The 72089-nt window shown below is 32.2% G+C and overlaps 1 protein-coding gene and 1 long non-coding RNA gene across 3 annotated transcripts; one reads left to right on the forward strand and one right to left on the reverse strand.

The window, feature by feature from the left end:
* Positions 1-4517: 4517 nt before the first annotated feature.
* On the reverse strand, positions 4518-31436 carry LOC134263565 (E3 ubiquitin-protein ligase rnf213-beta-like). Its single transcript, XM_062745942.1, has 5 exons — positions 31218-31436; positions 30871-31029; positions 29414-29476; positions 9066-9139; positions 4518-4638 (listed from the first exon to the last, which is right to left on the reverse strand). Exons 1-5 carry the CDS (start codon positions 31434-31436, stop codon positions 4518-4520), a joined length of 636 nt encoding a protein of 211 aa, XP_062601926.1.
* LOC134263564 (uncharacterized) lies at positions 26068-27543 on the forward strand. 2 transcript variants are annotated; one of them, XR_009991307.1, is made up of 4 exons: positions 26068-26090; positions 26191-26249; positions 26496-26620; positions 27004-27543. It is a non-coding gene; the product is annotated as an uncharacterized LOC134263564 (long non-coding RNA). The 2 variants fall into 2 exon arrangements; XR_009991306.1 differs by lacking the exon at positions 27004-27543 and having other exon boundaries at positions 26496-26830.
* Positions 31437-72089: the final 40653 nt, after the last annotated feature.

Consider the following 72089-nt stretch of genomic DNA (forward strand, 5'->3'; position numbering starts at 1 on the left):
TTAAACCACTGAACCTATTAATATCATTCATGAAGTTTTCTTGAAAGTTCAAGAATTATTCTTGATCATTTTACAGGCAATTAAAAAATCTAAGTTTGTTCATGAACAACAAATATTTCTTGAATATTCTTGAACTTGGTTTTCATGAATAAAATCCAAGAAATCATGAGTGTCCAATTTTAACTTCATGGGATCTTCATGAACAATTCATGAGCGGATTCAAGAATATAATTCATGAACATTTCTTCAAAGTTTAAGAATTATTCTTGATCATTTCGCAGGGGAAACAAATTAAACTTACTTTGTCTGGTTCTGCGGATTCAGACGATGTATCTTCAGTCGTCGTATCTAATCAAAAAATAAAGAAAACAATAAAGACGCAGAGCGCAAAAATAGATTTCCCTTGCGTTTTCCCTTATATTTTTTTATATTGATTTTGATACTTGTACAAAGTATAAATATATATGTAAAAGTCTACAGCAACCTTACACGCCTTGAAAATGGCGAAAATCGAATAGAAGAGAGCTAGCAGATCTTAATGTCGTTAATTTAATTCGTAGTCACATCCTCTGTAAAATTGCCCAAAAATTGAGAAAATATTACAAGTCCGAATTGAGAATTGTTACATAGGTCATATTCTATACCATATGTTTATATTAAACTTCTTTAAAACAAAATCAACATTAGAAGATAGACTGTATTCAAAGCAGAAAGATATCTTTAAAAATCCTAGATCTAACGCATTGGTTTACCGTACAAAATTTGTGTTGTACTGAGAAAAACTCAGGAAAAAAGTTTTAAAATGTCAAAATGCTAGAAGTGTGTCTAAAAATGAGCAATGCATGTTTTTATACATTACACGGGGGGGGGAATTTGAATGAGATTCTGTATCAGAGGAAACAATGTAAAATCACGGATTGTCTGCAAAATAGCTGATCAAACCCTTTCAAAAATTAATTAGATCCTTCAACAAAAATCAATGTATGTTTTTAAGTATACAAATGTAAATCTAGGTGAAAATGCTCGGTACAATATAATTTTCTAGACACTCTTATCAATTTAGAAAGTGTATAGGATTTGTGCAGAAAGTTTATCAATTTTTGGAACATACTCTTTTTAATATTTTGAATTATTTATTTTAAATTAAATAGGATATCCCCTTGTTGTTTTGATTATGTGTGTTATAACATGGATTGGAAAAGAACAATGGCGTCATTATGTGTACATGCCGTACAAGGTATGAATAAAAATATTTATTTAAACTTTCTGTGTACAGGCTATAAGATATACAGGTAAAGCTTTTTTGTAGCCCATTAGCATAGAAACACCTATTCCAAGCCTTAACTTACTTTTGTATATTGAATAATGTTTTTGGGGGGTAAAGTGTAAAGTTTACAATTTTCTGCATCGCATTGACATGCAGCGCGCGATAAAAGACATTTGCTTTTTGATTATTTCAACCTGAATTCCTATTCTGATTAATCTAAAACGGTACTAATCCTTTTCATATATGATCTGTGCTTTAAATTTCTGCTCAGCACGGAAAAATGAGTGCGAATAAAAAAAATGGATATTGACCCCATGACCTTGTGAAAGAAAGCTGAGTGCATATCATCAATTTTCGACCAGAGTTCAGTATTGATGATTTCCATTTGTATGTTGCATGAATATAATTTTTTCCTACATAAATTTGATTTAGCAGTCTAGTTTATTCATCATCTCAGGAGTTCTTTTGTCAATACATCGACCTTGACAGCAAATACAATTTATCAGTAAGTCAGGTGCTAACAGAATTTTTCAAAATGATTTTTAGATTATTATTTACACACGGATCATTTGTCGAATGATTTTTCCTTTTTCCACCGAGCATTTGAAGGAGCTTGCAGTGGGTGTAACCGGTCTCAAGGGGAATGCCTACTTCTCATGAAAACTGATCCCACCTCTGTTGTTTTGTCTGTCTGCTTTTGCTCTGCTCCTATTTTATAATGTTATATGGAGTTTTGAGTTAAGCCCAACTAATGTATGTCATCTCCGCGTATCTCATCTTGTATTGAGAGAGTAATTTTGTTTGTATGTTTGTTGTTAGCATGCTTCTAGAATTTTCCCTCATACAGGTATCTCTTGATGGCGCAAACTTCGATCTCTCGACGTTCTTGATCGTTCGAAGTGAGTCTCCAGTCCCGAGGTTTTTCCTGTATAACTAAGCAAATTTACTCTTGATTTCTCAAACTCCTTGATCCCTCGAAGTAAAATTGCAGTCCTGCTGTGCATATTCTATTGAAATTTACCCTTGATACCTCGAAGTGGCTACTTGTATAGACTAAATTACATACTAAGCAACTTTAGCAGAATGAGTACATATTATATAAATAATTCTGCAGTAGGGATATAATTATTTAGCGTCATCTGAACATTAAGGCCACCTTTGAAAGGTTTGTTACAAATCGAGGGAATGACGTCTTACTTATCGATATTTTATAGATTTAGAAAAAAATGAGACTTTCAGAAACTCAAAATTGTGGTGATGCGTTGAAAAGAGTTGCAAAAGCAGCTGTTAAACCGACCTCGGCGAATTATTTGTTTATTTTAATAAAAAAACATCCTGTTTAAAGTCTTACTTTCACCTCCCCGTGGTACATGTAAGCAGGAGGAACGGGTCTTATGCATGTACATGTGTAGGTTGTACTGTACACGCATAAGTGGCTGGCTAACGAAAGAGGCAATGTAGCGGTTATGTATACTTTTTTATTTAGTGGTAACGTAAGGTTTTTTTGTAGCGATAATGACTATGTAGCGATGATGAAAAGTTTGAAAATATAGTGGTAATGATACGCATCCAGATGGACATTTAATGACCCTAAGCAGAACACGCGGGTCTCGTTAAACGGGATGTTTATTCAGGTGACACTTATTCTGCAAGGTGATAATTAATTTATAATTAATCTTATGGTGCATATATTCTATCAAAGTAATTATCATCATCTTTATTACGATAACTCAGAAACGTAGTGTCGTTGAGAAATTGAGACAAAACACTTAATGAATTAAATTTTTATTTCGAATGAGTTTCAAAGTTTAACGGAAAATTCAGAAACAGCCTCTCTGTCAATATGACGAATTTTGTTGGACAAATAAATACAGAATTTCATTCAATCAACATGTTTTAAAAAGTCACAATGCTATGTACCACGCAAAGCTGGTTAAATTCCGTTTTCATTTAACGAATCCATAGAATGATATCCGTATGATAAAAAAAAAGAACACAAACTGACGATGTACATTTTCGGCCTTACTCAGTTTAATAAATATTAATCTAAAATACGAAAACATATCGTTGTTTTGTAAAAACCACGAGTACTGCATGAGAATCATTACATCCAGTATGACTAATTTTAAAACCTATCAAACAAACCTGGACCAGAAAATTCGGACTCTTGAAAACTCGTACTCTTGTTCTCGCAAAGTTTTTCCTCGGTCCCGCGGACTGCGAGGTATCAAGAATTACCTGTATAAAGAAGCCACTGCTTGCTGGTGGAAATTAAAGCTGCATAATTTTGACCCATACAAAGCACTCACTGAGCACTCAATATGGGATCTTTTTCGCACAAGCACCAACTGCGACACTGGACCTCCGTTTACAAGCCTAGCACGAAAAATTGGTCTTCAAGTTTTGCAGTTGTATTTCAAACCCAGGACGTAAGGATAAAGTCCCTTTTCCGCGACTGTAGCAGATGTTCTGGCCCCTGCGTCATTATTTTAAAATGAAGTTAACAATTGTAAAGAACTATAAAAGAAATTACAGACAGTGATTAGTTAACTGTTAATTTGGCATAGATTCATACCAGATACAACACTTGTCTAAATATCTTATATCACCATTTTTTTTTTACTTTTTTTGCAACTAATTGGCAGAAGAATTTGTTTTAAATGTAGTTAGGTTTCCATAGTTTGATTTTGTTTAAACATGACGTGATTGATTGATTGTTCATTTTCAAGCTTATGTTCATCTTTGGTTCAAAAGAAACATTAAAATGAAGTTTTTGGAGTACTCTGAGTTGTTGTAAAGTGTGCTTTATTTCATTACAATGTGTATTGGTAACAATTCTATGATGAAACTAATGTTCAAATAACTGTATCTCACTTCTATTTTCAATGACCGTGTAGTGTAGGACAGCGCAGCGAGAATTTCACTTGCCTAGATAGCCGAGCTGTCTAGCGTGCTGTTCCTGCACTGCTAGGAGACAGATTCCGAAGTTCGAGACTTCTACCCCGGGTTGGGACAGAAGTGGTAATCCGTATAAAAGTGAATTTCTCTCTCTCTCTCTCTCTCTCTCTCTCTCTCTCTCTCTCTCTCTCTCTCTCTCTCTCTCTCTCTCTCTCTCTCTCTCTCTCTCTCTCTCTCTCTCTCTCTATATATATATATATATATACAATCCAAATTTAAATGATAAACTCAAACTTTTATATAAAGCACTTTCGCCCCATGCGGGCTCATCTGTAGATTTGAAATATATAATTTATATATCGTACGAATTTATACCTTTGCAATTTCCATTGTAGCTGTACTTAAGATCTGCTGAATGAAGTTTCTCGGTGGAAGCAGAAGTAACACAGCAGTTCTCTCTTCCAATTTTTCCTCTTTAGAATTAGAAAAACAAAATTACTTAAAATTCATTTAAATAGAGAAACAAAGTGCAATTCTGTCAAGGCATATATAAGTCATACTAAAGCCACTAGGAAGATAAATGCAAAGACGCTATCATTGACTAGGTCTAGATATAGCAGGTATTGTTCTCCATTACAATTTGAATTAAAACAATGCAGAATATTATTAAGGGAGCTTAGGGACTGGCTCAGTATGTCTGTATTTGTGTAGAATTCAATCATTTTTATCGGAAATGCCCCAGGTAGGCGTTTGGTACTGTCAAAGAACCGCACATCAAAAGTGACAACATTGTCACCGCTTTACTACCGCGTCTCTTTCCCTATATAATAACCTTTTATAACATATTCATGTAGAACGAAAAGTCTTTAAGCGGTATAATGACTACTTTTTTGTCCACGGAATCAAAGCTTGACGGATAAATATATCATCATGTTCTAGAACAGGGAGATATCTGCAGACTTAGAATCATCGAATATTTTCAAACGTCATGGTTTTATATGTTTGATATAACGTCCAGGCTATGAAATAAATTTTAATTTGCATTATTTCTACAGAAAAAAGGTATAAATTGCGTTGATATTTTGAATTATAGAATCACTGACCGCTGGTTTGTTCTAATAGATACTCAATATTTTAACATAATGTGGGGAATGATAATGTCAGTGATATATGTAAATATTGTCCTGGAGAAGGTCTGTGCTCAATAAATTTTATATTAAGATTGAGCAATTCTGTCCATTTTGTCCTCTTTCTGACAAATTAAACAACATTCCCACTAGTTTGTGGCGTAATTAAAAACAAAAAAAAATGTCAATAACCTACTTTGAAACCATATGATTTTTTACAGGTTTAGATTTTTCATTCAATATTGTACACATGGAATTTTTCGCCCCCGTTAAATTTTTAGCCCTTTCACCCTTGTCACAAGTGGGCTAATTTAAAACGGGTCGAAATCAAAGAACAGGGAATGGATTCTTAAACAGAACTGGGACTGGGCGAATTCAAAAGGGGGCTAAAAATAACACGGGGCGAAAATAACCATGTACATGTATACAATATCTATACATCAGCACATACATGTATCACAAACATTTCGAAATAAAGACTTTTGTTGGAGCAATAATATACATTTTATCGTTCAGTTCCTAGTGCAAATGTACAAAACAAAATTTTTATGGTAAAACATGAAATACATGTATGATCCGGTCCCTTAATAATAGGTCGGTTGTGAAACATTGTTTTAATTTTTTTTCTTAGTACAATTTCTCTTTCATGTCTGTATTATAAGAATGAAGAACACTATAATAAGTATAGTGTACTGTAAGTTCTTAAAGTAATTCCAGACTGAGATAAACATGAAAAGAGGCAAATACTAACAAGAGCAGCTGAATGAGGGGGAACAAACATTTAAGACGACAATTTTCGACGAAGCTTTAGCTAAGTTCTCTGAATCTAATATGAACAAATATGACATTGCTTATCAAATCATTTAAGGGGGATGTACAAGCCAATTTGATCTAGTCTGGTATGAAATAAGAAATGCCAAGAATGTGCTTCATACTCGTCTAATGTTTGAGTGTTAATGCACTAGTAACCTACTGTAAGAGACCAAAATTAGTGAATAATTAAGTTTATTTTGTTTTAATTAGGAGGAAATTAATCATGGTAGAACTGCGCAGCTACAGCATTCACTAGATGAAAAATGCATTGAAAATGGTATTAGTTTGATTCTTTGATAATATGGCTACAACCATTTGTTTCCCTTTTTTCTTGTCATTTTCTAAAATTCTTGAAAATTTGATTTTTCATATGTGTGTCTTCCTGAGGCCATGTGTTTATTTTGTCCGCCATTCCTCTGTCACACAGAGTTCGAATAACATTGATTTTAGAATAAATGCGACCATAATAACATCAAGACAAGAAATTACTAACTTATAACCATTAGGTAATATTACTTACTACTTTTATTTGTTGCATCGCTTCGTCTGATTAATGAAAAAACGCGATTTTAACCCCACTCCAGCAAATCGGGAAAAACTGTTCTGTTTGCAGCTCGAGTTTCCTAGCAAATATTATTACACTGAGCACGTGGTTGGTTTGTGCATATATCTGCTGTGGATAGATGCGTTTATTACAATGATTATATTTAATTTTTCGCAAAACAAGTCTTGATAATTTGTTGGTTTCTTTGAAACTCAAGAAAAAAAGCTAAAAATGCCCTAAACATATGTGTTTACGTCGGATCTTTTTTTCTGTGGCGATAGAAATTATTTTGAAATGAGGCACTGCAAGGAGGATGCTTAGCATTTAATTTGAAAATGTTAAACAATATGCGGTGCAAGAAAAAGAAATTGCAATTACATATCTTACATTCGAAAAGTTGGTACATATGTCTTCTTTGTTTAGCAGTTAGATAGAAAAAATAGGCAGTTAAAGTATTTCCTTCAGGCACCTCATGTAAATAGCTTGATTGTTTGCAATGACCAACACATTGTATGGAGTAATGTTTGGACATAAAAACGCATCATGTCTCATTATGTTGACTACGTTGTAAGCTCTCACTTATTGAACATACAAAGCTTGATAAAATATATTGAGTTGTTTCTTTGAAATTTAGAAGCAATCACAATGTTTGCAAACAAATGTCCATTGCATATGTTATGTCTATCTTCGCAAAAAATGAGAGACCACCCCCCCCCGTTCCGAAAATCCTATGTTCTTTTTTGAAAATAGTGCCAAAGCTTAAAAAAATTTGCATTACAAAGTATGTGATTGAACATTTGCTAGCCTTATAAGACCATTTGTTATAAAAATATTTGGTTGCCCTCTCTCCCGATCTACTGCCTAGAAACGGTCCGACTAAATTTTATTTTACATCCAATTACAGGATATTTTTTTTCTTCCGTCAACAAATATGTTTAAATTTTTAGGATTTTTTTTCTACCCATAAATACGGACCCAATAATTTTCCCTGAGTAGGGAGGTCCAATAAACGTCATTTCAAAGATGGTATAAAATATTTAATTATGTTGATTTTTTTTTCTCTGTAAAATTGTAATTTTGACAAAATGGGCAAATAGAAAAAAAATATATTATTCATTAAATCTTCTAACCCACTCTAAATGATTTTATTTCTTTTCAAATGTTGCTCCGCTGTAATGAAAATTGTAAATGTTTATTTGAGAGAGTATACAGGAGGGGGGGGGGGTGATCAAAAGTAAACGATATCTTTGGTATTTGATACTTATATTATTGTTGAAATATTCAAGTATTTTTCAAAGTGTAAATTGGTGATCTTTGATAGCATATTGCTTATGGCATATTGCTTAATTAAAAACAAACCCCTTTTCAAATTTGCTTTCACCGGGCAACATAACAAGTATCATATTCAACCATCTGCCTTCCTTCACTAAAACGATCTATACAATCATTGATTGAATTATAAGGAAGTCATTTGTCTAAATAAACTATGAACAAATTCTTATACGTTACTTCAAAGGCAATTTTAAGATATACCATCAATATTTTAGTCGTTTAATTGTTGAATGAGTTCCACTGAGACAACCATTTTTCGTCACAAGTACCTGCATAATGACTTCATTTTCACATTGTGAGCAAAACTTTATTCAGCATATGCTATTTATAGAGTGTGCACCAAATTTGTTTCTAATCTAAATTGTGGTTTGGATATAGAGATAGTTCGAGAACTTTTTAATCACCCCTCTTACTAGTTGATACTAACACAAGGTTTTTTATAACGATTTTATGTGTTTAATTTCTTTGTGTTTCATTGGTGATAATTAAACTTTTGATAGATATTATAAGTTATCTGTGGCAAACTGACAAACTCTTAATTTTAAACTTTGACGGGCCTCATTTTTGAAAGAGTTTATTTCAATACGTACACTATTGAACAACTGTTCGATAATAATACTAAATAAATTACTTCAAGCCACACTATAACACAATTCCTCTTTTAAAAGTGTTCATATTATTTGAAATATTTTGCAACTGTAATTCTCTTCTACATTTAAAGATTGTTATGTTTTGAACTTAAATTTATCAATTAAAAGTGCAAAATTTAGACATTTTCTCGACAAATGGTTGTCGAGAGAACATTAATGCACAGTTTGCGTATTTTTTGGATTTTTTAAGGCTCTGCTGAATTCTGTAGCTGCGCAGTTCTAAGGAGCATATCAAAAGCATTTTTCTGCAAAAGTATAGATTATATATGCACAACATGCATTCAGTTATGCATATTTATTGTGTCTTTATCATAAGGGTTTAAAATTTGATCAAAATATAATGTACTTTAGCCATTTAAAGAAATGTTTACATTTTGTTCTCACTGCACTAAAGGTGGCCGTACATCCCCCTTAAGTGCATTATCAATTTTTACCTCACTCTTGACGCTAGATGGGGATCATCAAGGATAACCACCCGTCTGCATTTGCTTAACGAAGTAGAAAGTTCCTGAAAGAATATAAACAAAAGATAATGTTATGGGGCAATCAGCCTATAAAAATCAACCTCAAATCTAAGATGTCTGCTTCATCTGAGATATTCCTATAACGCTATGCCACTAACAATTCTTACATTCGTCTTCCATAAGCTGAGAGTTTAAAAAAGTCTCTGATATTCCTAAGTATATGTAATTTTTTTTGGAATAATGCACGTATGTTTAATCATTGATTGTCTGACGTCATGACGTCATTGCAAGTACGGTACAATATTCCGTAGGGGCTTATTTACGCAATTGTTCCATTAAGGGGGCAGAGGATAGTTCCCGATTAAGTACCGGTCAAAAAAAAGAAAACAAACACTGAGAAACCATAGGTTTGAATGCATATTATATGTTATTTTTAATAGCTAGAATATATTATGGATACATTTGGAGGAAATTGGTGGCCTTGTTATTTATTGAAATCTGACACTATTGAGTCACTACTAACTGTATATATGAAAATTTTATAAGGAAGCCGTGGATACGCTACTTAGATGACTGTTTCGTAATATGGTACAAAAGTGAGGATCAAAAGTGAGGAAAACCGTTCAATAATCTTCTAATCTTTTTGTTCGACGTTTTTCGTCCGTAACTATTGTGCATATTCTTCTTGCACAATAGTTACGGACGAAAAACGTCGAACAAAAAGATTAGAAGAATTAAGTGTTTTTCTACGCCGCCAAAAATATCCAAAAAATCTTATAGCCGAAGCGATAAGAAAAGCCGAAGCAATCCCAATTACAGAACTTAGGAAAGTGAACAGAAAGAATGAATCCGATAATATGTACACAGAAATTCCGTTCGTTGTCACTTACAATCCAAAAAATCACAACATCTTCAACACAACGAAACAGTGCCTGCCCATACTTCAACAATCAAAAAATCTCAACGACCTTATTGCGGAGAAGAATTTAATTTATAGTAGAAGACAACCGCCAAATTTGAAAAAAATCCTCACCAAAGCCAAATTCACTTCTACAAAGGAAATATTTACAGTTTCCAAATGTGACGATCCACGCTGTGGAACTTGCGATTTTATACAAAGTGGAGAATCACTCACATTCAAAACGGGAATGGATTTTAGAGTTCAACATAATATGAACTGCAAAACCAAGAACGTCATATATTGCATGACTTGCCGTGGTTGCAGAGAAAATTACATTGGTCAACCAGGGAATAAAATATCCGACCGTGTAAGAGTGCACAAACAGCAGATAAGGGACCCTTCCGTAAGAAATACTCCGTGTAGCGAACATTTTAAACAATGCGGTAAAGGACGTTTCAGTATCTTTCCGTTATATAAAGTTACCGAGGAAAATGAACAGTTACGGCGGGCCAAAGAACAATATTTCATTGATAAATTTAAGCCTAAACTAAACAGATAATGTTCTGATTTAATCAATGACTGTTAATATTGTTTTTTAAAATTTATTAATTATTGATTATTATTGTGTAAATATGTATCATTTACAGTGTCAAGTCTATTTACGCTTGCGCTTTCTACAGACATTTTTTGCGCCAAATTTTATCGTTGTCCTTTAACTATGACGTCATATTAACGACGTTATCATGTCATGTTGCTATTGTTATTCAAAATCCACTGAAGAGCCGAATGGCGAAAGCGCTATGGAATAAAATGTGATCATCTTTTCCAAACTCTGGATTATTTTTCTATATGTACATACCTATACCAAGGACATCTTGAATTATAATATATATATATATATATATATATATATATATATATATATATATATATATATATATATATATATATATATATATATATATATGATTGCGCCCATGACAAAAGGGCCTTATGGCATTTTTGCTAAAACAGAGAAATAACGTCACAAAGATGTGACGTTGCAGACGGTGAACTTCGACGCAGATTTTATTTTAACCACGTGTTTTGACGTTTGACGCATCCAGAGTTTTTATCGCTGCTTCCAACATGTAGAATTTATTTTTATTTATAAATTAATTTAATTAATATCTGAATCTTTCAATCCACTGATTTTGATAGATATAAATAAAAACATTTAGAACTGGTTTGAATTCTTAACAAACATATCTATTATACGTCTCTGATACCAATACAGTTTTCCGACATCATGCATGCACCATGTACATGTATAGAAGCTGTCGACAAGGTGTTTATCTGATAGGATAATAAACCTGTGTACTCTAGAAAAATAAATTTTATTTACATATTTATACTAGATTTAGGATACATGTAAGACAGGGGTATATTGTTAAAATATTGCAAAGGAAAATTGCCTTCCTTTTTTGAGATCCGCTCCACCACTCTCAATATGCATCGCGATCGAGTCGATCAAATGTAAACATTGATTCATCAGTGCATACTGCTTACACTTTTGTTAAATTGTTTATGCTAATGCTGAAACTAAACATATACATCTTCCACGTTGTTACAAATCTAGCAAAATGTGTTAGAACAACAGTTAAGATATTTGTATTTTCTATAAATAAAAAATAGGAGAGATAACTCCAATGTCAACAATCGATGTAATAGGGGTACCAGAGAGGGACTTTTAACATTTCAGCGAATTTGTTCCTGGGTTATAAAAGAGATCTTTTATTACCAAATAAAAACACTTATAATTGTCGGCATAATTTTAATATTTTAAATAAAAAATATATCGTTGTAATTTGGGAACAATTAGGTCCTGTTAATGTAGAAAAGGAAAATCAAAGAAAAAAGGAAAACTGTAAAATTGTACAGACTTTCAATTTTTTTTTCCAAATATCTTATCTATGGTTTTTTTTTTTGGCATGAATTTATTTAATAACTAATTTCATTTTTTTAAATAATATACATGTATAGTATCTACCGCATTAAATAAATAAAACTTTAAAAATGTTGTTTTGTTTTATTTTATTGTTGCACAAAGATACTTCAATTTAGAAAAATTAAAACAAGCAAAAACATCCGAATAAAAAAACTGTTCTAACTTAAATAGAGTTGGTCAAGTAAATCTGATGAGAGAGAGATAGCGAGAAATAGAGAGAGAAGATGGAGGGTGGATAAAAATATTTATATTGAATCTTTGTATCTAATATTGAGAAATGTGAAACTCTATTGAAAAAGATGAGCTTTCAAATCAAACAAAATAATAAAGTAGTGTACTGTAAAATGAAAGATTTTTTTTAAAGTTCTCTAAACTACATGTATGACTATTTATTTTTCAAGATCTCCAAATTTGATATAATGTAACTCTATGGTACTTAGGTTTTGTTTTGTTTTTTTTTTTTTTTTTTTTTTTTTTTACACAGAGATCAAATGTTTTAAACATTATCTGCAAATTAATCCCTAACGCCATCAAGAACTTTGTCTTTCACAAAAGCTCGATCAGCATTGAATGTCTTTAACAGATTAATTATCATGCTAAAAAACCCAATTCATCACTGGACTTAACTCATTGCTGTTAACAGTGTGGAATATATTGTTTAACCTCTTATCAAATTATGGATAAATATTATTACATATGCACATAATATGATTTTTATTTGTTTAATTGATTAAAAAAATCCTTTTCAGTTCAGAATCGGGCTTTATTTTTACATGTAAATGCTGATAGAAAAAATTTGATGATGATAATACACGACATAAAACCGCAACAATATGCTTGCATTTTGTTTTATTTTGGCCACAGTGCAGGGGATGGGGGCGGAGTTGTCCGTTTATATTTCCGTAACATGTAAGGCTTTACAAGGCTTAGCATATCACAGCTGCTGACATGGTACAAGAATGGAGTTCATACTCGATCTCTAAAACCCACTTCATAAATAAAATTAGAAAACAAAATCTTAGAATGATGGGAATTTTTTTTACAATTCAGTCATAAAAAAATATGATGAATTTTCTAAGATGCTTACATCCCTACAAAAATCTGACATTTCAAAACTCAGCCAGTTCAGAGACAATTGTCAGGAAATATATTATACAAATATATTATACAAAACAGTCATATCTAACTGACTGTATATCTAGGCATGAACTATTACCGGTATATGTAATTTTTAACCCACACCTACCCCAAAAAAATCTATACATTAAACTGCATGATTCATTTTCAATGGACCTTCAGATATCCGGACCCCAGATATTCGGATGCTTCAGTATCCGGACGACTTTTCATTGGAACGAAATTTGTAAATGTTATTTTGTCTTGTTTAACTGGTGATTCAGGTATCCGGACACTTCACATATCCGAAGAAATTTACTGGGAACCAAAGCGTCCAGATAAATGAGGATCCACTCTATATTGATTTGTCTACTGGATTTTTTTTTTAATTAATGAGGAATAAATCGACGAACCACTTTGTTCGAAATTCTTAATAATTTTTTGTAAATGTCATCTTTAATTTAATTCTATACGTATGCTTCTTAAACCATCCATTTCATAAAATAAAACCAGATTCTGTTCTTCTAGGGTGTCATTATATACATGATTAACAAGACTGAATTTATAACAATTCGGTTCCATACTCATAGTGCTCATAATCGCTTTGCGATTTTGAAAATGGCAATGCTCAGAAACAAAGGTACAAATACAAAATGAAGAATATTATGCAGTATTATTTCAAACCTAAATAAAAAAGTGAAATTACATGTTGTAGGGTTAATGGTACTGGGTGTAGGAGAGACACCCCGCCTGTTCAACTAAACTTTTGAAGTAAAAAAAATTATTTATTTTAACTGGATCGTGTTCACAAGAATTGTAAGTTTCTGCCATTTAGATTTTACCCCCCCCCCCCCTCACCAACACACACATAATCCCATCAATTTTAATCCTGGGTCTATCTTTTGTGTAAATGTGTGCGGGTTATAATTCATTCCTTTGTTTATAAAATTTTTCATCTTTTTCATAGGTAAATATTAAAATATTTTTACTGTTAGACTGAAAAATATTTCGTGTATCCTTTATATTTTTCAAACAACAGTGACATTTTTTGCCCTTTGCAGACAGACAACCTTAAAAATGCAGTGAATTAACCGAATTTTCGTTTTATTTATTTTCTATTGTATATACCGTAATAATATGTTACCACGCTTCACAATTTTTTGTCTTTATATGAAATTTAGAAAAAAATTACAATCTAATAAATTTTCACTTCATTTAGGTAGCGTTTTGTTGCTCTAGATATATATATATATATATATATATATTTTTTTTTAATTAAATTTTCACATATATTGTAACCTAGGACAAATCGTTTGAAGCTTGTCCTATCGAAAGCAATGTTTAAATTAAAATAATTTTCTAATGAATTCTACAGGCTTATCAAATGACTCTTGCGTGAATTACTACATGTAAATATTTTGTTTGAGAAAATAATTGTTAAAAAAAATTGAATGGATGTCTCCCGCTTTTCTGGTCTCCCCCTGGTGTCATAGAAAAGTGAAATGTAAAACACTCACTCATAATACTATGCACCACTAATAAATCGATAATATATATATAGCTATTGAATAATTATAAATTATCAAAAGAGACAATGAGATAAAAATAATGTGAATTGGTAAATATAAATATTACACAACTATGAGATACCAGAGGCGGATACAGGATTTGGGATTGGGGGGGGGGGGGTCGTGGATATTTTTTTTAGACACGGGGTCTGGGGGCCGCCTAAAGGCCCCCAGTGGGTCCTGGATTTTCGTGTATTTTAAGAGTAATCAAGACACTATAATGGAGTAAATATTCTTCATTTATTTTTGATAAAAGTGACATACAGGTCCGGGTGTTTGAATATTAATTCTATTGAATGTTCCTCCTTGTATTGTATCATAACAAATGCCACTATAATCAGGGACCTATATACTGACAGGATTTCGTAAGTCAACTTTAATTAATTATATCTCTTAAGCTATCATATATTTCAGATCAAAACCTTTAATTATCAATTAAAAATTCATTCAAGATTTGTTTTCTATCTTAATAGTAATTTTGTTTTTGTTGGATTATAACTCATTGATAATGTAGATTCAATTAATATGTTGACAAAATCCATTGGAAAGAGAGACTGGTCAAATTCACGAACATTGGTTTCAAAGAATATTGTACATGCATGCTCAAATTTAAGTACGAAAGGAATAAATATGTATAAAAATTTAATAAATCTTTATTGTTTTATTTATTTACAGCCATGAATAAAATAAGCAAACTCCTTAACAGAAAAAAGTTCAATCTTTGGAAAGATACTGAATATGTACATAATTTGGCGTTTTCAAAATTTTGCGCAATCAATGGATATGGAGTTGTTGGCATAATCATGAATTAGCGCTACAAATATTTGTGTCGTATATTCTATTTATAAATGAATTCTTTGTGGTATTTATGAATTAGGACACATCGTCTGCTAAAAGCAGCTAAATAAACGAAGCCCGTTTTTTAAAGCACAGATACAGTAAATTCCTTTCAATGTCAATTTTTGTACAAACAAATATCAAAATATTAAGTCTGTGCATTCTTTCATTTTACAAATTAATTTCTCTTGCCAGGGATTGTTGGAGTACATCAGTTTCTTTTCTCTTTCAGTTTTTGGTGGAATCCCTTCAAATAGGAATGAGTATAATAATATTATGTAGATAGCATAATCATGACTGTACTTGTTTTTTGGTAAATTAAACTGTCTTTAAATATTATAAATTTATAAATAAAATTGATCTACTTTTCAACTTAAAATGGAATCCTTACTATTGTAAGTATGTGAAAAGCTTGAAGATACTGCATACAAGATTAATGTATTTCTTCTATTAGAAATTTTTTTCAGGCATGAGCATACCTAGTCTATGTGTGTACAAGCTGAATGTTGCCCCATTTTTCCAGCACAACATTTTCTCTGTGATTGTAGAGGATTGCCAAACATCGCAACACTTTGTCTTAGGTTAAAAGACACCTAGTGATACTAAAGGAAATACATTTTTTTAAAGAGTTAATATTGGAATCATTTAAGTATTGCTTATGTGTAATTTATAAGTACTTTCTATTATTTAAAAAAAAACACAAATTTAATTACATACCAGTTTTTTTTTTACCTGGCAGCACTGACAATATGATGGATGCCATTTCATGAATTAAATGGGGAAAATAGAATTTTTATGTTACATGTACCATCCAGCCACAATAAAGCTCCCTGTAAGCTTTGACGTCTTATTTTACCTGCTGATCTCCTAAATGAAATAACATGAAAAAAATATATTCTTAAATAATTAAAAAAATAACCTAATTTACTCAGTATATGCTTTTATTTAGAAACATATACAGTTCGCCTGTGAGTGAGGTCTATCCATAGTCCTGATAATAAATTCTTTTTTTCAGAGGACTGTAAAATTATATGTTTTTGTACTAGTACTTAGTTGTACAATAACAGCGACAACATGTATATATTCCTTTTATTTGTTTTCACATGCAGCAGGTTTTATTTATAATTACTGAGTATATCTTTCCGACTTAATGAAATTGTAAATGTAAACTAAGTTGTCGAGGTTCTAAGTATACATGTAGCTACTGACTATGAAAAATATGCGAACAGAACATATAAATTTCACAATTATTTATATGCACTATCAAGTATAAGGATTTTTTTTCATATGGAGAAACCATCATTTGCTGATGGCGGACTGCAAATATACCTATTCTTGGCACTCTGGGCCATTGAGCAGTGATGGATCTTTTTGTGCGAACACTTACTGCAAAACAGGACCACGGTTTATACGGTCTCATCTGTAAGACAGGCCCAAGGATCATGAGACAAACTTAGACTCAAGTCAAATTTTCATCTTCAGTAAAATGTTTATTAATTGTCAACATTATCTCTAAATTGGCAGTTAACAGCAAACTGGTGATGCATATTTTATCAGTATTTTTGATTTTGACTGTTTGACTTTTACAACACTTCAGCACACCATAAAAACTTAGATTTAAGCTTAAGATGTTTCATGATCCCGGGCGTCTCTACGTAACGCAGTGGATTTGAACATGCGACATTAGGTTCAGCTCTTAGCTTTGACGACTGTAGACAAGGCAGGCAATCTAAAGACTGCAAAATGTGGGCAACTTACATCAAGGTAAAAGTACTAGTCTCATCTTTTTTTTTAATTAAAAAAAAAACAAACAAACAATATGAGACTGATTGGAAATTAGTTATCTTTATCCAGTATCAATGAATGGTCATTTAATGCACTGTATACAGGGAAATTTTCGCCTACGTTTAATTTTCGCCCCTTTCGCCCTCGTTGGAAGTTGGCGGATTAAAAACGGCCGGGGCGAATTCAAAGTAAACAGTATAATATCTTAAAGCCGCTTCATCCGAAACAGGCACATATTATCTTTATCAATAAAAGTATGTCATTACATAGATAATATATAAAAATTAATTATAAGATTGATTTAATAGTTTATTACAACAATCCTTGAATAGAAAACATAAACCAAAAACCTTGTTGATAAACAGCAGTTCCTGACGGGAAGTTAAGATCTGTTTTGAAGTCACCTTTGAAAAAAATACCTTTATCGGATATATTTTAATTTAATTATGAAGAGATTTCAAACCCGAGTATTTTTTTTTTCAATTAGTAGAATCCTTAGTCATGAACTATCTTTTAAAAATTAAGGAATTAATTGAATATAAACCATAGTAATTTTTGTATTAATATGCATATTTACAGAATAAAGGAAAAAAAGTGGGTTTAGTAACGAGGACTAGAATATTGCCTGTATACACTTTGTTGTTGAAAAAATGCTGGAGTTTGTTCTTCACGAGTTATACATGTAAGCGATAAATTTAATTTTTCGAAGATGACTTCACGCAATGTCAACAAATGTCAACAAAGGATTATTTATTGTGTGACCTAACAAAAATTATTTTTTATTTTTTTTAATTTTGATATCTTTAAAAAGAAAAAGACTTTGGGGATATAATTTAACCAAAGTTGAAAAAATTTATAGACAATTTTTTTTCAAGAAGAAAAACAAATGTATATTTTTAGCGATTACAATCGGACCAAGCGGCTTTAAAACAAAAATCTTTCTGGGTGAATTTAAACAGGTCGAGGAAACTACTTTATATGGATATCGTTGCGATTGCGCACTGAGGTGCTCACAGCAAACAATGGTCCAATCCAGTGAATGAGCCGAAAAGCATGATGGTCTACTACATGTTTATTTTTGTTACAAACACGTGGGTCAGGGAAATTTAGGACACCATTTCAAACGACTGCAGGAAAGTCAGCTAACAATTTTTTTGAAATGTTTTTGGTACTAATTAAGATTTCCCATGCTCACATTAACAAACAAAGTAAGTTCTCCTTGTTAAATAGTACTTTGAAATGCCGCTCACAAAGTCATCACAAGTAAATAAGACTGAAGTTCTTTACCTCGATATTCGTTAATTTGCCATGTAACTGGTTAAATTTATTTAGTTGTTGCTCAGTTATTTAATATTTGTTACTAGAAATTAAAAGTTGCATTTTATAGTAAAAAAAATTCTTAAGTTGCACTTTTTTATTATCTACCTCTTATATTTAAACCCTTAATTATGCACATTGATCATAGAACGTGAGTAGCAAATATTTCGTAGTTGTATACGTTGGAAACATTGACAATACGTGAGCACACCTCAGAGTTGATTGCTTTTGGTCCAAGGAATAGTCACGTGAAATTTACTTTTCACTGAAATCACAGCACGGGGAAAGCTGTCAAAACGGACTTGTACAATAGAGTGGAGAAAACCCTAATTTTTATCATTGTAAATCATTTGTATATAAATGTGAGCATGGAATCAGTAAATAATGATGTTCATAGTGTATTAAGTGTATAAAATGCTTGGAAAAATGCATCAGGGTTTTCCAAGAGCGATTTAAAAAAAATGGGCCTTTTAGAAACACACGTGAAGTATTTTAGTAGTAGACCATAATGCAACTCAATGGGCCGATTCGTCGATTTGGCAGTCACATTGGTTCCTCACTTAACATGTAAATTTATTCAGACGTCACAGAAAATAGTTTCCTCGACCTGTTAAAACGGGGCAAATTTGTTTCCGAATACAAAAGGGCGAAAATAACACGGGCCGAAAATGTATAAGTATCTCTGTGTAGGATCTGGAGAGTCTTAGTATAGTTGTAATATGATGTTTGTGATTGTTTAATCAGTTTTGTTTTTTTTTTATCATAATTTTTTTTTTGTTGTCTATTCAAATGAAATGAATGTTTAGTTTGTATTTGCCTTGCAATGGATGTTACGTTGCACTTAATTACAATGATGAACAATTGGGACGTTGCTCTTTTATAACAACAAAAACAAAATGCAACAGTATGTAACCAGTGTAGACCTACATAACCTAGCTGTGTGATGATTGTCATGTAAAAAATAAAATAAATAACAAAATATCGCCATGAGCATTCGTATCATATACTAATTCCATTTGAATTTAGTGTTTGTGTAAGTGGTAAAGATGACAATACATCTGACAGTCTACAAAAATGTCCATTGTTAACTCAATGCTTTAACATTGTACTATCTTCGACATATAGGCATGTTTCACTCGATAATTCTTAGCAAGTTTCCATAAATGTATATTATTTACAAACAATAATTACCCAAGATTCGGAGAAATCTTTTTCCCGGTTGTGACAGCTCGATTAAAGATCGATTCAGCCCCTCCGTTTAGCTCCAAATTCGAAAACACGTCCATTTGTTTACATTGTTACAAGCGCCGCGGTGATTAAAGCGTTTACGTAACCACCTCTAGTACACCAGCGACACCTGACGTCATAAATATGACGAATGAGTCCTATTGCTTCCTCTCCTCAAAAAAGGTTACTTTGCAAGAATTTCAGTCGCTCATAGGTCAACTTTATTTTGCTTGTAGGGTGGTTGTCCCTGGTCGTGCTTTTTGCAAGCGCCTCATTAATGCAATAATAAAACATCACCACAAAATTAGGCTTACTAAAAATATTTTGCAAGACCTCCTTACTTGGCAAGTATTTCTGCGATTATTTAACTGTGTTTCAGTGATCAAAACCCACTTCTTAGATCATCAAACCATACAACTTTTAACTGATAGTGCAGGGGAAAGCAATGGAGGATGCGGCATTTATTTTGGGGGAAATGGGCATTTGGGTCCTGGCCTCAATCTTGGGCTGATTTGGGTATCACCAGAGACATGACATTTCTTGAAATGTTTCCAGTTATGGTAGCTATTACACTATGGCATGGGTGCTTACAAAATACAAAATCCTTTTCCACATTGACAACATGGCAAGAGTACATATCCTTAACACACTACCTTCTAAATCAGACAGAGTTATGAATATTGTCAGAAAGATTGTATTTCTTTTACTACAGTATAATATTCAGATAACAGCAAAATACATACACACAAAAGAAAATTGCATTGCTGATGCTTTATCTCGTTCGCAGTGGGCCAGATTTCGACGACTTGCACCAGAGGCAGACCTGTGGCCCACACCGCTACCACGCCACATTTGGGACATTTAGAAGAGGAAGCTTCAAGACTTTTGTATTGGTCGTTAGCACCCAATACTCAACAGACTTATAACACTGCATTAACAAAGTTTAAAACTTTCACTGCTCACTATGGGTTGGCTCACAGCTGGCCTGTCCCAGTTCATCAGCTGTTACAATTCATTGCAAACCTTTCAATCAATAACTTCACTTACAGAACTACATGTTTATACATTAGCGCAATATCTTATCTCCACAAAATCAACGAGTTTCAGGACAATACAAAAAAATTCAGTGTTATAAAATCTATCGAGGAAGTTAAGAGGTGTGGTGGTTTAATTAAAGATATGCGACTCCCCATATCATTTTTGCTGTTTGATAAATTTATACAGACCATAAAATCGGTATGCCGCTTACCATTTGAGACTGCACTTTTTTCCGCAGCCTACACTCTTACCTTTTTTGGTCTGCTTAGAGTTAATGATATTCTAGCTTTGTGCATTACAGATATCTCCAAAAGCAAATCTGGTCAATTTTTCCAAAAAATAAATAGATCCAAAACAGATCATATAGGCAAAAGTTCAGTTCTGCAAATACAAAAATTACCAGGCACACAATTTTGTCCAACAGCAACAATCGAGCTTTATTTGCAGTTAAGACCTCCCAATACAGATACACTCTTTGTTCATGTAGATGGTACACCGATAACCCGTTTTCAATTTCAGACAGTTTTAGATAGGTCCCTGTCATTTCTCCAAGTGCAAGGTCACTATAGGTCTCAAAGTTTCCGCATCGGCATGGCCACCGATTGGCAAAATGTGGCACTCCCGATACGCAGATTAAAGAAATGAGTAGATGGAAATCTAACTCATTTTGGACTTACATCTGCCCGCAATAAATTGCCCGGCATATAAGTTCAACCCCCATACAAAAACAATTACGTACATTCCAGGCATACCCCACAAATACCATACAAGCTACTGTGTGCCGCACACACAAAGATACTCTAAAGTAATTTTACCAAAGCATTTCAGATAAAACAATTTGGATAGTCGGATCAGCAATCCCAGACTGGGCTGAACTGGCTGCCGCTAGCAGACCTGGTGGAACCAACCTCACCTAAAAGGCGTCAATCCTGTGGAGGGGAGTAACAGGACTTAAATGGGAAGAGTTACAAAAAACTGTAAATGAAATGACAAAAAATCAAAGCCCACCAGACTTTCTTATCATACATTTAGGTTCAAATGACCTAACCACTGAACAAATCACTTCAAATTCAAAAAGTTTCTCAGAAAATGCACAATGTACATTACTTAGATTTCATGCATTATGGCCAAGTACCACTCTCATTTGGTCTACCATCCTACCAAGAAGGTATTGGAACTTTGCACCTTTGGGAATGGGAAATAAATTTAACAAAAAAATAACCGTATCAGAATCAATTAATGTATGAAGAATTTTATGGCTGACCAAGTGCAGGGTTTGTACTTTGGCCACGATCACAATATTAAAGCCTCAGAAATAGAGCTGTTCCAAACAGACTGTACACACCTCGTCGGACATAGGCAACAACATATACTTAAATAAGGAGGGGTAGTCACTACCCACCATCCGACCTTTAATTAGGGTATCAGCTCCATATTTTGATATAGATGTATATACTTATAATTATGTCATTGTTTCCACTAAATCCAACATTGTTTCATTCTAGGAACATGTGCATATGTTAATTCATTGTGTTTGTTAGCACAGGAGAGGCTGTTATATTTTGTTCAAATATGTGATAATATACATTTTGTATCATACCTTTGTTTACGAGCTACAAGTGTAATGCTCATCAATGGTTTTAATAATGTAGTTGATTAAGTATGAAAAGGAGTTGCTTGTTTTTAACCGTATTCTATATCTGGGATAATATTTCTGTTTTTTTGACGAATGGAAAAGTTTATAATGTAAAGGGTTTTTTGTGGGGGACATTGTTCCAATGTCTGGGGCTGGGGACTGGGGAGTCCGTAGTGGTAGGTGTTTACACTTTCTGCTCCATGACCTGGGTGTCTGCCCCCCCCCCCCACACTTGCTCCCAAAGCAAGGGGTTTAAATACAGGATTTAATTTAAAGTGTAAATTAAATTAAAATATACAAAGTCAGGACACAGTTAACTGTTGTCAGTATTCTAATGTTTTTGGCATAGTGGGGCCCACACCGGGTATGGCTGGGGCCATATCCACCTCACCTGAGTGAGGGGATGCTACAGACTGGTGCATGTAACAATTAGGCTTGTGTATGCCTCCCTCATGCAAATGTTAAATCAGGTAGAACTGCAGGAGACAGGGTGAGAAGGGCAGGTCATGCCTTCCTCCTTAGAACACTGATGATCGTTCAGGCTTGGGCACTCATGTTCATGCACGCCCCCAGTGTGTCCCTTTCATGTGCAGTTAAACTGGTGCACTGGACGGCTCCGCAGTTTCCCCGTAATAAATGTTGAAACGATGGTTTGTTTTCAGTTGTCTCTCAGGAATTAGCATGTAGAAAACAATGATAACTAAAGTGTTTTTTAAAAGCAATGTCTTTTGGTGAATTCAATAATAAATTATTTTTTATCTATAAAAAATATTTAAAAATCAGTGAATATGTTGACTTTTTTTTTTAAATTGACTTGGAGATAGGCTGGAGAACAGTACTATCGTTCGCAATTCTTTCCTGTACGAAATCCAAAATGTGGTAAGTTTTTTTTCTAGGAAACCTGTTTAAAAATTTCCGTTTTCGTATTTTACTATTTTCTTGTCTGTATTTCTAAAACAATCAATGCATTCATATTTTAATGACAATGGTGTAGACCAGTTGTAATATCAAGCAAGTCATCTTAAACTGGTTTAAAACATGAACTGATCTTGAGCATGTTGAGTAATTGAAAAAAAAATATAATGATTGAAAAATAAAATTCTGCTGACATTATTTAGTCTGAACTTCATTGTTAGAAATAACATATCATTTGGTAGTTTTATTTTACATGCTACATAGACAAATTCCCCTCTCCACAGAAAAAAGAAATGTTGGAATAAAACGTACTAATGAGAAAATATAACTTTTATTGCAAATAAATTGTAATCTGTAAATTCATCTAAGAAACAGAGCTTCCATATGGTAATATTGTTTAAATACAAATGGTCTTTGAAAGATAGAAAATTCAATAAATGACATTGTATAAGTATAACATATACTCAACAAAAAAGAAGCGCATATTGTTTTACTCGTCAAAGAAAGTTTTAAAATGTACATGGAGCAACTACTTTTTTATATCATTGGATACCTGTGACCTATTTAAAGGACAACATGGGGTTTTAAAATCCGAATGTTGAATTATCTCCCTTGATTTAACATGTTAATGAAGGTAGTAATTTTCATGAATTCTTCTAAATCGGATGTCTATTTTCGTTGATATTTTGGATTTAGAGAAACTATTAACACTCCTATTAAACCCATATTTAAGATTTGATTGCAGAGTTGATGCTGCAATGCCACGCCGAAACAAAGATGAACACAACAAGGCTAACGATGATACTAAGCGGAGCTAAGCAACAGAAAGCTGCAACTGTATTTGGAATAAATCAATGGTTTTTGCAACCGTTAAATTAACGTCTGAAGATCATTATCTGGCCATCCGCAGGTAACTACAACCAGGCAGGACCGTAAGACCCCCCCCCCCCCCCCTCCCTTCAGCACCTGGAGCGATTCATAACTTGCTGTAAAACGGCTGCTACAATTGTTGGATGAAAAAATTAATTGTTCGCAAGAGACTGAAAAGAGATGGTATTCCTCCACGATATCCGTACATTGGAAACTCACCAGCATTGCCCCTGCGAGGTGAAATTCATGATTTCAGGAACTGTCATGAATCGTTCATGAACATTCATGATGTGTTCATGACTGGTTCATGACTGGTTCATAAAGATGGTTCATGAACTTTATTCATGAATATATTCATAAAATGTAGTTCATGAACAAATGATGAATATATATGAATATTGGTTATTTTCATTTTAAAGACAGAAAAAACGTAGAGTTCAAGGTATTATGAATGTTCATGAATTTTCATGAAGACTAAAATAATTGACAAAAACGATTGACAGAAAACACTCAATACTCTCATAATACAACTTTTGCATGCAGATGCAATTGTTGAACAAGCCCCTGTTATAGCGAGCGCAGCGAGGCGGCGCGAACGCCGCTCGCATAGCGAGCTCTTAAAGCAACGCCTGTGCGAAGAGAAAATTCGGACTACTGCACATTCATTCGATGGAATTTTTTGACGCCGTAATTTCGACCCACAATGCATCACTTGTCTTAGCTACGTTCTCGCGAGAATAACGGCAAATGTTCAACAAAAAGTTTACTCGCCTTAATTTAATGGATATATTGAAGATAAATAGAAAACGAAAGGTTATTCATTAACTTTCAGCACTGTTCAGGCTTTTTCTTGATATTGCAACTAACATATATACGACGTCATGTGACGTCAGAGTCTAGACGCACCAAATGTCACGTGCGGTTTGACGAGCCCGATCTAAATCAAAACAATAGAAGAGTCTGCGCTCGCTCCAACGGTCGCACCGTCAACATATTAATATATGTTTAATAATAATTCTTTCACCATCTGAAAAAATAAATCATGAAATCTATAAACATTTAGTGTTTTTATTTGATTTTAATTAAACAAACACTACATCACAATTGACAGCATTTTTTTTTCAAATTCATTACCTGTGTTTCTTCATAATTTAAATTAAACAGTTATATTCATCATAATGTGCTTTAATTAATGTCGTTTTTCATCACACAACTTTGGAAAATGAACTTTGTGAGCTTCGTAAAAAACGTTTTATATATTTATTAACAACTTTAAAATGATATCACTTGTCTGTAGTGTACCGTATTATTCCTGGATCGAAACGCTACATACATTTCAATTTTGGTGCAGTTAAAATGTCAAAAGTTTCCCTTGCTTCGTGCGTAAATGATAGAGCACAGACTGCATGGTTGTAAAATATCTATGATCCACATTCGTATTTTGTAGTTTTAATTCTCCTATGCGTCTTCACAGCTCAGAATATTCTGTCTGAGGGCGAGAGATTGTTATTATCATGTCATAGGGGGCCGCCATACTTGCTATACGAAACTAAAAGTCAATACATGTATAATTTATGACGTAAAAAATCGAATTCTTCATTGATAAAACTTATTTTGATATAAATATTGTATTTTTAGTGAAAAGTTATTCAGATAGTGTTTGTAATTTTTTTTAAACAGAAATCTTTTAAAATTCGAAACTAAGGTATTTCTTAGCTCTACTGTACATTTTTGAATAGGCGCAAACTTGAAAACGCGCGAGACGTTGGAAGTAGGAATTTGTAGTGTGGAAGAATCAGTATTTGTGATCTATTATTTGCATAGTTACTGTGCCGTTTTCTAATTGCATAATTTTTTTTCGATCGGGTTCAATATTCTGTTTATACTAATTATGGTAGCCATGCGGTTTGCCTGGCGTTTTGGCTGTGAAGTTTGGTGATGTTGGCCTCCCTAAGGAGTAAGTTTTATACTGTTTTACTTGAATTTATATCTAACTTGATCATCTGTATCTAACAGTATTATGCAATATATTGTATCATGTTTAAATTCTGCAACTACAATGTTTTGTAAAACCGCGCATTTCCAGCATGCGATAGGCATAGGCCTGTTCAGCTCACATGTTAAAGTTACGCATTTAATTTTGTTTGATTGCTTATGATTTTGATATTTTGTCAAATTCTTATTATGCTTTTGTAATTTGCAGTTTTTCACCCTCTCACAAGGTGTGTCCAATAAACAGTACAGTCACTGATCTTTGTCGACTTTTAAAGAAAATAACAGAATATGAAGAAGGAAGACTATATATAGGATCGATCTACTTCATAACTGGTGAGTGACAAAAAAATGGAGACAATCACTGAGTCAGAAATCTGTCTGTAAATGTTACTGTCTATTTGTAAAATAACAACTAATTAAAGCACATTAGAATAAATTAATATGTCTTTTTTTAATGCAATTTTTGTCTAACTTTGCTTTGAGTTTGGATCCAACCATATAACATACATTAATTATAGACTGAGACTCAAAACATTCATAGGCCTGATTGATCTACAAAATGATGGTCCAAGAAATTAGGCTTAAATTCCACTCAGAATGTTTTAATTTGGAAGTGTCTCTGATGCAGAATTAAATGAATCTAAAATGCAAGAAAATACAAAAAAGTCTTATGTTTTACAATCATGGGTACTTTCAGAAAATCTTTCTTTTTGAAGGAAAAAGAGAAGCAGTTAACAAATGTTGATGAGCAGAAGAGAAGAAACTCTGGCTGCACAATAAATCTGAGCTCTTGAAAAAGAAACAAAAAAAATGAAAATATGAATGATATTGAATCAAAGGATCCAAATGATGAAATTCTGGAAATTCCACATGGAGAGACAATAAAGATTTTTGAATTGACCATCTCTGCTCGAACTGCTTGAAAGCACTGAAAACTGTTTCCCTGGTGCTGAACAAACTTTTCTCCTAGACTGGAATTAAAAACTGTTCAATTTCTGGCATTAAAACACAATTTGAAACATGCTGAGGAAGGATCCCCCTCTCCTTTTGACCAAGTAAGGTTAAACATTCTGCAAAGAGTTGCATTTGAATTGAATTTTTTTTTTATACTTTTACCAGGAATGAACTACATTACTCATTTACTATGGTTTAATGTGTTAGATTGTCTATTTTAATTTTTTTAGCAAAGATTTTGTTGCCATGGTTGGAAAACAAATAACATTTCTGTAAAATCTTTCAAAATGCTGTATTATAAATCATCTACTGTTACTTTTTTAGCATGACTTCATGCATTTTCATGAATAAACATGAATAATAATATTTCATTTTTTGTTTACGAATAAGCAAGAATATTCATGAATGCTAATTGTTCATGAATTTTATTCATTCATGAACATTCTTGAAAAAATTCATCAAATTATTCATGAATAGTTCATGAAGATCCTATGAACTTATTATTGGACATTCTTGAAATGATGAATCTTCATGAATATGACTCTTCATGAATTATTCATGAAAAAAAAAGATTCATGAATATTCATCAATTTTCTTTCATGAATAAAAATTCATGATTTGAAAATGTCCAATAATAAGTTCATAGGATATTCATGAACAATTCATGAACATTTCATGAATTAAATTCATGAAAAATTCAAGGAAATTCATGAATTATTCATGATCGTCTCGCAGGGGTGAGACGTCGCACAGTACATATTGTTATGCCCCTTGAATTTGGGGGCGATGAAAATGGCCTTAACTAGACTTTTCTATTTGCAAAATAGGACATGTTTGATTTTTATCATAACACACTCTAAAATCACTGAAATACTTATAACGTAGATTTTGATATTATTTTGAATTTGTGTTTCTTTTTTTGTTGAGTATATATCAGTATTGATTTCTCTTTTTAAGTTTATTTCAACCAAAAATTTAGCTCTAAGCAAAATATTATCAAGTTTAGTGAAGTCATGTGCCAAAATGATGTTGATTATTTGAAAATATTATGTGCATTTATTTCTAAAATTAATAATTTTGTCTGTTCTTCTTAGTTATCACCTTCTGCTAGACCGGCTTATTATATGTATAATCAATAATAATTTGCAACTGTATTATATGTTGCAAATAGAAAAGTCAAGTTGATGCCATTTTCATCGCCCCCAAATTCTAGGGACATAACAATATGTACTGTGCGACGTCTCAATGCTGGTGAGTTTCCAATGTACGGATATCGTGGAGGAATATCTCTTTTAAGTCCCTTGCGAACAATTTATGCACTTTTATGCTGATTTTTTTCATCCAACAATTGTAGCAGCAGTTTTATAGCAAGTTATGAATCCCTTCAGGTGCTGAAAGGGGGGGGGGGGGGTCTGACGGTCCTGCCTGTTGCGTAGCTCCGCTTAGTATCATCGTTAGCCTGGATGTGTTCATCTTTGTTTCGGCGTGGCATTGAAGCATCAACTCTGCAATCAAATCTTAAATATGGGTTTAGTAGGAGCGTAAATAGTTTCTTTAAATCCAAAATATCAACGAAAATAGACATCCGATTAAGAAGAATTCATGAAAATTACTACTTTCGCAAACATGTTTAATCAAGGGAGATAATTCAACATTTGGGTTTCAAAACCCCATGTTGTCCTTTAAAAAGGTCACAGGTATCCAATGAATTAAAAAATAGTTGTTCCATGTACATTTTAAAAATTTCTTTGACTAGTAAAACAATATGCGTTTCTTTTTTGTTGAATATATAAATGTTATATATGTTTTTGTACCATTTACATGGTTTTGATTGAATAAATTGAATTAAATTGACTCTGCTTTATGAATTTCAGAAACCACGTGGGATTAGCTTTTTAGGAAAGCTAATACCTGATTGATTTACATTTTCCTTTTATTCAAGTTACTTAGAGCGCTTATGTTAGTTTAAGGTAGATGTAAAATGTGCTTTATCAATAAAGTTAATTCATTAAAATGTGTTTCAGTAAAGATTCTCTCAAAGTACGCAAAAAGTACATGTTTTTAATCATCGGAAAACGTACTTGTGTAACATTTTATGTACATTTGGATGCTCTAAAACTCAAAAGATTTGATGAAATTATCAAAAGAATCCTAAGAAATAGATATGGTTACCTTTATTGTATCTGTGACTTTGAATCCAATAATATTCTCATCTCCAGTACGAAGTAGGTTATGCTAAACAAAAAAATAAAGACTATTTATAGGAAACTTAGGTCATCAGATAACTCGCTTGAAGAAGATCAAAATTATTGAGTCATAATTAAGTTATCAAAAATATAGTTAGAGTAATACACATCTTTTTCATATAAAATCCTGCATCAACCTGAGATACCCAATCAGCCGGTGGTCTGATATTGGTTGAGGGCGATCACAAGATATGATGTGGAGCAGAGTGTGCTTTATTATGTCAGGGATGTCGGCAAATATTTTATGGTTAGAGGCAAAATAAATCGAAAAAACGGGGGTATGTTGTCCTAACTAACTTTTTGTAATATAAAATTCCTTTGAAAATCTGGATATTTCCCGTTTTTTTTTTTCAAAAGCTTCGAAAACTTTTTTAATTCTGATTTAAATAAAATTAAACATACAACGCTAAAAATGCTTGACGCGTTAAAAAAACTACCTACATGCGTATTTTTTCTTTCAAAAAGCCAAAGAAAGAAATTTCAAATGTATATGATTTAGTAAAGAAAAAAATACATTTAATTTCCTACATTTGTTTTAATATTACTGTTTCATGTCGAAGGAGTCCATTATTACAAAATTCAAAATGAATTAATCTTTTATTAATCCCTCTATTCTTTAATTTCAGAAATAGGTTTGTCATCAAAACAAAGTCAATATATGTTTTTTTAAAGAGTAATTTCCCTGATATTTTATATTTCTTTGCTTACAACTTCAATTCATTAAAGAATTTCTAACACCAATTAACTGATTGATTAGAAAAGAAAATACCAAATATTTGCGTAGGAGGGAGTGCTAAAAAGGGAGGCGCGCCTCCATTTTGTTTCTACCTTCTAATCTTTGTTTTTCTAATCTTTATTTTATACTAAGTAGTAAATACAGCAATTCTGCACTGTTCTTTAAGTGTGATGACACAATATACCCCACACCAAAGACTCTTTTCTGTGTCAAAAACGGTGGCCCACTCCAATGTTTAGATAAACTGTGTAAAATGCTTCTAACATATACGTTTCTCAAAAACTTCATTGTTTTTTAAAGAATTTTCTACTGAAAATTAAAGTTTTCTGCAACATTTAAAGATAATACAGGAATTTGCACAGGTTCTTTACTTCACTTTTGGGATTAAAGAGGTCAAAGGCCGATTGGTATAGAAACTTTGCTTTTTTCTTTGTAAATGGAAAACAGAAAAGAAATACTTTCTATACTTTTGACAAATTTTAATGTGTTCGATGATGGGAGTTCACTGAATTTTTTTTTCTAATTTACTATCTGTGAACCGTCATTCCTTGTCTCAACTCAATCCTTTCTGGCCAATACATGTACCCATGAGTGGTATTAAGAATACAATCCCTAACTGAAAATTTCAAAATGGTTTAAATACTTACGAAATACTTTTCGTTTGCTCTAAACAAAAAGTTTGTTTTTCCTACAAAAAACACTCCTTTTTCTATGATCAGATCAACCTGCTTCAATGAATTCAGTTCCACGTGCCCGTGCGTTTCTTTCAGTGTTTTGAACCAGTTTAAGAACTGATGTGCGATGCTCTATATAACATACGATTCATTAATAACTTTATATATCTTTTACAAAAATAAAAAAACAACAACCTCGAAAAAAAAAACTGTTAATGAGTTCTTCTATTAATCATTATGTGTTGAAGATTTATCACTCTTATATAATTTTTGTAAAAAAAAATTAACATAGACCAATAGAATAAATAACATTTATTTACCAGCTTCTTAGGAAGATCTGGATCTTTTTCTTGACTCTCCCAAACCTCTGAACATTTTCTAATTAGTTCTTTCTCCCCCTTAATATTCATGTAATTAAATATCAAAGGGGAGTACGCCATTGTGACTGTATGCAAATTTGTCACGCGCATGGAGCGGTCCTCACTTTCAGCATGGAGAGACATTAAGGCTAAATCTGAGTACGACTTCAGGTCTTTCATTCCATCTATGTACATTAATAACAGATACTGGATCACTTTGTTCTAATTTGAGGACAAATGATACAAATTTTTGTCAAAATTATAAAAAAGTAAAAACTTCGATCATGTTTAAATTATAAAAATCAAATGCTTTCTCATTTTAGTTTTTAATTTTTTTCATGCAAGTTGCACAAAAATGGAATTTGAAGTAAAAAACATTTGTATAGAATAATAAGTATGGTTTCAGAAGGTTAAAAAATTTTGAACTTCACAGAAGGCTTACAATTTCTTATATTCTGGAAACCTATTTTTGCATCAGTTGCGATGATACTAATCCAAGTTCATTATTTGTTTGCAGCATTTGCCCTTAGGTCATTTTATATTTTCTAACAAAAAATGACATATATATATATATATATATATATATATATATATATATATATATATATATATATATATATATATATATATATATATATATATATATATATATATATATATATATATATATATATATATATATATATATATATATATATATATATATATATATATATATATATATATATATATATATATGTGTGTGTGTGTGTGTGTGTGTGTGTGTGTGAGGGTGTGTGTGTGTGTGTGTGTGTCATTTTTTTTTTAGAAAATATATTATGCCAAGGAAAATCTATTGTGAAATTTGAAAGACTTACTTTTCATTGTTTCTCGAAGCCAACATATCAACTTTCTGCATTCTAAAAAGGATTGTAAGCAATCGTTTTTCTCCTCTGTTTTGTCCTTCAATTCATCAAATATTTGTCTGTGCCTTTGGATATCTTGTATAGAAATTTTTTCAATTCCATCCTCAATCTACAATATTATTGTATATAAATGAAGTTTTGTGATTGAAAAAAAGTCGTATTTCCCTTTTCTTTCACTGTTTTCGTAGATAAAAAAAGAATGAATATAGGAAAAGATTTGAAAGATAAAGCTCGTTTAAAAGAACATTATGAGCAAACGAGTTATAATAAATAGGTTATATCTTCAACTTCATTTCAGCTACGTTGTAACGTTATCAAAACAGGTGATTGAAAATGAATTCAGATCTAGTCATTCGAATTCATCAATTTTTATGAGGTAACAAATGTACGCGTATAAAAGAAAGCGGTCTGATCTAAGCGCACAATTTGAGCATGTTACATTGTGTTTATTATTTTGAAAATTTAAAATTATGAACTAACTCGAAACTTTTTTATGTTCTCCATGGCATCATTTTGTATTTCCTGTACATATTTTAAAAAAATAGTAAGAAAAAAATAAAGTAAGAATTATAAATTTTGATCCATTACTGGTAAATATATTTTAGTTTTAGCAGCCCTGTTACAGGCCGCAGCTACAACATACTAGGGAATTTGTCCTGTCAGACTGACAACTGCATTTATCTCATCAGTTGCAAAGTTTGCTCCAAACAGTATATTGGTGAAACAGGAGATCTCCGCAGGAGAGTTAATAACCACCGCTCAACCATTAATGAACCCGTTGGGAAACATTTCAACCTTGAGGGTCACAAATGGGAGGACATGACAGTAGTGTCGATTGACCATAACCCAAGATGGACAGATGCTCAGAGAAAAAGCAAAGAGAAGTTCTGGATGCACAGATTGAAGTCATTCCGCCCTAATGGCATTAACAAACTGAATGCCTTCACCAGAATGAATGTAAACTAGACCTAATTCCTGATGATACCAAACAAGATTATTCTCTCAATTTAGTGTTACAGTGGCTGGAATGTTATTGTTGACAAACCAATCGTGTAGAATCGTTCGTGTATCGCGAGTGATCGTTCGTTTTACGTGAAAGGTCGTTCGTGTATCAGACTTAATCGTGTGCGTTTTTTACCGTGCGAGATCGTGCGTTTAGAATCGTGTAAATTTCGTTTTGTAAGTTTTTATCGGAATGTTATTTCTAAAATAAGCATTTCCTTGTTTGATTTTTTTTAATTTATTAAATAAAATCAAAATTAAATGAAATAGCGCAATTTACATAATAGAATGCAGAACGAACTAATTCTCGCTCGTAAACAAGCAAAGTAAGTCGTACATTATTAAGTTCTCGTCAAATAGCGCGATCAATATTGTGATAAACCGTACTTTGATCTCTTACGCCTTTCTGAAAAATCTGATTTAATTATTTTACTTCTTATTAAGGTCAAGATAATCTTGAAATCAATTCATTGAAAATAAATATTTTTTTTTGCAAAGAAATAAACATTTTGCAATGCTGACAGAGCTACAGTGTGTAGTTAGTCGACAAATATACATGCACACGGCATGATTTTTGGGAGTTTTGATTATCTGTGTTTATCTCTTGAGCTTATTTGTAACAAATTGATTTTAAATTTCTGCAAATAAAAAAGTTGAATAATTAGCAAGTTTATCAGACATTGAATGAATGGAAACATGAGGATAAAATTTGTAATTATTATTTAAGTCATTCAATGCTGCCATTTTTGTTGAATCGTATCCCCCTTTCTGCATATCATGATATCAAATTCAATCAAATTATACGACCCCCATACATATACATCGTCTAATAGAAAGAACAAAATCCGTTTTTTTTTATCGGAGAATTACCTTAGAAATGATTATTTTAAATCTGAAATATTAAGTCTTGCATATATTTAGTTACAGAAATATCATTTTCCGTTTTTTTAAAGTCTATGAAATAATATTTTGATTCTTTGAAATCTTAAATAAGTATTAAGCTTTATTTCATTTTGAAAATATTAATTCCTAAATATTTTGAACTATTTTGAGTGAAGAAACGTGCGTTTGCGTTAACAATCGTGCAAGATCGTGTAACGTGTAGAATCGTGAACGTGAAAGATCGTTCGTGTAACAGGTTTACACTGTAATCGTGCGTTAATCGTGCGGAATCGTTCGTGTAGCGTGATCGTTCGTGTAAGTTGTCAACAATAACTTTCCAGCCACTGTAACTCTACTGTTAATTTGCGTCACCAACTCTCGGACAACCCACAAAACTATTTATTGTTTACGCTTTTGTTAAAATTTTTTTCCGGGTAATAAATCCTTAAATTTATAATGGATCATAATTCATATGTTTAAATATCTCTGCTATATTATTTTTCTTTGATTATTCTTTATTAAGTAAAGTTATGCCATTTTGAGAGAATGAAACACTGTACGATTTACTGATTATCGTAATTAATTAGCATAGTTAATTCGTTCAATTATCACAAAACTATTTATTGTTTACGCTTTTGTTAAAAAAATTTTCCCGGTAATAAATCCTTAAATATTTCAAAATTTATAATGGATCATAATTCATATGTTTAAATATCTCTACAATATTATTTTTCTTTGATTACTCTTTATTAAGTAAAGTTACGCCATTTTGAGATAACGAAACAATGTACGATTTACTGATTATTTTAGTTAATTAGCATAATTAATTCTTTCAATTATGTAAATCGCACTTCACCCGAGTATACCCGATAGACCAGACGCATTTCACAGCGGTCCGGATTTCTTTCTTTATCAGTGTTCTTAATATTTCCAATTTAACATGTAATTATGTAAATGTCTAGTGTTAAGTAGTTTAGTAGTAGTGCTAGTTCTTTTTGTTTCCCCTTTATCCTTTGTTTTTATGACTTTTTAACTTTTTTCTTCGTCCTGAGGAAGGGAAAGGGTGTCCCGAAAATTTGACAATTTTTATTGTTCGTGTCGTTGGTCATTTTAGTGCTTTATATAAATTTCCATCCGTAACCTTGTATCTATTTGGTAGATCCGACATTTAGGATATACAGTGTTGTTGGTTTTTTAGTGCTTTATATATATATATATATATATATATATATATATATATATATATATATATATATATATATATATAATATATATATCATCATTTGTTTCAAAAATTGTATAAATTCCCAGAGAACACCTACATCGTCCTTTTTTACTTTTGGTGATCGATACTGGAGTGTCATCCATGCTAGACTAAGACAAATTTGTGTTCTAAATAAAGACTTATTTAGGTGTAATACTTACAGCAGGAAATTAACTCGCAGAGTAAATTTTCGCTATATTTGCTTAAAAATATCGCAAATTCAACATACAGTGAATAATTCTTTAAAATGTTTATAAGGATAATTTAATATTTTTTTTATTTTCTGTGATTAGATGTAGACTGTCCTTATGCATTTGCGAGTGTATAGATCAATATTACAAACACGTTGTTCTTAATGTTTTTAAGCTTATTAATTGTTTAATTTATTCTCCTAGCTAACGATTAATTTTGTTATCTAGTGGATGTACGATATTATCATTTCATAACATATGCTTGTTTAATTTCACCTGCGCGTTTCACTCAGTCATTACCTTTATTAAAAACACTTATGTAGTAAACAGGATAACGACAATTAATTCATTCCAATTATATGATTAAAGGTTTAACATTTTAACTACGGTTTACTTACTGTAAGTTACTGCGTAAAGTCAAGTACTGTTTAAGAAATGTATGGTTGTTCATTTTCGCGAATTCAAACAACCGCGATTTGCTGAAATTGAACACACCGCGATTCTTTCCGACCGCGATTTTAACCTGCTATACAGTATTATTGACACTCCATTATGCACTTGTGGAAAAATAGAAGACGCGTATCAAGTCTTTTTCTCTTGTTCGAAATACACTGTCTAAAGAAACGACCTGTTCAATGCTTTTTTTTAGAATGTTATACTTATGTATTGTAGACACTCACGTTCTGTTATGGGGAGACAATTCGATTGGTGTTTCTGAAAATGGAAGTTTATTTTTAAATGTGCAATTGTTTATTACATATTTTAAGAGATCTAGTCGTTTTTAATGTTTTAAGATTCGTTTGTACATACTACATCAATTTAAAATTTTACATGCATTGCCTTTGTTATATAATTTTATTGAACTTTGGTTACAGTGTTAATTGATTTTTTTTAATCGACATAAAATTACGTCATAATGTGTACTGGCTTTCACATGTCATGGGTATTATGCCTGTACAAGAAAACAAGTTTTAAACTGTTTCTGTGCGATAGGTATAGCCTGTATATGTTTTCATTAATACATACTGAAACGCCTAAACCTAGCCTTAACTCACGTGCAAAATAGAAAAGTTAAAAAGAAATCATCAAAAATCATTGGAAACTTTGCTTCTTTCAATTAGTCTCCTTATACAATTTTAAAAAAAAATGTACTAATATGTTACATGTTCAAAATTATCTTATTTTATTAAATTATTCATATTCGAATGTGTAAGCTGCATAATTACATACTATGATATACAGGGTTATTTTCGCCCCTTGTTATTTTCACCCTTTCATATTCGGAAAAAAAGTTTGACCCGTTTTGAATTCGCCCAAATGGGTACTTGTTTAAGATATTATACTGTTTACTTTTAATTGGCCCCGTTTTAAATTCACCCATTTCACCCACTTCCGACGAAGGTGAAAGGGGCGAAAATTAAACGGGGCAAAAAATTCCTGTGTACAGTATTCATATCGAAAAACAAAAGAAAAAGTGTCCATATACGAAATTCCTCAGATAAATATATTTTGGTGTAAAAAAATATGCAAAAGATAATTTATTAATTATACTATAGAAATTTTAATCACCGAAAATACCTAACTTGTCGGATCAATCGCAAATTTGTTAGTGTCTTGCCAAACAGCACTCTATTGTAACGTTTCTATTAAACATAAAATGTGTATTACAACAATTAAATATATTTGCATTACAGAATCTCTTATGGTTTGTAAAGATGAGAAATCTCCGCTCAGGTCCCCTTCTAAAGTCTTTATCTGCAGGAGCGATCCAACTAACTTTCCAATCCTGCGTAAGTCTGGAAATAATACGATGTTTTCTAAGATACCGATGTCCCAGTCTGACCTGTTTATGTGGACAACCTTTTTAACTTTCTTGAATTCCTCTCTAAGGACAGCTTCGTTTTTAAGATTGAAGGAAAAGTGGGTCTTTAATTCTTTGAATGTAATTGTCCAATCTTCAATTCTTTCGCATAATTTCTCCCATTTTTCTAAAGCAACTTTCAAACAATTTTTAACCCTTTCACAAAACGGTTTTGTTTCTTTCATATCACTTGAAACACTTCTCAGTATTGAATTAAATGAATAACTTGTTTTGATATTGTCTGACTCACGGAGAAAACAATTAATAGTCTCACAAAAGATTGACGCACAGAATTTCACATCTGTTTTGTAGTCTGTTTCTTTTGGAGTCAAATCGCAAAGATCTTTAATTTTTTTTTGACTCAAATTGATTAAAGGGTCATCGTGGAAACTGATGTCAAACTCTGAAATGCAGAAAAGAATAACATATTTATTTTTTGTCATACATACCCATTTTTTGGAGTTGTCCAAAGTTCGCAGACAATTGTTTAATTTTCTTTATAAAGTCCACAGAGTTAAAATTGTAATATGATATTTTTGATATAAACCATTATTGAGTAAATGTAAAGTTTCAAAAAATTAAAACAATGTACACTGTGTAATGAACATTAAAGGTGTTAATACTTTGTAAATGCAAGCTGAACGGGTCAGTATAACGTAACGCTTATGTCATGATACTGTACAAAATACAGTAAAACTCGTCTATAACGAAGACACTGGGACCTGTGAAATCACTTCGCTATATCCGTAATTCGTTATATCAGTATAAGGATTCATTAACTTTATTTAATTGGGGATCCAAGATAACTTCGCTATATCCGTGAATTCACAATATCCGTACGTACTAACCGAGTCTTATACTGACAAAAGGGATATTCTACTTTAATGACAAACAGTGGTTTTACACTTCTTTGAATTATAGTTGATGAGTAAATATTTCCTTTTGATGACGTTTCACACATATTGAACCATAATTGTATTGTCGGATGCTGCCCTGTTCTGATACGTCGCTTCTTCTTTCAATTTTTCAAACATGCTTTTCGCGGAATTTGCTTCATATTTTCATTTCAGATATAGTAAGCAATACCAAGTGTATCGGAAATGGTGATAACCGATTTTCTTTGTGAAATATCTAATTAGTTAATAGCTTTGACTCGTTTTATAAAGAAAATAATCAATTCAATTAGATTACTTATTTAAACGTTTATGGCATTTTACCTTGGTCCGTGCACACTATCAGCGACCGTTAATGACCGATATTTTTACAAAGATATTAAGTGCAAACAATAAAAACCAAAATATCTTGACTTCGATTTACAAAACTAATAGTTAGGTATACAATAAGCAAATCTATAATCATTCATTTTGATAAAAACGCCATTGTCAACTAGCTTATTTGACAACCCTTGCATCTATAATTTATCTGTTTAATTAGTCTGATATCCTGTTTATGTATAGTTATTACCCACTTTATCGTTTATGGACATCACATGAGAACACATGTTATTAATCAAAGCCAAATTATTTAACATTTCAATATAAGAAACAGATAAATTTCAAAATCAGAAACAGATAAATAAAGCATGTAAAGTGTACCTTGAAAAACTTCCTTCAACATTTCGATGTTTTTGATGACAAACTTAATCGATAAAAGGTCCAAATATCTGTTGCCCAGGGCTGATAGATAATTGGTGTGATTTTCTTCAAATATTCCTTTAATAGCATTTCGGAACTGTCCGATGTTTGCAATTATGATGTCAGTCATCTCAAAATCGATATCTCCAGAAATAAGAGATTTACATGTTGCATCGAAAATTTCCATGGCCCTCTGGACATTCTGTCTTTGCATTACTGTGAGTCTTTTAAAAAGTTCTCCGTTTTTTTCTGGTTATGAAAAAGACAACACGAATAAATATTTTCAGTAATTAACCATAAAATATAGAATTCCTTATATCAGTACTTGCACTAAAAATTAAGGTGCAGAATAAACTCTAAATTTGATTGAAATAGACAAAAAAATAACAAGATATGATAAAGTTTTTTCCTAACGGGTACTCAGCGATCTACGTCCATGGAAACATGTGGAATTCAATTATTTAAAAAAAAAAAATGTGATGTAAAGAACAAATTGCTCCTTTGACATATACATTAAAGTACATGGTGGTTTTCCAACCTCACTTGTATTGTAGCATGTAAATATGAAAAATTAAAATTAATAAGCTTACCAGACTACAATATAGTCATATTTTTGAATGCATTTATCTATATTTTACAGTTTTATTGAACTGAAAACGGAAATTCCTCATATAAAGTGGCAGTAATACAGATTTAGATTAAAATCATATTAATCTTACTATACAAACACAGTCACAATTCCTTGAAAAACACAGAAATTCAACAATGTCCGCTTAACTATTTGAATAGATTTCCTAAACACAAGCACAGTACCTCAGTAAATATGATATAGTGTAACAGATAATTTTTTTACTTAAGTTCTATGAACCCCCTCCCCGTTCTGCGCTCGAATTGTTTTCTGTAAGCCTGCTGTTGCTCATTTTATTTTCGAATAATATACAGTTAAATGTACATAGTACTTTAAAAAAACTATTTACATTGATTTCTTACTGATAAATAAGGAAGGTCAATAAATTTTATGTAGAGTTTGATTTATTTAAACTGACATAGATAATAGAAATAAGTAACTAGTAATTGAGTTCATACGTATACAGTAAAATAAGGTTAAAGCGAAGTCCTGGGGACCTGTTAATTGAATTTGCTATATCCATAATTCGTTATATCCGTAAAACGACTTCGTATTACCATATCGAGCGAATTTTCAATATGCATGTTTTCCTTCAAGTGTTACTATCAAATATGATATGGAGGCAAATATTACAAAACATACCTTCCATAACTAAGGTTTTATTATGAATTGAATTTTATATACAAATGCTTAGAGAAAATACAGTCAGCTCAATTATTCAAATTTTGACATCTTTAAAAGTTTGCCATAAAAGACGTAAAATTCATTATATCCGTGAATTCGCTATATCCTTGTTCGTACTAAACGTGTTTTACTGTAGAGCGTGGTCTTACATGTTGACTAAACTGAGATTGCCCATATTTTTGTTCTTTATTTCAGATAATTTATTTATACAATTTGTCAAAGACCATTTATTTGTAATACTTTCTCCTCTTTATTTCAGTAACGATTGAAATTTCAATGATTATGTACTTATTTGATAACTTTCATTCTTTTCAAAACGTTCATCTACATAAATACGTATGTACGATTCTTCCTAATTTTAAGCTTAAAGCAATCGCATCATGGGCCCTTCTGGCAGAACTCCAGACTCTTCATATAAGTGTTGTCCTACATTAAATGCATGTCAAACAGTTGAGAGGTACATTTATGTTACATTTCAAGGTTGATTCTCCATTCGTCGGGAAGACTCTAGATGTCGCGACTCAGTGCCAAGGAATCATTTTTAAAAGAAATATGTAAGTAAGTCCTGTATTAATTGTCTATATAACTTAACACAGAAACATTGGGTAAAACTTAACACAGAAACATTGGGTAAAGTTATCAAAGTGGTCATAACGAAATTTGTCATCTCGAATTTAATATAGAACTCATGTGCAGGCCATAATATATAGTATGTAGTGACATTTTATGATCTTATGTTTGCATATTTTATTTAAGATAAATACAGTTGTTCGGTACAATATTAGCACATCTCAGGCTTACAACTTTACAAGATATTGTAAATAAAACATTTGCATTTTTATTTTCTTTTTAAGGTATTTACTATTATTTTACTTAATTACAATTTGAAACAATGATACAAGAACCAGATCTCCCCCGTCATTCTCAAAAATACTAGTAGATCCCTTATTCTCTTGAAATTTACATAAAGTCGTCCAAAATTTTTTTCAATAATAGCTCATTTTATTACAATTTGTGTATCTATTCTTTATTTGGAATACATTTGATTTTTGTAATTTTGGAGGCTGTTCACCCCTTTTTCTGGCTCAGTGGTTCTTGAGAGGAAGATTTTTACAAGACCCCACCGTATTTTTATTTTCACTTTTCTTGATTATCTCACCTAAGGAAAGGACTTGGCCCTTTATTTTATAAATTCAAACTCCACCTTTACCCAATGATGCTTTTCACCAAGTTTAGGTTAAATTGGTACAGTGGTTCTTGAGACAACTATGCTGACAGATTTACGGACAACGGAAAAAATGTGATAAGAAAATCAATGCTCATTTAAGCCTTAAGATCAAGTGAGCTAAAATCTAAGGGAAGTAATTTTCTTTTTTGTTGCTTATTTTAAAACAATTAAGCTGAAATTTACTCTCAAAAAAGCAATTTTTAATTTTGTGGTAAAACGTTCCTACAATAACATCTTCGTTATAATTCCTTTGTGTCAATGTTTCATAGGACTATTTGGACTTTTCTTAATAAGCTCATACATTAGACAAAACAGTATTAAAATACCAGTCTTTGCATTTATTAAGTAATATCTTATAAAATGACTTCGTGGAACAAAAAAAAAATATAAATAAATAAAATATGACCTTAACATTTAAATTTTGTACATTTCTATTCTCCGGAAAATTTAATGTAAATCCATAACAAGTTAAGTTACGCTTTTGATATTGGAATCCTAGGTTTTATTCTCTAGAGTTTTTACTGTCATTTTAAAGAAAATAGTAATATTAATTCAAATCAAAGAAAAAAAAACACAAAAAAGGCTTTTGGCTTTAGAGGCTCATAACAACGAATTTTTATAGTAATGCAAGGAAAACCACAAGATAAGTTGGATTTTTTGGTTTACTTATTTGCCCGTACGTATTTGTTGCTCTGTCTTTCATTATAAGCAGATACTTACTAAAGCTGACCAAATACTTGATAGAAACCTTCCACGAAAGAAGCTGATTCATCATTTCTGTTGCAGTGGAGTTTTCAGGAATCTTCCAGGTTTTATCAAATATTTCGCTTGCTCTTCTGTATAGATTTTCAGTCATTGTGTTTTCATCAATATCTTCCATCTGTAATGTATGAATATATATATGCACAATTGCCAATGAAAATTCATTTTAACAAAATAACTAATCTGTCGAACTTTCCCTTCTTTAACATTTCCTTGTACTGTCATGAACCCAACTGATTATACTATCACATAATTTCGAGAAACGAGCTTCACTACCCCTTTTCATAAACAACGAAACACTTGGATATGTTGTACTTTGCATCGCCACTAATGTGTTTTTATGCCCCCGTAAACGAAGTTTCGGGGGTATATAGTTTTTGTCGTGTCTGTCTGTCTGTTTGTCTGTTTGTCCGCAAAAACTTTAACCTTGCCCATAACTTTTGATTAAGTGGAGCTATGACTTTCATATTTCATATGTGTATTCCTTGTGACAGACCTTTCTTTGGGTACCACAAATTTGACCTTTTGACCTTGACCTTGGAGTTTGACCCACTTTTACATGAACATTTTAAGATTTAACTTTGGCCATATCTTTTGAACAGTAGACACCAGGACATTTATACTTCACATATGAAATGTTTTTTAAAAGACCTTTCACGGGATACCAACAACCTTGACCCTTTGACCTTGACCTTGAAGATCTCCATACTTGTGAAAAAAATTTAACCTTGGCCATATAAGGGATAAGGATTTTATACTTCATATATGTAATCCTTGTGAGAAGACCCTTCATTGGATATGAAGATCCTTGACCCTTTGACCTTGACCTTTGAGCTTGACCTACTTTGAAAAAGGAAACCTTGACCATAACTTTTAAAGACTTAGGGCTAGATCCTTTCATACTTTACATGTTTGATTCTTATGAAAAGACTTTTCATTTGATAACAATAACTTTGACCCTTTGACCTTGACCTTGGATTTTGACCTACTTTTTAAGGAAATTTTTAAAATTTTACTTTGGCCATATCTTTTGAACAGTAGACACCAGGATTTTATACTTCACTTATGTAATGTTTGTTAAAAGACCTTTCACTGGATACCAACAACCTTGACCTTTTGACCTTGACCTTGTAGATTTTCATACTTGTGAATAACTTTAACCTTGGCCATAACTTTTGAACAGTAAGAGATAGGGCTTTTCTACTTCATATATGTAATCCTTGTGAAAAGACCCTTCATTGAATAGGAAGATCCTTGACCCTTTGACCTTGACCTTTGAGCTTGACTTACTTTAAAAAGCAAACTTGACCATAACTTTTAAAGACCTAAGGCTAGTTCCTTTCATACTTTACATATTTGATCCTTATGATAAGACCTTTCATTTGATAACAATAACTTTGATGCTTTGACCTTGACCTTGGAGTTTGACCTACTTTTTAAGAAATTAAACGTTAACCATAACTTCTGAACGGTTATGGCTAGGGCTTTCATGCTCTACATAAGTATTTTATGTGGCAAGCCTTTTGACATTGACCTTGGAGATTTTTGTACTTATTAAAAACCTTTAACATTAGCTTACTTTCAAATTTCACAATTGTTTTCCAGTGTGAATACCCTACTTTTTGTACCTATTAATTAAATTTGCATTTAATAAAAGCTTATTCTTTGCTATGTTGCCATACGGGGGCATCAGTGTTCTACAAACACATCTTGTTAATTATAGAAATAATTGTGCTTAATTATGTAATAATTTGTCAAGAAATCCATAAAATTTTTAATTAACTACAAGTTATTATCTTTATCAAAAATTCAGAACAGAATAAAGCCGAGTTATATATGCTTGAAATGTAAACAATGATTACATTGTATATGGTGTGACTGACTACAAAATAAATGAGCCTTCTTGGTTTGGAGGGTTTTCGAACCTTTCAAATGAAACCACTACCTGATTTACAATGCTCTCCATTGGGATTAGTTGAGCAGAAAGAACAAAGAGAATACAGAATGTTTCATTGCCTATCATATGCAGAAAGCAAGTCCATCAATGAATGCTTATCTGTTTTAGATGTAATTCAATTCATAAAAAATGTGGAAAAGGTACTGAAGACAAATATAACTCGGCTTTAAAAATTATTAATGTATATTGATAACAATTTAAGTATTTAGGTTCCAAATAGAAATAAATATACTATGGACTACTGCCTGCAGTTTGGTCTTCGTTCCTGTGGAAATTTTGAAAGATTTTCAACAGCATAACAATGGATATCTCAGAATAAACTAGAATAGTTTTAACAGTTGAAGGCATTCCTCGATATTTTTATGGATATAGGACTCTCTTAAAAACGTAACCCAGCCAAATCAATCTAACTTGGAATAAAGATTGAATTCAGATTAAATGTAATTGGGTCGCACGTGTGGCGCAGTGGTAAGATTTTCTGGACTAAATCGCAAAGTAAAGGGGTTGATCCTTACGTTATGGGGTTAAAATCCAACTGTGGGACAAGGAGACTAGCCTTTCAGATGAAACCGTTAAAATCTTGATCCCGTGTCGCAAAAGGATCCCTCCCTAATAACTGACCTTTTACCTTTTCACAATCTATACAATGATGAAAAACATAATTCAGGTTAACTAAATTGCCCTTTGGAGCCCCAGGGACCCTACAATACGCTAGGGGTACCCATAAGGCCGTTAAACCATCCCTAGTGATAGCTTGTTAACGTTCAGAAGCCAACAATGAATATAAAATGGATGCTGGAAATATGCCCATAGCACTTGACCCCATTTGGTTGTATCACTACAGCCCCGTTTTGAATGTGCACAATACCCCTGTAATAGTCTTTATGTCCTTCTACCTTAAAATATGGAGAGGGGGTGAAAATGTTGAAAAATGATATCTTTTATGGCCTACCTGAAATTTTTTTTGGATAAGACATCTTACTTTAACAAATAGGGGGTGTAAAACCTCATTTCTAAATTTGATTTGAACTAATTTACAGGTTGTTGTTAAAATACGAAAAAAATAAAATTTGGATGGATGTATTCAAGTCCTTGGTAATGTAACAAAATGTTTATGTTGCTGGTGACTCACCTTTATATTTCAATTCATATTTGCATGGTGGAAAACCATTTTATAATAAACAAAATCTTGAATTTTTTGTGTGCATTTATGGGTTGGGGAAAGTCTAACTATTCTAACTTTAATATAATTAGGAATAAAAAGAGGGGGAAATGTGCAGTATAACCAACATGCATTATAGTAGAAAAGTTTACAGTGTGTATTTTAAAAAAAAAAGAGAGAGTCTACCCCTGATATACGGTAAACTTTAACTTGATTGAGAAGAAAATCACTTTTTTGCGAAACCAATTCGTTCACTTAGTAATTAGATTCCATGCAAACTAGAGCATGTAAATTATTGCCTCGAGGAAATCTAATTCTGAGATACCGAGGATCCAGGAACATTTTTGGTTTAAAAGTTATAAAGTGCTTCATAAATTGAAGAGATAGAGAGATAATACCATTTCCAAGAAATATTGAGCCCCCTTTTCTCGAAAAAGTTTGCATTAATTTAAAGTTAATATGAGGATGAGCCTGTTACTCAAATATTTGAAATTCACTGAAAATTCTCTGAAATTAAATGAAAATATTTTACATTCAAGGTTGAAGACGTTTCACAAAACTGTATTTTGATTATTCAAAGTATAACTAAATTAACTTAATTGTTCATGGTAATGATTAATAATAAGAAAAGTAATAAAAAAAAGACACCGATTCCTACAGCCTTAATATTAGTATATTCATTACTCCCTGGAAGAAAACAAAGACCACAATTTGAACATATAACAATCATTTCAGGGAAAAAGAGCACTTCAGTTTCATTTTTATGTACATGCATGCTCTTTTCTGATACGTTTACGTGTTTTTTCTTCAATACTTAGGATTTTTTTTTTTAATTGAACGTCAGTTTTAGTGTGAAGAACATATAAATTTACTGTCAAGATTCTATAAAACATCAAGTTTACTTATATATTATTCTTTTTGTGCTAGAAGTTCTAAATTATATGAATTTTATGATTATACTGATATAAATTTAAAATATTTGAAAGTTTTTGCAAATAGATTGTTCGAAAAAGGGGCAGCGGCACGTTATGCTCAAGTGGAAACAGTCTTTTGTTCCATATTCGGCACTTAGGGACATTAAGCATGTACGGATTTTACTCTTGCCAGCAAAGTGCACTTATTGCGACAAAGAACCTCGGTTTATACGGTCTAATCCACATGACGGGTCTCCACGTACGTCCCACAGTGGGTTTGAATTTGCCATGATGATCAATTTCCTACCTTTCGGATCTAGAGAAAACACTTTTATCACTTCGAAACGCATGTAATGCTTTTAACCAGATTTTTCCCCGCACATTCCGCAAATATTCACGATTTCGTTTAATGGTTTGTTTCCAGTTTGCACCTCAAACGTGGATAAATTATGTTACAAATAGAAAGGCTTGTGTAATATTTTGAAATTTCGAACTGTTGTTTTGATTAGGTAATAATATCTATGTTGATAATTGGAATTTTTTTTTTAATTTTCAAACGGGCTTTATATGATACAGAACATGTACTTTTTCTACGGATTCATATAAATTAACTGCAAACTAATAAATATTGCTATGGTTTAAAAAATTATACCAAATTTTTTAGGATCTATCACAATCCACCTTACAACAGAGTTATTTGAGCATCGTACTTAAAATCGATTTTGATGATTTTAAGAGGATAATAGCTTAAATTATTCAAAATTAACAATACTTACCGCCATAATATCTTCTAGACGACTGACGACGCATTGTTCTAGTAAGTTCTTGAGACTTTCATTCTTCACGATCGGCACTTGTTTTGTCCAAATATCCCATAAGGATTTATTGGTAATCTGAAGAATGAAACAAGAAGTCATTAAAAGGTTACCATGTGGCATTTTACAGAATAATGAAAAAATACTCTTATCCTATGTTTAATGTTTGGTGTAGGGGAGAAAAAAATGAGATGTTTACCCGGTAGAAGAAGCACTCCATGCAATAACAATAATGATAACAAACTCTACGTCTGTTGCAGGACACTATGCATGTACTTGGAAATCAGAATTTGAGGGGGAGATATTTAATATCAAATATTAGGCAACTGTTTTATTACTGAATTGATAATGGATTTCTCCGTTTCTTCGATCATGGTTATGCCAATTCAAGATCATTGAGCAGGTGTGACCAGATATGTATACTTCTCTATGGTACTTCATCCCAACTTTGAACTTTTCAGAGGTCCGTGTTTGCTTTTATTTTGATAACTATTTATTAAGCAGATGCATGAGTTTGATTATTGTTCGTTATATCCATATTTCACGTTCGGTATTTGACATTTTATGAACAATTACTCAGAAGAAAAGACAGTATTATTACACGACGTTTAACATTTGAAATTATGTACGTATTTTGTACAATAAGGTAAAGCGCTTTTGGTGAACATAAAAGTCTTGGCCAACGATATAACGCATTTTCAAACATCGAATTATTTTAAACATTCCATAAAATTTTGTTAAACTAGCTATTAAAAACATAAATTACCCCGTAAAGGTTATCATAATTATCTTATACGAATTCAATGAAATTTACAGATTTTTATCGATAAATGGAGAATAATTTTGGAAAAATTGAAAAAAATTTCGATTTCTACATTTAAACCAATTCAAACCATAGAAATCTAGAATTGGTAATAGCTTTTATTTATAATATTGTGTGCTTACATTAATATCTATTTGGTTTAAATTGGTCTACGTATAAAAAGTTGATATTATATTTCAATCAAATTTATATCCTCTTCAATGGAACTACATATAAACATAACATTCGATGTTTATTTGTTTTGTGCATAGTCTAGTGGCTAACCCGGACCTATTTTTGCAAATAAGAACTCTACTTCGAGTCCACTAAAGTGCACATATAATTTGAGTTATTTTGCCGAACAGTTTTCATACATGTACCAATGGGATAAAAAAAAAATAAAAATACCCAAATACCTAATACTCGAAGGATATAAATAAGAAAAAAGTTAATGCTTGATGTCAGATAATTAAATCATTTTTTTCTAACTGAAGTACATTTATAAATCTTACTCTTTGAAGGCAATCTTGGAAATATTTCAAAATTGTGTCATCCCATTCTGGCAAACTCTCGGGTTCAACGTTTATTTGTAAAGCCATTGTAAGTGACTGTAAATAGAAAAACCATTAATTTTGATGCTCATCCACTTCTTTAAAGTATGACACAGAGAACATTTCATTCAATGTTTCAAGAGGTCCTTAAATCAACTGCTTTTACAGAAAAGGTTTCATATTTATAGCACTTTTCATCATATAAACCTAATTGAATGTTCATACAAAAATACTAATTGTTAATAATAATTGTTTATATACAATGTTACTTTCTTTTTAAAAAAAATCATGCTGTCGTTGTTCTTTTTTCCCAAGAAGCATGACTTGTGTCAATGAAATGTCTTTTCAGAAGGATGTTAATTGGCAAATGCTGAGGTATATTTTATCATTTATTTCAATTAAAAAACGCCTGGTATTATTTTTTTGTTTTCAACAGATAAAAATCTAACATTCTAAAGGGTAAATTTTTGAACCAATTAATTATTATTCTTGTGGTTTTTTTTTTACTTCACATTTAAGAATTTTTTCAGTCATAGGGAAACATCACCATCAATTGCTGAAAAGCTTCAAACTTAAAACTTTTTTTTTTTGCAATAGAAATGTTCATTTTTAAAGATTTTGTACTATTATTATACTAACAGAATACAGTATATACATGTACTTTCCGGTTCAATATTTCTTTTCAACTGTACCAAAATTAACAGCTTAAAAACTTACGACTTTTCAACTTTATACACAACCATCCCCTAAATTAAAATCCAGGCATTTTGATATCATTGACAGCTGCTTTTTCAATAAAAATGGAACTCGTAAATCTACTTACCTGGTTATTAGTCATTTGCAAAACTGTTTTGTCAAAAAGATTTTGATTGCACACACGGGTACTCTGAAGTTAAGATCAAGAAGATGCTTGATTGACAATATCTATGTGGTTTGTGGAAACCAGGTCTTCCAATAATCTATTGAAATTTACATGGGAACCAATTTCATACCTCTATTAGCAGACCAATTTTTGCATTCATATGAAGGAGAATTTATGCAAAATCTTATGCGTGAAAAGAAGAAACTCTTGCTGTGGCTTTCAACTTGACCTTCAGACGTATATTGTCAATTCACAATTATAGTAATTTCAAGTCCTGCGTTGATATGATATATCCAGGAGAGCTTGAGATAAAAGTTTACACCGTCTGACACATCTGTTTCACACTTGGATATTTTACTTGGAAAAGACGTTAATGGTAACCTAACAGCCAAGCTTTTTGAAAAACGTGATCACTTAAACTTCTCAGTTGTCACCATCCTTACTAATGCAGCAATATACCTTCATCAACTCCATACGGAGTTTATATATCCCAGTCGATTCGATACACAAGGGCATGCTCTACGTATGGACAATATCTAAAACAAGGTAAATTAACAAGCGAATTTATGAAACAAGGAAATCAACAGTCTCATTTCGTAAGTTCTATGGTTGATGCAATGATCTTGTCAGCAAATACAATTTATTATTGAGTCAAATGCTGACTGACGTTTTTCATACCCATAGTTAGTCCATTATTTATACACATAATTGACGACGGATTTTTCCTTTATTTCACGATCATGACAAGGAGCGGGTGTGACCGGTCAATAGGGGATGCTTACTTCGTCATGGCACCTGATCTCACCTCTGATGTTTCTGGGGTTCTTGTCTGCTCTGCTCCTATTTTGCATTGTTTTATGGACTTTGATATTGAAATATGTTCGTTATCTCCTTATCCTTCTTTTACCTTTTCGTTAGATTACCTTTAATATTGGAAACTTTGATCGACTAAGCACTTGAACCATGTCATTCAATTCTCTTGAAATATCTTTCGTGCCTGTTTGCAAGACCTTGGTGAGAATAGCTGCAGAACTAACGTTACAATAACCACCAAGTATGAGGAGATCGAAATATTCTTTAGTGTTTTGCGCCCCGTTTTCTTTCAAAGATGTCCAAATACATGCAAATAAGTGTCTCATTACTTTTGCTCGGTTTTCACAGACAGACCTAAAATAAATAGAATAAAATATTTTCATAAAAGTTATATAAATGTATAATATTTATAAAAACTCCTTGGTAATTATTGTTGAAAGTTACAAGAAAGGCTTTAAATATCTACATGTAGCTCGATCAAGAAGATAATTGATTGTGCAAACTAAACAATGGTCACTACTTAATGAAAATTATCAGTTTAGCTTTAAAACTGAAAACGGTACATTATTATATGAGGTTTACAAGTTTATTTGAATACAAATTCATCATTAAAAATCACCAACGACACGAGCAACAAAAGTTGTGAAAGATCAATATATGATAAATGTCTTAAATGTTTCTTAAAAACAATATCTTAATTTTAATAAATAGCTTTACTTTGTGCAACTATACATGAATGAGACCTTTATTTATCATTTTCAGTTTGATTAAAATGCCATTAAATTAAGAAATATGAAGTTTACGTTTTTTCCGCATTTCAATCATATTTTGTATAATTTTTTTTTTCAAGCAGCTTTTCTTCCAGAAAATATTGAGCGTAGACCAGAATTAACTTAATTCTATTTTTACAAAAAAAAGTTCTATCCAAATTCTGATTTTTGATGTATCAAAAAATGTTCTACGTACGTACAATGCGCACTATGTTTTTCATAAGAAAAAATCACATCAAGAAAAATGCTGTTCATTGGCTTTTCGGTGAGATATTTAAAAACTAGCATTACTTTTTTTGTCATTAACAACGAGCGAAAGCCAGTGACTACTAAACTACAAAACTATATATTTACATAAGGTATTGGCGTGGGCATTGTTACCTCTGCCGTTTTATCCTTACCCATATGATGGTAGAGTTCCCTACCGCAAATAAAAATATTCGGAAACTTGTGGCAGAAACGAGCGGAGCTAATTAAGTATCCTTATATACATTAATATGAATATTTTATCTTTGTTTTGTTATGTTGCCAGAGACACCAATAGATTTTCATAATCTGTGTCTCTGGGTAAACAGCAGGGTCCAGTTTTCGCCACAATGAAATTTATACTTCATGCTTTTATATGCACTTATCTTAATACATGTAAAATACGAAAGTGTATAATCAATAGTAAAGAAAGAAATTCGGAGAGTTTTGAAACAACTCCGTTCTGCCAGGTATACTTTAGTAAAGTGTGATTAACATAATTGAAGAAATTAATAACACTAATTAATTACGACAATCAGTAAATCGTACATTGTTGAATTTTCTCAACATGGCTTAATCTATATAAGACTAGTAAAGTTTGGACTACATGATTTGTGCGTTAAAATATACATGACCCACAAACCACCATGGATTCCTCAACGTAACTTATGATTTGATATATGTTACAATACCAAACAATTTATTGTGCGCGAATTTGAGAACAACTCTCGCATTTTCTCTTAATATCAATGAGAGAAGTAATGAAATTAATATATTATGAAAAGGTTGTTCGCTTAATTATAAAATTTTCATACCTGTACATTGGAATGCGTTTCTTCAATCTGCCTTTGAAAATTTGCATGCATTGTTTGGCTATCTGTAACACATATCATAAATGTTATGTTTGTTTAGTATTTCTACTCATAACAGGTAATATATTAAGCATTTGATTGCCATCATTTGGTTAAGATATTCACAAACCCTTTGAACTGTATGTGTTAATGAATAATACAAAAAGCTATTTTAGCAGTCGGTTGTTAAAAGAACTTGTATAATTATTTGATTAAAGAATGTGAAAACCAAGGAATTCCTTGAAAAACCCATAAAAATGGGATAAAAAGCCAATGATGATAAGGAACCTTAAAAAAATCTTCTTGTTTCTTATTGACTTCCATAAGTCTGAAAAAAGCTGCTATCCCGACTTCAAGTACGATGAAATCTTCTTTTAAGGCAACAGGAAAGTCGTTCCATCTAACCGATGCCATAAAAGCGCGTTGCAGTTCAGTATCAGCTTCAAAAACATGTTGTAGATTTGACAAAACTTCATCGCACTCCCTAAAACAGTATAAAAACTCAAATGCAAAGCTTCAATAAGTTCAGCAAAAGAATACTTGTCTTAAGACTACAAAAATAAACTAACATAAAAGCAAATGATATTAACAAACAGAATGGATGCCCTGATAATTTGTTTATGTATATGGTTTGTTATTGATACAAGTATTTATTTAGCTAAAGAAATCAAAACTTTCTATGGGACTCAACATTCAATATTTCTGCACTCATCAATATTGATTTATATATTTTGTTTCTTTCATGTTTTATGTGTACATTTGAAGAGCACAGTTATTCAAATACGCGCGGTTAAGATTATTCATTTTTTTTTTGATAAACATTATTTAATTTTCAGGATTTACTTGAATTTACGTTCAAATGCATACCGACCCTAAATTGAAATTTAAAACAAGAAAATAATAAACTACAGCTCTCCAGATCTCCAGGCTCAAATTGCCGAGAATACATACCTTTATTTTTAAATCAAAACTGAGTTAATCAAGCTTTCGTTGTTGCTATTTAGTTGAACATGTCAATTTTATTTCTTAATTATGAGCATTTTTCCAAGCACATTGCAGATTTTACGTATTAATTTCGGTTTGTAGCACCGAAAAACGACAATGTTTCCTAAAAAATCATGCCAAAACATAGCATAATAAAGTATTGTTTATTTTGTCTATTGTTCAACGGACCATGAGATTGAATTCTGTTAGTTATCTCCACATCTTTCATGTATTAAAATACACGGTTGTAAAGTGATACTATTGAAACGAAAAAATGTTTTACATTGAACGCTTGAAATTTTCTGTTGAGACGTATCTTCAATGACGCTAGATTTAAGTAAATACCTGCTATTCATCATTGAATCCAGTTAAACAAATGAAAATTGCTTTTATCATTTTGAACTTTAGAATCATGTTAATGTTTAGAAAATACAGAAGTTACACGAGTTGCACGGTTTCTTTTTTTAAGCAAGGCATAGAACTGCTTTGAAAAGAAAGGATCAGGATATAGAGACGACTTCAATTGACCGGAAACTATGAATTATAGGTAATCAGAGATTACAGAGCTCACCTCAACGAATGATGTCTTTAAGTAAGCCAAAGTCAAATAATTCACCAACAAAAAGTGTACATCAAGAAACGCAAAATTTATGCAATTTGGATTTATACTTTGGAATAGACCTATATAAAAACATCAAACTAGATCTTCATCATAACAACGTAGTTAAAATCCAGCATCTGAAGCCATTTTGAGATTTTTCGTCCCTTGATACATCATCTGTGCAAGTTTGGTTTATATAAGCAATATGGTTTCTTGGTTATAGACCTGCACCCATAACCTTTACTATGTCCATTATCTGAAAAATTTGTATAACGAATTCAGCATCTAAAGCAAGTCCATTAGTGTGCATCCTAAGATGCATCATCCATGCAAGTTAGCTTAAAAAAGCTACTTGAAAATGAAACCTGTATAAAAAAACTTTAACATGTTCACTTGTCCAGAAAATGTAGGTAAGATTCAGCATATGAAGCAAGTCTGGTAGTATGATGTATCATCTATGCAATTTTCGTCAGTATAGGGCTTAAAGTACATTTGAAATTAGACCTGCATCATAAACTTTAACCAGTTCACTCAACCGGAAAAAGTCAGATTCAGTTCCAAAGCAAGTCTGGAAGTATGCATCCTTAGATGTACCAACCATGCAAGTTTGGTCATTAAATTGCTCATAGTACTTGGAAATGAAACTTTCATCGACAACATTAACCTGTTCATTCAACCGGATAATGTAGGTTAGATTCAGCATCCGAAGCAAGTCTGGTAGTGTGCATCCTAAGATGTACCATCCATGCAAGTTTGGTAATTCTAGGCTCATAGTATCTTTTAAATGACACCTGCACCAAAAACATTACCCCGTTCATTCAACCGGAAAATGTAGGTCAGATTCAGCATCCGAAGGAAGTCTGTAAGTATACATCATAAGATGTACCTTCCATGCAAGTTTGGTCATTATAGGGTTCATAGTAACCTGGAAATGACACCTGAACCAAAAACTTTAACCTGTTCACTCAACTGGAAAATGTAGGTCGAAAACAGCATCCGAAAAAAGCCTGGTAGTGTGCACCATAAGATGTATCATTTCTGCAAGTTTGGTTAACATAGAGCTTATTGTTACTCGTAAATGAGACCTACACTAAAAACTGCACCAAAAATGTTAACCTGGTCCAAAAACATTAACCTGGTCATTCCTTTGCTGAAATTGCAGCATCTGAAACTTTGACTGGTACAAAAAAACACACTTAAAACATCTTCCATGCATGTTTAATCAATATTAGACATAGAAGTACTTTAAAAGAAAACTGCTCCAAAAAACTCAACCTGAACTCGGGACACCGACGCCGACATCGACGCCTAAGATAATACATAAGCTCCCCCAACTTCGTTTAGGTGAGCAAAAATTCGGCCAATAGTATCAGAATTCTAATCGTAATGACTACATTATGAATATGAATGACATATTTTATGTTGGAGAAATAAAAAAAAAATGAAGTTATAAACTTTGCGCGAACTAATATTAGATTAAAACGTGATTTGAGCTTGTTTAATCGGTCTCAAGAATCAATTAACAAAACAAAATAATAAGAAGAGGGCATAATACATGGATCACCAGAAATTAATTGGAGGAAACAGGTGCCCAAAAAAATAAATAACCCTTGTTACCTGATCACACCAGCCTGTGTGCCCTATGTATTGAACAAATAGAAGGGGTTTTTCGTCGTCAATTCAGTATGAAACAATTATAACGATTTATCTATAAGCAAATCCAAATCTCACCATTTTTGTGTCAAAAGATTTCCTCTTTCCTCTTCGAAATCTCTGAAGCACCACCAGTCGTCCTGCTTAAAATCAAATGAATCGAAATTTATTTCTTTGAAAGGTTTTTTGAAATCCTCGAACTTATGAATTAGTGGCAACATGTAAAGCCAGATAGTAGCATTTCTAACACACAAATCTTCTTTTTTCCCAGGTGACCACCAGTCTTTGAGTCTCGTAAACCAAGAAGAGTTTGTCATTTTGCCTATTTCATGCGTATATTTCGACAAAACCTGATAAACTCTGAAAAAGAGAAAGATACGTTGTCTAGAATTAATAAGACAAAAACTCGAGCAAAAATAAACATAAAAAAATGATTCATAACATTAAAATGAATCGATTGGGATTAAGATATAAAGTCTTTCTTTCTTAATCCCTATTTTTTTTTTAAATTTATTGTTAGATCATCAAGGAAGACAACTTCGATGATGAGGTCGTATATTCATTTGTCACAACGCACAAATCAGAGTCGTCGTTGCAGTTAGCTTGCTTTTCCATAGAATACCAAATGGTAGAATTATCTATAATTTCATAATAAAAATATTTAAATGTTGAGGTTTTCAACCGGTCGCTTTTCCTCAGGTAAGTTTGATGTAAAAGCCGGTATACACGGTAAGATGAGTATTATAAAATTTGTCTTATAAAATTTGTACTATAATACAAAATCTTACTGTGTATACACTGTTAATGTGTATTATGAGATTTTTTGAATTTTATAAAACTGAATCAGAATAGAGAAATGCTATATTTCGTATACAAGTCTTTACTAAACATTTCACTTTCAACCAATCAAATGTACTCACATTGGGGTCATCCTATTATATCATTACTAAAAGAAACACATGGTAAATAAAAGTAACAACCTTTTCAAGTCACGATAGAGAAAATCTCGTGGTTTTATAGAAACGGAAAAGGGAGAGGACGTCTAGAATAGAATTAACCAGCAGTTCCTACTACAAGAAAGATGTTAGAGGCAGAGCTGTTAACTGCTGGGGTCTTCTCTTCGCATCTCATCTAGCAATGCAATATACAGTATGCACAAAATATGTTCCGACTCTGAATCAACTGTCCTTAAGTATGGCCATTCTCTAAACGTGAAAAACGCACAATCTGCTTGCATAGAACGGAACGACCTATAGATGTGATTGACGGGGGAGTTATATATTTTTGAAATATTTCCTATTAAAAAAAGAGGGGGGTTATCGATCCATACTTCAGGCGCATGTGCAAAAACTTTATTCGGACTATAAAAGTAGAGTGACCAACTAATTAATGTCACGATATATATCTCTTATATATGTACCTGCAGTTTTTGTATAAAGATAAAAAATAAAGAATATGCTTTACTTGTCTTATAGATCTCAAGCTTGATAAGAAATATTGTATGGATGTTGATTAGATAAAGTAATTAAAGTTTAACAGGAACTCTTGGGAAAATGTTAAGAAAATAAAAGCTAAATTTTTTTTATAATGCTATGACGACGAAGATTTAGCTGCTCCATGACCTTATGATATGTCCTGATAAATCAATAAAAGCTGATATCAATTTATAACATTTTGATATGACATTTTGAAGATGTATAGGTAAAAAGAATCGTTTATATCAAATGGGACATTTGGACTGATAATTCCGACAATTTTTTTTTTCTGTGCAACCAGTCCGCGTAATTTTTTGACAGCTATCTATTATGGAATCCGGATAGGGCCACGCAGTTCACTATCGCATCATCACACCATCGAGATTTGAGTCGATGGTACGATGACGCGATAGTGCAATGACGATGAAGCGATGGTGCATAAACGATGAAGCAATGACGCGATAGCGCGATGACGATGATGCAATGGTGTGAAATGCGATGGGGATGATGCAATGGTACGATGAAGCGATGACGCAATGGAACGATAGCGATGCTGTAATGGTGCGATAGTCACGATATAGCATCGCATCATCACTATCGCGCCATCGCATCATCGCTATCGCACCATCGCAGCATCGCTATCGTGCCATTGCGTCATCGTATAACGACAGAAAACTTAATGTCATTCAAATCAAGGTACCCAATCCCAAGTTAATTTCAAATGATTGACAGGAGTTCTTAGACCAGGTGAATTTGAAGAAGGTGCTTATCCCCCCTTAAAAATAATTGTGTGTATGGCTCCATATATTACTCTTTAAAAGTGATAACGTATAAACTTCGTACATCTAACATGCAAAATACAGGGAGAGACATTTAAACATTTTACCTAGCTTGGTATTTGCAAAATTCCACTTCGAGAGTAGACAATGTTGAGGCTATCTGTTGACGATCATTTGTAACCATCAGAGCTGCAAAGAGGAAACAAATGTTGTCTTCCGGCAAATCAGAAAGTTTGCCTTGTACCTCGTCCAACATCAACAGAACAAGAACACCCAAAATCGTTGACTGAGTGTTGTCTTTTTCCTTCATGCTTGACAGTTTTACTATGTTGGGTTCGATATATATTTTTCGAACCGCCTAAAAGATATAGAATATTAATACCACGCGTGTATTTGTTGTTATCTTGCATCACAGAGAGCATAAAAACTTCATTATTTGTACATTTACTGTGACAAGTTTATCTTTAAATTGTATAAAATAACGTTTTATTGAGAGAGAGAGAGAGAGAGAGAGAGAGAGAGAGAAAGGATTTTTACAATTCATACTTTAAAAAACGATTGTTTGTTGTATGTTGGCTCTTTTTTCTCTCTGAAATGATAAGGTAGGCTTCCTTGAAGAACATCTTGAAACCGAGTGAGTTTTTCTCCCACCGAGGTTGCTTCTAAAATATCAGGCATATAGAAACTCAATGCCAGTTTTCCATGTTCCTTTCTGATTGTGCTCATATTTAAGGTTTTCCAGTTTCTTCTCTCTTTGAGTTTTTCTTTGATTTTTTGTTTTGTTGCAAAGTACACATACCCATCATATTGTTCCCATTCATCTAGGTTAAAAAAAATTTCAAATTATTATTCATAGGTTTACCAATCTAATGGAAAAAGTAATATGATGATACATTTACTTTCTGTTCTAATGATAATTAACATGTGTTAGTGGTGACAAATAATCAATTACCACACGTACGAAACAAACTGTCTCATGAAGCTCCTCCTTATATTCCTATAGACATGTATTTTGATATAGAATAATATATTCTTTTTGAAAAAGAAATATCGACCGTAATCGACGTGTAAACTATTGACGTTTTACTCACAAACTGAATAAAAGTGCAAAGCTTTTTTATGTTAAGCTTGTGCAAAAAATGTCAAGAGTTTACACATCGATTAAATTTTAAAAAAGAACGTTTAATTCGTAAAATTCCAATACGAATTTTTAATATAATATAAATTATTTCTCTTTGAGGCCTTCATACAATACGATATTTCTGTACAGCGTAGGAAGACTTTATATCGCAAAGAAAGGTAATTGAGATGAATTTCAAAAGAGTTCAGCTTAAATTGTCAACAAAATGGTAAAGATACATCATAAAATCTTTTCGAAAGTAGTTTAAATCAACACATATCGTAAGTTTACTTCACGATAGTACGTCATTGGCCATGGTAATGTTGACATTAACGACAACGCTCAAGAAAGATTCAGACCGACGACGCCTTCGATTTGCACAGGTTTTTTTGAAAAATTGAGTAAGTATAATATGAATTTGATGCTAATAAGGCAACATATTCTTTTTTTTTTTTTGGGGGGGGGGGTATCTTTCTTTTCCCTTTCATAACAATAAAAAAAGATCTTGTTTGCTTCGTATTATGAACGTCCGCAATTTTTTTTAATTCACAGCAGTTATCGGACAATGGTATATAAACATTTTTCTTGGTTTTTGTCGGCAGATTAATCCTGTTTAATTTGTCGCCAGTTTTGTTTTATTTTATTTAATTTGAAGTTTCGTGTATTCAAAGTTTACCTTAAGAACAGAAATACATGAAACTGCCTTCATTGGTTATACATGTACGAGATATAGCCTTGAGGCTTGGTTAAGAAAGTATACCGGTTCGTAGATCTGATTGAAAAAATATCGTTGTGTAAACTTTTTCTTAAATGTGTGTTCGTTCAATCAAAACACATGGAATCGATTAATAAACTGAATTTTGGGATTATTTCGCAATAATGGCCACGTGTGATGTGGTCAACAGCTCATCAAATATTAGCCTTCAATAACCCTGTTTTAGCATCATAATGAACATTTAACGTTTCAAAGGATTTTTCAAGGTAAAAAGAATTAAGATAACGTCAACACTCACTTTCTAGATATTAAGCTTTTCAAATTATTTTCTTTATTGAATTTAGACCCTGAATCGAAGATATATTGAATTATAATTACAGTAACACGTAAGCAATAGTTTTAACATCTGTAATTATTTGATATTGCTAAATTGTTGAAGGCAAATTGACATTAAAAGGACAAAAATCTGTCCATCAATTTGTTTGAGTGTTTACTCAAGCGTCACAATTATTTAATTGTCTTCAAATGCCTTTTCTTACACATGTCACACACCATATTAAAATTACCTTGTTTTCCTCATACTTTGTTTGTTTATCAATCTAGAAGTAGGAATGCCGTCACGTGACGGATTTATTTAATATACAATTATAGCCTTTTGATGAGGTCTATCTCTTCGTGCTTGGTCGATATGCTTTCTCTAAGGTCTATATATCGAGGAATTGTACTGAATCAAAAGGCTACAATTGTTTTATTATTTTTTATCAGTTAAAAAGACATGTCTAAGGGGGGACCTATGTCTGAAAAGTCTTTGTGTGAAATTTTCAAAACTTTGACATTTCCTTCCTGGCCACTTGCTCTTAATTTTTATGTATTGAAAACAATACCTTTTTATGCTTATTTTTACACAGCAGCACGTGCAAAAACAGCGCAGCACAGTTAAGGTTACAAATGAAAATATCGGCGATTTTTTAAGATAAAAAATACATACTTTATTAAAGCCATATATGGCGTAACTGATCAAAAAATTATATTTGAAAAATACAAAATTAAGTAAAGAAATAAAGTTAAAACATCCAAATTAAAGCTTTTCATATAACTCTGAACACGGAGAACATCTCGTCTCATCTAAAAATACAATTTTATCTTCTCTGTAATGTGTTATTTAAATCTTTTGTATTTTCTTCCGATACGGAGAAAATTCTGAGAATCAAATTTAAATTGTGATCTGTAAATAAAGTAATGATACAAATAATAAGTTCGCATAATTTTAATCTAATAATTTTCATTGCGAATACGCCATATATGGCTTTAAGATAGGCGATTCTTTCTAGGAATTCACTGATATCCAAAAAAAATGTATTGTGGTTTAAGTCTACATGTTCGAGACATTTAGATTTTTTTATTTAGACTTGTTGTGTGATGTTGACGTCACATGACTTTCGCAATTATACTTGCAGTTTAGAGGTCATCTATGAATTTCAATATTGCAAGGGCATAACAAAGTTAAAAATCTTAGTTTATTTTGTAATCCTTTTCAACATTATATGTAGTTTGTGAAAAGTGCTGCGAACCTATATAGATTCCCTTTTTTAATCGGTAAAATTTATTTTGTTAGACGGCAGGTTGAATATTTTGCTGGTCAGCAACGTTGAATATATCTATGATTAATTTATTTGCCAGATTTCAAGAGGTTCGCAGCACTTTTCAAATATCTTTATGCTTCTTGAGTTTATGTGTAAAAAATTGACAAGATACATTGAGGGTATGCCCTTGCAATAAAACGATTCATAAGGGCCCTTATGTTACTTTTTCAATGAATCTGCATACAAACACACGATAGTATCGCTTGTCTGGAGAATGCACTACAGTTTATTAATAAAATACTAAAATAGACATCGCATCCAAGTAAACGGTTTTTTTTATCTTATTGCAAATAATATTTTATTAGAGAACAAAAGGCATTTTTCATTGTACAAAATGCGACTTGATTAGCCTCTCACTGTGTACAAACTGCGTCATTTTTGCGTAATGACGTCACATTGACAAGTGCATTGCGATCGATGCATCGTTTTTATACTGTTGTGTGAGATTTAACAAACGACAAAACTACATGTAATAGTAAATTTGTATGTAGTATACAGCTATCTAGCTGTTTGAAATGGCAGATAATTTCATTTTCTGGTATTTTGAAGACCTTATATTATGTGTGACGTCATAGTAAACATTTACCGTACACATTAAGCCCCGCCTCCTTACTGTAACCTTAACTGTGTTGCGAGTGTGAAATGCTAAAAATAGATTATTTTTAGACATTATTGTTCTACTCCAAATATGTGCTAAAAAGAACGAAAAAATGTCAAATCACATTCGAAATCAACAAGTATTTATTTTGTATGACTTGTATTTTTAAAATAAAGGAAACTTCATTGTAATTCATCTCGCATGAAAAATTGTAAAGGAGCACAATGTAAGTATCACCCCGTTTTTCTTGCCGTATTTCTTACAATTCCAACGTGCAAAACAGGTATTATCTTAAAAGGTCTTTGTGTGAAAATGTTGTAATTCATATTTTTGGAAAGAAATGATTCCTTTCTTTATTTTAACAAAGAAAAAAGTATACCTTTATGACAACGAGAAATATAACGTTTTCTTTTATTTTCCTACTCTTCTTTCATACATTTTGACCTTTCTGCACTAAAAAAAGGTATGTAAGCACTGAAAAACTTCTGGATATAAAACTGTTTTGCTAAAAACGAGTATTTAGTTTTGATTAAAAATAATTTAAACAGATAAACTCTTTTCACCACGCAGGGGGAATAAGGAAGCATACAAAATATTCTACCTTGGCTAAATCAGTGCTGATTATGACGTCATAGTAGGCAAGATGACGTCAATTTTAGAATCAGGTTTTCGTAATATTGGTATTTAGCGATGTAATTTAACTCTAGAAAATGATTAGAAACGTGTAAACATTAACAAAAATAAAATGCTTTTATTTTGTTATGCTGTAACAGTGATTATGATTGAAATCTACCACCGATGACGTCATATGTGTACATCAAGTAACTTGGAAATTGATCATGTGGTGTAAAGAGAATTTGGCTAAGACGGCATGTTCAAAGATACGTAAAATGGAGTTTAAAAGGAAATATCGGGCATATTGTGTTAAATTCATATGGAGTTCAATTAATTAAACCGGTATGCTAATTTATTTTCATCGATTATATTTTCTTTCGAAGACAGTCAGCTATATTACGTATCCCAGTCGGCCTATCGCCCGTCATTCATGACCATAAAACGCAACAGAACAACAATAAGCTGGATATTTCAAAATATACGATTTGTACAAATTAAAAGTTTGCGTTTTGACAAACTTGGAAAGTGCTGCTAGAATCCCAAGTTAAGCATGGTTGTACAAAAAACCTCGATTCATATGTATAAAATTCAAAACAAAGGGTAAGGTTTCGTGCGAATGTGTGGAATAAATATTTAACGGAGAAGATATTGGGATTCTAGCAGCACTTCTTAGACAAGATACATGTTTTTCAACTATATTTCATACTCAAAGAAATTATCAAACTCCGGGGTATTGTTCTGTAAGCCTTTTTATTAAGGAAAATTTTGCTATTAATAGAAGTCACGTGATACCATGGCCGTGATGCACGTCTTTGCGATAGACACGCTTTTATCAGTATGCAATAGTAAATAACAGTTTACGTTTATCAGTGGTCTTGGTAATTTATTAAACTAAATTATCTTCAGAAAGTCTAAATATCTCGAGAAATTACTTATCTGCTTCTTTAACATACCCGCGCATTATGATCATTCTGCCCCTTCCCCCATTTCCCCGTCAACAACCAACACCTAATAGAACCTAGCAATGACTTTATACAATAAAATCTACATATACCGTATAAATCATTAAGTAAATATAGGCACAAGTATATTTCGTAATTTCATAAATTTCTTCTTGGCTTGTCAAGTTTTTTCGGGCAACTGGTTTTTTTTCTGGCTGATCTCCTCTTTCCAAAAAAGATGCTACGTCACTGGAGTTAGTAATTTTTTAAATCATTCCAGGACCAGAATTCTAGTACAAAAATTTACCAGTCGCTCATCTTAATCAATTGAATATGCCTTAGTAAGCATGCAATGGGCACATATCAGTGGCAGATATGGGAATCTTGATCAAGAAAGGGGGACGGTATATGGTTGGAGACCAATTAAGGACGGAAAGCGAAGATTTAATTCAGCTAAACTTAATGTGAAACTAATGCAATGTTCTAGACTTTTTCAGAAAAAAATCAAAATAATAAGAAAAAAAAAATGATTGCTGCATGACTCATAATATTTGATTTATTTAATCATCAGATTAAAGTAAACAGCATTGAATTTCGACGTGACTTTAATTCACAGTCGCAGTGTTAAGGCTTTGCATGGTTCAAAATTGTCAATCATTTGTCGTTTAAAATTTTTATTGAAAATGTCATTCTGAAATCGCTGAAAATCTTTACTACGACAGTTTTCTCTCCCGCCATTTTTAGTGCTTGCGGAATGCCGAAAATACGTTATGTTCATTATTATAAAGGCCGAGGATACATGTGTTTGCATAAGGTAATAGTGAATCGACATAATGTAGAAGATTGCGCACAGTATGTCATCATGAGGTTTTCACATCAGTTCATAAAAAACTTAGATTGTCATGACAAGTAAACATAACGAAATGCAGGTTGACGAAATAAAATTGAAGATTGTGTAAATGTCATAAAAAATTGACATAATGTAAAGGAAAATTAACAGTAGTGTGAGTTAATGTCATAAAGAGTTAACATTATAATGTAATGGAAGGTTGACACAACGCAATAGTAGTGTGGGTTAATGTCAGAGAGAGTTAACATAATGTAATGGAAGGTTGACTATATTTGTGTTCCGCATGACATTTATTATCAGTGCTCAGATTTCCGGATAATTTCGTGTAATGAGATTGTTGAAAATACTGGATTAGTAAACTTACAGGGTGAAAATTGTCGAATTCCCGATCATGGATTTCTAATGTTTGACTTTAAGATAAGAGTTTTAGGAGAGGATTTAAAATCAACCGGTCACAAAAATACAGACTCCTCACCTCCATTTAAGAAATACAAAATGCGATGTATCCCTCAATCTTTTATGTCCTCAATAAACACAAGAACTTGTTTATTGAATATAATCAGAAGTATTGAGACGTATCGTGAATCACAAGAAAACATGTAAATTGATAGAACATACAAAGAATTGTGCAATGTTATAACAAAGGAAATGGAGTGTAAGATTCCAAAATATGACTGGTCTAAAAGTTCACGTAAAAAATTTCGCACACAAAAACCTTACTGAAATAATGAACTCACTGATTTTTGGTGTACCATGCGGGATAAAAAAAAATTGTGTATAAAATACAAAAAAGGAAAACACGCATTAAAAGAAAAAGCTTTTGATGAATATAAGAAAGCTCAACATGACCTCGACAGACGAATGCGATTTTTTCGACGTAAATACAACCTGGACCAAGCCATTAGTCTTGAGCTTTTTTCGTCAAAAAAATCCGAAACGATTCTGGGAAGAACTTAAATCTCTTGGGCCTTAAAGGAAAAATAAAATTCCGAAAGAGTGTTATACAGTTGACGGGAATATTTCTACTGAACCTGCTTTTGTGCAAAATGTATGGAAATCGGAATTCTCTAATTTATACAATCCTCTCCAAACAGACACTGTTTACAATGACACCTTTCTCCAACAAGCTGTAGAATCAGTCAACTTTATGGAAAGTAACATGCTTGACCCTTTAAGAGAACACAATCCTCAACTAAATCGATCTATAGAACTCTGGGAGGTCAAAGATGTCATCCTAAAATCTAAAAACGGAAAATCCTCTGGTGTTGATGAAATCCCGTATGAAGTTTTGAAATATGATTGTGTTATAGAAGTTATTCATCGATTATTTATGTTATGTTTTGAGTATAATATTATACCTTCCGAATGGCGCCAAGCTATAAAATTTGTCCTATTTTAAAAGACTGTAACAGTGACCCAAGAGTACCACTTAATTATCGAGGAATTAGCTTATTATCAACCACTTATAAAATGTACAGCTCAGTTCTAAACAATAGGTTAGTAGCATATATGTAAGATAACAATTTGCTGGTTGAAGAACAAAATGGATTCCGGACGTGAGCGCTCATGTGCGGACCACGTATTCACACCCAACAGTATTATACAGAATAGAAAAGCAACATTTGTTGACATTCATCGACTTACAGAAAGCTTTTGATACAGTGGATTGCGACCTTTTAAAATTTTCACTTCTAAGTAATGGAATAGATGGAGATCTCTACAATACAATAAAAACTATCTATGGAAATACAATATCACACGTAAGGATAAACGACATAAGCACAGATTGGTTTCAAAGCTCAACCGGGGTTCGTCAGGGAGACAATCTATCACCAACTCTCTTTGCTCTTTTTATCAACGACCTTGCAAAAGAAATTAAAAATATGAACAAAGGCGTACCGGAAGGAGACAAAAATCTAAGTATATTGCTGTATGCTGATGATATTGCACTATTATCCGATTCTACAGAAAATATGCAGAAAATTTTGGATACTGTGTCCACATGGTGTAAAAAATGGCGCTTGTGTATAAATATGAAAAAAAAATCAGCAGTAGTGCATTTCCGTAAACTAGGATCCCGCAGTGATTTCCAGTTTAAACTCAAAGATAATATTCTACAATACAGTTCAGATTACAATACCTTGGTGTTATATTCCATGAAAAGCTTAGTTTCCAAAATAATGCCGATACTTTGTCAAAGGCAGGTGGACGTGCTTTCGGGGAGATGGTTTCTAAAATTCGTTTATATAAAGATATAGGGATCTCAACTTTCGAAAATATTTTCTAGATTGTGTAGCACGAGTTTTGGATTATTGCAGTGAAATTTTGGGTCTTCGAAACTATCACTGCATTGAGAAGGTACAGAATTGCGCACTTCCTTACTACTTCGGTTGGAAGCTGCCTTTCCATAGACACCGCATTAACGCTGTACGATACTGGAATCGTTTACTGACTATAATGGAGGACAACCGCATAACAAAACATGTTTTCCCTTGGAACTAAATCAGTGTAATAAATATAGCTGGACGTCGCAAATTAAATCTTTATTTGAATCGGTGAATTCTGAACATGTTTATCATAAGTTATTACTATTTGATATAGTTGGATTTGAACGAAGATTACTTTTAAATTATGAGAATGAATGGCTAGTAACGATAAAGCAACTACCTAATACCTAAGATCTATTCTTGCTCAATTTAGATGTGGAATTTTACCAATTAGAGTTGAAACTGGAAGATATAAAGGAGAATCATTAGAAGATAGGTTATGTAATTTTTGTTCTAAAGATGAAATAGAAGACGAGTATCACTTCTTATTAAATTGTACAGAATATTCCAATTTCAGATCAGATTTATCTACCAATATTAGATATAACCCCACTTTGTCTATGTCCGATCAAGAAAGTGTAAATTTTCTCTTAACAAATTTTCCCAGACAGACCTCAAAATATGTATACCTTTCATATATGCACCGACAATCTCTGTTATATAAAAAAACGCCATGCGTAATATTTGTTGATATATTAATATATTTTTCCTATATTTTGTTAAAAAGTGACATATAGGTCCGGCAGGGTGTTTGGATATTAATTGTATTAAATGTTTTCATTGTATTGTATTACACATGTCACTATAATAAACAATTTACTTACTTACTTACTGAGTAGTGCGGGTTAATGTCATAAAGAGTTGATATAATGTAATGGAAGGTTGACACAATGCAATAGTAGTGTTGTGCTATAAGGCAGTGAAGGCATTCCATATTAGTTCCTACTGTGTATTCTAACGCGCGGTGACAAGGTTTCGCGTGTGTTATAGGAATTTGAACGTCGTGGATTTCTTAAGGATTTCATAAAAAAAAAATTACACCAAAGTAAATATAAAGGTATCTCATCCGTCAGCTTTTTTAGAAAAGTACTCGCAGAACCTCTTACATCAAAACTATTAATTATAATTCATTCTTTACATATTAAGAGACTGTTCACGGTAGCCTAGTGGTAGAGCGTTTGCTTCGTGATCGGGAGGGCCGGGTTCGATTCTCGTTCCCGGTGCCAAAGAGTTGAAATTTAAGTCAACTTAATTGCACCGAATCTCAGTAATATGCATACTGACCCCCTATTTTCTCTGCGATTTTTTTCTTATCCAAATTATACTTATTGAAAAATTCTTGATTTAACAAATTTTGAATTTATTAATGACATACCTTTCGAAAAAATTATGAAACGTTGTAAAAATGTTATGAAAATATTTTCTCAAATATTATTAAAGCGCTAGCGTTCTTTCGTATGTTTTGTAAAGTTTATTGTAACGTTTTTCAAGAACATTGTTCTGCAATGTTTTGAAAACACTTTTGAAAACCTTTTCAAAACACTGTTGAGAACGTTTCATTAGATTAATAACAAATCATTTTAAAAGTATTAATATACTTCTACAACATGTAAATCGTTGTACTTAAAACAAATTTAATTAGTTTAAACCTTTTCACTTATGTAGTCAATGTAATCTTTTTGAACATCCGCACAGTCAATAATAGTCTTCTTTAGCTTGACAAAGTAGCTTAGTAATAATAGAAGGGGGGCAAGGTATGGTAAAAACTGGCCTAACTTTAAGAAACTTCTTGAAAACTTTCCAAAATCAGAAAGGTTACCTTCGTTTTCTCCACTTAGTCTTAAATAATGTACTAAGTATATTTTAAGACGCTTCTTATTCCTTATAAAGCTTCGTAAACATGCCTACCGGGTATTAAGTTTTCTCTTGTGTTCAAAATAGTATTCTGGCAATTCTGACAAATAGACAGTACATAATGCTGAACAAGTTTGCAAAACTTGAATTGCTGTAACACGACTGCAGGTTTAAAGTGAAAGTGTAGAATATAAAGATTATGCATCAATTGATAACAAGAGGCCCACGGGCCTTATAGGTCACCTGAGTATCATGTAACAACTTTCCAGCGATTGTATTTGGTCCGTGTTTTAATCCAAAAGCCATGAAATTCACAAATTTTGAAGAAGGCACCATTGCTTATCAAAGGGCAAATTTCAAAGCATTAATTTATTTTTAGTCAAAGTACCCCCCTGGTACCCTGACCCAGCGTCCCTGAAAGTATCTATTTTGAAAGAGGCCCCTTCTTCATTATAAGGCCAGCATTTTTTTTGTTTAGGTTTAGTTATGAGCATGAGAATAAAAAAAAGTCCCAAAGGAGAAGGAAATTAAATTTTTATTTTGTTAAATCAATTATTAACATTTGTACATTCTTTTTTTTATGCTATTATAATACTGTAGGTTCCTTACCAATAGACACATAATGCTTACAAATAGGAAAGTAAAACATTTAATTGCTTATTTCATCATCTGCCAGTTTGGGCCAGTTATATAAATTTTGTGATGTTGGTCCAAATATTTTTTTAAAAAATCAATTCTTTAAAAGTCTTTCAATATACTGTACATGTGTATCTTCATTTTTTTTTTAATATGTGTTAGGTGAATGTGTAGACATTGTTCAAAAATTTAATCCTATCATAAAACAGACAGGGGGTATTGCGGGTGTAGGGTGAACATTTTTTCAATCTAGTGTAAAATAATTTTTCTGGCTGAAACAAATACATGTAATACTACTTGCCTGTATATATTTGTATATTCTTGCCTTAACAAATTCTTCCTCAAATGGATTGAATTTCTCCCTCTCCCATAGTTTTATTCATTACATCTGATGCATAAGCAACTGAAGAATGAAGCTTAGACTGTAGGCTATAACAGAGACCTAAACAATGTTGCTGCCCTTTGGCAATATGCAACAGCTACCACGGGCAGTTTAAAACCTGGGGGAGGAAAATAATTTACAAACAGATACTTTTGAAACGAATACTAAATTATCTCACCAACATGTCATTGTGCAACAAAGTTTTATTTGTCCTTTGAACAGGTGAAACTTTTTAGATGGCACTCATATCGATGAATTTTACACTAAACCAAGCTATCTTTCAGATCTCGCTTTATTTATCCGCCGTTTCATCTTACACCGGAAGTGCTAGTTCGTAAATGTGAAATCTCGATCCCGACTCAAATTTGACATCGGAAAGAAAAAAAATTGATTTATTTCTTTCTGAACATTCAAAACCTTGAGCGGAGGGTTTGTAAAACTGAAAATAAAATAAATCCTGGCCTTAAATATGTAATTACTTCATTAGCATATTTACCAGGATGTTCAAATAATTCATGCATTTCAATATATAATCATTAGAGCCCCACCCCAAAACAAGAACCCCTGACCCTGGGGCCATAAAATTCAAAATATTGGAAGAGGCATTCTTCCTCATCATTACTATATACTTTGTTAGTTTATTTAATACCAAGGAGCAGAGGAGAAGATTTTTCAAAGAATTCATGTATTTTCACTATATAATCAATAGAGCCCCGCCCTAACACCAGAACGCCTGACCCTGGGGCCATAAAATTCACAATTTTGGTAGAGGCACTCTTGCTCATCATAACTATGTACTTAGTTGGTTTATTTAATACCCAAGAGCAGAGAAGAAGATTTTCAAAGAAATAATGCATTTTCACTATCTACTTATTTAGCTCTGCCCTAGCACTAGAACCCCTGACTCCAGGGCCATGAATTTTACAATTTTGTTAGAGGACTCATTGATGATTACAATCATGCAAACAGTTTGACTGCTTGATGTTCAGGAGTAAAGAAGAAGATTTTTAAAGATTGTATTAATTTTAGTGGTTTTGGCCCCACCCGTCAGGCCCCAGGGGGGCAGGGATCATGAAATTCACAAGTTTTGTTCCCCTACACCTATAAATACTTTGTGTTTAATTTGGTTGAAATTGGTTCAGTGGTTGCAGAGGAGAAGCTGAAAAAGTTCAAATGTTAACGCACGATGGACGACGACGCACAAAAACAGATAGCAATAGGTCACTTGAGTTTACTCAGGTGACCTAATAAGAGGAATGCGTGTAGCATATTTCTGAAACAATTTAGACATATATATATGTCTTTTATTATACCTTTAGCGTTGACAAAGAAAACTTCACGTGCCTCGTCCCATACATTCTTCTTGCAAATATACGTTTCGATACAAAATTCTCTTTGGTCTTTTTTTTGTAAAACATATCTGTATTTCTTCTTTCGCCGGCTTACTGGATATTGAACACTGAAATAGTATCCATATTCATTTGACGGATCCCTGAAATGTTGGAACAAAAAATATTAATTCAAAATATGAAGGAAAATTATTATAATAAACATTATGTGTTTTTGAAACACTGATTCCCCTGTATGACAACATAGCGAAGATTACGTTTTTTAAAATGCAAATAGAATTTATTGGTACCAAAGGTAGGGTAATCTTACTGGAAAACAATAGTAAGATTTGAAAGTTGGCCAATGTTATAGGTTTTTCAATAAGTATAAAAGCCAGATTAAAAGGTCATGGTAATATGTACATGTATACACATAGAGTTTTTATGTATAGTATGGGAGTCTTAACCGTTCAGAAATATGGTCACAATTTTTTTAAAGTATAAAAAACTCCAAGGTCGAAGTCAAAGTTCTTGTTATCAAATGAAAGGTCTTGACATAAAGATTGAATATGCAAAGTATGAAAGCATTAGCCTTAACCCTTAAAAAATTATGTCAAGGTTTTCTTTTTTAAAATCAAAGGTGAATGTCAAAGTGTCAAAGTTCTTAGTCCAATGAAGGGTCTTTTCACAAAGGATAACATTTATGAAGTATGAATGCTCTATCCCTTTTTTTTCAAAATTAATTTCCAAGGTTAAAGGTTTTTTTCACAAGTACGGAAATCTTCAAGGTTAAAGGCTCAAGGTTGTTGCTATCCAATGAAAGGTCTTTAAACAAATAATACACAATTATGTGAAGTATTAATGTCTTGGTATCTATTATCTAAAATATATTGCCAACGTAAAAGTTTAAAATTTTCATGTTAAAGTGGGCCAAACTCTGCGGGTATGTTAAGGCAGCACATGGACCAAAATTCGGCGAATTAAGACATTTTTATAATTATGTATTATTGATCTATCATGACGTGCGTAACTGACCGCACGACAGTGGGAACGTAGCATTACTCTATATCATACTTTTGGTTATATGCAGATACCCGATAGGCGTGGTCATAATAACACGAGGGAGCGTAGCTTATGTCATTATGTCATTATGACCACGCCCATCGGATATCTACACATAATCAACAGTGTGATATAGGGTTAATGACCTGTACCATAGTTTTCAAGAATCATTCATGTATAAGTCAGCTTTAAAATCGGTCGGTCTAGTTCGCGTGATTAAAACATTAAGTGTTTGGTTTCAAAGATGCATTTGGATTTATATGATTTTACGCTTCTTCTTGTCCTTCTGACCACGTCCAAGGTCAAGATTATAAGAAATTGTTATATCTAAACCTAACGTCACATAGCTTACTATGACGTTATATCACTTAGACAAGTAGAATATTTAGTTGTTACCTTAACCTAACTGCGGACCACCCAACTCACAGAAATGCTCACAAGATCTGGAAAATTTTTTGGCTTTATGTGGTAGAAATAATATCCCAA

Source organism: Saccostrea cucullata, unplaced genomic scaffold (genome assembly GCF_032062105.1).
Source record: "Saccostrea cucullata isolate Sc308-1 unplaced genomic scaffold, CSIRO_AGI_Scuc_v1 ctg1091, whole genome shotgun sequence".
NCBI classification, from domain to species: Eukaryota; Metazoa; Mollusca; class Bivalvia; order Ostreida; family Ostreidae; genus Saccostrea; species Saccostrea cuccullata.

Bases quoted from the DNA above. Each gene is read 5' to 3' on its own strand.
- LOC134263565 (XM_062745942.1), bottom strand. From the start codon at position 31,436: ATGAAAGACCTGAAGTCGTACTCAGATTTAGCCTTAATGTCTCTCCAT. The intron at 29,477-30,870 runs GTAAGTATTTAA...TTTTTTGTTTAG, and splicing joins GAGCAAACGAAAAGTATTTC to CATAACCTACTTCGTACTGG. The intron at 4,639-9,065 runs GTAAAAATTGAT...CTAATTCTAAAG, and splicing joins CATCTAGCGTCAAGAGTGAG to AGGAAAAATTGGAAGAGAGA.